This window comes from Oryza glaberrima, chromosome 4, assembly GCF_000147395.1.
Source record: "Oryza glaberrima chromosome 4, OglaRS2, whole genome shotgun sequence".
NCBI classification, from domain to species: Eukaryota; Viridiplantae; Streptophyta; class Magnoliopsida; order Poales; family Poaceae; genus Oryza; species Oryza glaberrima.
This window is the reverse complement of record NC_068329.1, coordinates 23708819-23778406: the sequence shown is the minus strand read 5'-3', so window position 1 is coordinate 23778406 and position 69588 is coordinate 23708819. Positions and strand designations below refer to the sequence as shown.

General features: G+C 44.2%; 6 protein-coding genes, 1 long non-coding RNA gene, 1 other non-coding gene and 1 pseudogene across 20 annotated transcripts in view; 5 read left to right on the top strand and 4 right to left on the bottom strand.

Annotated features, from left to right (window-relative positions):
- Positions 1 to 1350, top strand: part of LOC127770991 (trihelix transcription factor GTL1-like) — a 4410-nt gene extending 3060 nt beyond the window's left edge. The window contains exons 2-3 of one of the 3 annotated variants that reach the window (XM_052296765.1): positions 1 to 531; positions 617 to 1350. The exon at positions 1 to 531 is cut by the window's left edge and continues 1030 nt beyond it. In XM_052296765.1, coding sequence (XP_052152725.1) covers positions 1 to 531; positions 617 to 901 — 816 coding nt within the window. In that variant the 3' untranslated portion in view covers positions 902 to 1350. The remainder of the gene's footprint in view (positions 532 to 616) is intronic. The other 2 variants (XM_052296766.1, XM_052296767.1) reach the window with 2 other exon arrangements.
- A 17109-nt stretch (positions 1351 to 18459) lies between these two features.
- On the top strand, positions 18460 to 20213 carry LOC127769722 (salt tolerance receptor-like cytoplasmic kinase 1). Its single transcript, XM_052295343.1, has 2 exons — positions 18460 to 19155; positions 19263 to 20213. Exons 1-2 carry the CDS (start codon positions 18759 to 18761, stop codon positions 19949 to 19951), a joined length of 1086 nt encoding a protein of 361 aa, XP_052151303.1. The 5' UTR covers positions 18460 to 18758; the 3' UTR covers positions 19952 to 20213.
- Positions 20214 to 30579: 10366 nt separating this feature from the next.
- LOC127771043 (aldehyde dehydrogenase family 3 member F1-like) lies at positions 30580 to 35315 on the top strand. The gene is made up of 9 exons (XM_052296846.1): positions 30580 to 30920; positions 31045 to 31113; positions 31215 to 31311; positions 33381 to 33587; positions 33691 to 33923; positions 34034 to 34194; positions 34279 to 34369; positions 34456 to 34605; positions 34778 to 35315. The coding sequence occupies exons 1-9, from the start codon at positions 30666 to 30668 to the stop codon at positions 35012 to 35014; spliced, it is 1500 nt and encodes a 499-aa protein (XP_052152806.1). The 5' UTR covers positions 30580 to 30665; the 3' UTR covers positions 35015 to 35315.
- Positions 35316 to 35715: 400 nt separating this feature from the next.
- On the top strand, positions 35716 to 43643 carry LOC127771046 (uncharacterized). Of its 9 annotated transcripts, none has more exons than XR_008017058.1 (8): positions 35716 to 35852; positions 36230 to 39553; positions 39899 to 39940; positions 40626 to 40655; positions 41333 to 41374; positions 42074 to 43134; positions 43255 to 43279; positions 43399 to 43643. It is a non-coding gene; the product is annotated as an uncharacterized LOC127771046 (long non-coding RNA). The 9 variants fall into 9 exon arrangements; XR_008017060.1 differs by having other exon boundaries at positions 40616 to 40655; XR_008017061.1 differs by having other exon boundaries at positions 39513 to 39553; positions 39899 to 40655.
- LOC127771045 (uncharacterized) lies at positions 39010 to 44003 on the bottom strand (annotated as a pseudogene).
- A 65-nt stretch (positions 44004 to 44068) lies between these two features.
- On the bottom strand, positions 44069 to 46614 carry LOC127771044 (COBRA-like protein 7). Its single transcript, XM_052296848.1, has 6 exons — positions 46386 to 46614; positions 46168 to 46244; positions 45428 to 45893; positions 45176 to 45332; positions 44809 to 45077; positions 44069 to 44725 (listed from the first exon to the last, which is right to left on the bottom strand). Exons 1-6 carry the CDS (start codon positions 46444 to 46446, stop codon positions 44442 to 44444), a joined length of 1314 nt encoding a protein of 437 aa, XP_052152808.1. The 5' UTR covers positions 46447 to 46614; the 3' UTR covers positions 44069 to 44441.
- A 3204-nt stretch (positions 46615 to 49818) lies between these two features.
- On the bottom strand, positions 49819 to 52323 carry LOC127769817 (B-box zinc finger protein 21-like). 2 transcript variants are annotated; one of them, XM_052295474.1, is made up of 3 exons: positions 51610 to 52314; positions 51145 to 51516; positions 49819 to 50303 (listed from the first exon to the last, which is right to left on the bottom strand). In XM_052295474.1, exons 1-3 carry the CDS (start codon positions 51808 to 51810, stop codon positions 50109 to 50111), a joined length of 768 nt encoding a protein of 255 aa, XP_052151434.1. In that variant the 5' UTR covers positions 51811 to 52314; the 3' UTR covers positions 49819 to 50108. The 2 variants fall into 2 exon arrangements, with proteins under 2 accessions (XP_052151434.1, XP_052151433.1); XM_052295473.1 differs by having other exon boundaries at positions 51145 to 52323.
- A 7332-nt stretch (positions 52324 to 59655) lies between these two features.
- On the top strand, positions 59656 to 63686 carry LOC127772119 (SH3 domain-containing protein 2-like). 2 transcript variants are annotated; one of them, XM_052298106.1, is made up of 10 exons: positions 59656 to 59967; positions 60910 to 61029; positions 61129 to 61187; positions 61301 to 61452; positions 61632 to 61733; positions 62336 to 62536; positions 62639 to 62701; positions 62827 to 62982; positions 63089 to 63163; positions 63306 to 63686. In XM_052298106.1, the coding sequence occupies exons 2-10, from the start codon at positions 60938 to 60940 to the stop codon at positions 63420 to 63422; spliced, it is 1017 nt and encodes a 338-aa protein (XP_052154066.1). In that variant the 5' UTR covers positions 59656 to 59967; positions 60910 to 60937; the 3' UTR covers positions 63423 to 63686. The 2 variants fall into 2 exon arrangements, with proteins under 2 accessions (XP_052154066.1, XP_052154065.1); XM_052298105.1 differs by having other exon boundaries at positions 59657 to 59967; positions 61118 to 61187.
- A 688-nt stretch (positions 63687 to 64374) lies between these two features.
- TRNAP-CGG (transfer RNA proline (anticodon CGG)) lies at positions 64375 to 64446 on the bottom strand. The gene has a single exon. It is a non-coding gene; the product is annotated as a tRNA-Pro (tRNA).
- Between the last annotated feature and the right edge of the window lie 5142 nt (positions 64447 to 69588).

Below are 69588 nucleotides of genomic sequence, written 5' to 3'. Positions count from 1 at the left end.
GGGCTAGGAGGAGGGGAGGGCGGGTCGGCGTCGTCGTCGCGGTGGCCCAAGACGGAGGTGCAGGCACTCATACAGCTGCGCATGGAGCTCGATATGCGCTACCAGGAGACCGGGCCGAAGGGCCCGCTCTGGGAGGAGATCTCGTCGGGGATGCGGCGGCTGGGGTACAACCGGAGCTCGAAGCGGTGCAAGGAGAAGTGGGAGAACATCAACAAGTACTTCAAGAAGGTGAAGGAGAGCAACAAGAAGCGGCCCGAGGACTCCAAGACATGCCCGTACTTCCACCAGCTCGACGTCATCTACCGCAGGAAGCACCTCACCGGCGGTGGCGGCGGCGGCGCTTCCGCGGCCAATGTCGCCGCCACGGCAATCGAGCACCAGAACCCGAACCGGCACGAGATAGAGGGGAAGAACATAAACGACAACGACAAGAGGAAGAACGGCGGAGGCGGCGGCGCGCAGGTGCCCACCAGCAATGGCGACACGGCACCGACCACGGCCACGTTCGACGTCAATAGCGGCATGAAGAAGGTAATCTCAATTCTCGCATAGTACTCTCCATCCAACCAATTTCTGCTAGCGTTTCAAGCTCAATATGCGAATGTTCGTGCGGAAGCTAACCGGAAATCCGCTTGCCGTGAAGCCAGAAGACATTGTGAGGGAGCTGAGCGAGCAGCCGCCCCGGGAGTTCACAACGGACGAGACCGACAGTGACGACATGGGCGATGACTACACCGACGACGGCGAGGAAGGCGAGGACGACGGCAAAATGCAGTACAGGATACAGTTCCAGAGGCCGAACCCGGGCGGCGCCAACACCGCACCTCCGCCGGCGACAACCCCGGCGTCCGCGGTGCCAACCTCGACTCCGACGAGCACCTTCCTCGCCATGGTTCAATAGGTGCGCGAACGATGCATCACCAAGTACGTACTTGTTCAAAGAAAAAAAGAAAATCAAAGCATCGCCATCACCATCGCATCCTCTCACTACACCACCACCAACACAAACACCATGCATGCATCAGCAATCAGCAACCACTCTCCTTCACCTTGTAATTCTCCCGTGCCATTCCATTATTTATTGATTTCTCTGTGTAATAAGAGCCCTCCCTGATCTCACCTTAACCCGAGGAAGCAGAGGGGGTGGTAGAGAAAATGAGTCCGGGTAACTTTATCTCTATAGGTCACCTCGTCGTGGTAAAGGAAGAATTGTACATCGATGTAACAGTCCCTGATGTCTCTGTTTTTTTTTCTCTCTCTCTTTTTCTCCTTCCCCTCCGGCGACGGCGGTATACAAGTTTGTATACGGGTATACAACAATTACATACATTTCCAGCAATTTGGAGCAGAGGTCAGAAGGTGTCTTGTTTTTGTTTCTTTTCTTTCTTTGCCGTGGGGAATTTTGTCTCCTTTTAACCCGTTTTTTTGCAGTGGTATAAAACGTTGTTACTGTGCACATTGTGTGGTTACTCTTCGTATACTTTGCATTTTTGCTCATTGTCTCTGCAATTAATGTAGAGATTTTTGTGTACTCTAGCTTGGTTTTGCCTTCCTACTGAGAAGCTATTTAATTAAGCATCACATGCATGCATCCCAAAATGACTGCAGAAATTTACCAGGGGGATATAGTATTATAGTACTACTACTTGCAGGGTTAATATAAAAAATGGAATGCTTACTATATAATCAATACCATAACCTTTGTTGCTTTTTTGCACTTGTTTTTTTTCCCCAGCGGGATCAGTTGACAATTCAATAGTTTCTTTTGCCAGCTCTACCATCAGTCGTCGCTTCACATGATACAGTCTTTAATAGTCAGTCCAAGAATTGTAGAATTATTCTGTAGTCATACTGTAGTTGTTCTGATGATATAACTAGAGCCTAGATCGAAGGGATATAAGCACATCACTGTTGCTGTGAGCATGCTGCAGGCATCAGGGAAAACTATATCCTGTAAGAAAAAATATACTTCAAAACAGAAATAGGAGCAAATCTAAATCCATCAATATTTTTTCTAGTAGAATTAATCATTCAACTAGTATTTTTCTTGACTGAATAGAACAAAATTCTATGAATGAGCCATGTGAAATTAATGGTACCAAATATGTTACGAAGGATATCTTACCAAAGTTAAATGTGTGCAGCCTTAGCGTGTGCTAGGGAGCTCAATATCAGGTGTGTGAATGTGATATGCACATGTATTGATAAGCATATGCTATATGTGTGTATATCTTCCGACTAAGAAAAAAGATAAATTGACAGTCTTTGTAAAAAAGAGATAGGGGTAGCAGCATTCTTCTTATGAGTAGAGGGTACTGTAGATGGTAAGAATCAATTTATTTTGGATTGAGTAAGTACGCATTTTGGTCCTCATCACTGAACTGGAAATATAGAAATTTGATGTAGAAATGGACAATCATGATTTTTTTTTAACCGCTCAACTTACTGCTAGTAGTGTTAAATAAATAAGTTTATTTCGGGATGGAAGAGTACACCTTTTAGAAACTTAAGAAAATTTATATATCCAAGTAGTACTACTCCGTAATTTTCTCTAGGCCAAAGGACACCGAGACAAGATGTGATGTGCATGTCGGCACGTGTCAGGCTGACCCACGTCCCGTTGAGGCAGTTTACACTTTAGCCCTCATAAACTTGTTTGTTCCAGAGAGGGCCCATCGCAGACAAGGGAAGGGGACCGCTACTGTAAATCACAAGTCTGTTCGGCGTTTGCTCCTCGATGCATTGAACGCCAACATAAACAGACGAAAATTAACAGTAGCATCAGATCATATTTCAGGTATTAATTTTGGCACATCACCAATTGGAACGCGTACATACTTCCTGGACATACGTGGTATTTTCGTTCTTCCAGTACAAGTATACTTTCTTCTCCAAAAAAAACACATTTTAAATGTGGATTTCATACATAAACACAATAGATCTAATCGGGTTTGTCTATATTATTGTACAAGGTTGTGTCACATTTTTTTTTAAAAAAATTGGGACGTAGGAAGTATGCCGTAGGCAGTTTTTGAACCATGGGGAGAGGCAAAAATTATCGAACCATATATATAGAACTCAGAAATTAATGGTGATTTAATAGGATCTAAGCATGATAATGGACCTTTATATCATGCGTTTCTTGGAAGTAGGCATTTGTTTTATAACCAATGTGAAACTGCGTATTTAAATTTTATGTAGAGCTAGATATTAAAATTTTGATTAGACTCGATATTGATCAGTTCATAATATAGCCGTACAATGTACTAAAAGCGTAATCCATTATAAATCTATACTTACACCTTGATTTTTCTTTTTCTTTTTAAATTTTTGGGTCAAAGACTGAATTCTTCAGTGATAGTATAACTTGTTGTGAATATCTACATGTATTTTGAGAAAATAAGGCAGTATTCCCTTGAAAGACAAAAATATTTTTTCATGTTAAATTATTTTTGCATGATTAGTTAGTTATACTCCCTCTAGTTTTAGTGTTTTAACATCGTTAATTTTTTATATACATTTGACCATTCATCTTATTTTAAAAAATTATACAAATATAAATCTTGATAAAACATATCACAAAACATAACAAATGATTACTTTTTTATATAGCGAATTACCAAAAGCATGTCCAAAAGTCAACGATGTTAACAATTAAAAAACTAAGAGATTATGTTCTTATGCTAAATTACATATACCTTCCAAACCACATAAAAACTAGTCATATCATTTTTACACTATAAAGTACCTACACTTACATTATAATTATAACGTTAATTTGAAAACTTACACGGTAAGTATTGTAAAATTTCTAATACACAACATATAAGAAAATTAGGATTAAAAATAAGTTATTATTTACTTAAAGTAGTAGATAGGATAATAATATGTGAGAAATTTTATACTCCTTGAGAAAATATTTCGAGATACCTAAATTTTACACTAAATTTTTTTACATCGAGGTACTAAATTTTAATTAGAAAATATGATACCTCCTGATATCTTTTTACCAAAAACATACTTATATATAGGAGAGGGAGCAATCGTAAAGAAAAAATGACTGAAATTAAGAGAAAAATACGACGCTATAATTTTAGCAATCATGTTGAAAAAATATGTGGTCAAGCGAAGCCCGCGTAGCGACACCATGAGCTCAAATCAAATCAAAAGGATACAAACGGGAAATATTTCCAATTAAGCGTAACCAAGCTGTAAAAGGCTAGTAAATAGTATCTAAACAAATCAATCGTGCAATTCAACCGGATTAGACAGCAAAGTGCAGACTAAGCGAGGCCAAGTCACCACTCGCGCGGGTGGATAGGCTGAGAATTAAGAACGCGCACGCGCAGGGCGCCAGATACAAATCAATCAAGGAACAGGGAAAAGAGGTCCCTGGTTGCGAGCTCCGATTGAACCCGAAGCCGAGAATCATTAGGAGGCGGAAAGTGACCGTAAATTGGCGGTAAGTGGCCGATAATGACCACCATGCTGCCTAACAAGACGACATCATCGGTTCACACTGAAGCTCTTCTATACTTATCTCTCCTCGGTTTTTTATTTTGTCCATCTTTTTCCCGGTATGCAATTGTGTAGGAATATGAAGCACCTTAAACTTCATGAGGAAACCTGCCGAGTCAACATGGAAATTAAGCTCGTCAAAAAGTGTTTTTTTTCTTGCTAAATTATGCTTAGCTTTTAAGTAGTTTGTACTTTATGGAGGATGCCGACATCACTCGAGCTACAGTAAATCCAGCGGAGTTCAAATCAGCAGGGTTGGTGTACAGTGAATCCAGATTCTTTTTACTGGGATTTACATATGTTCCAAAGTACTAACAGGGAATCGTATAGAAAAAAATATTGCTTTTTATTGCGAGGAAGAAAAAATAGTTTGTTGCTTCGAGTAGTTTCTCCAATTTTCGTCATTATATTCTGCACTGGCTCAAAGTTAAATTGGGACCATGCGCCCCACGAATAACTCAGCATCTCGCCCATGGGTCCATGCATGTCGCGAAAAATCAAGGAAATTCATGTCTTAACAGTTTGGACAAATCAATAATTGTTGGATTTATACTCGTTCTCTGAAGAAATTATATTTGTTGAAAATTTGCATCTACTCTCAAGTTTTTGCACATAAATACATACATCGATCTCTGATCAAGTGTACTCCTACGTGCTAGTATGTGATTGCAGCCTACTCGCTAGTACCAATTTGGATCAATTTCGATGTGTTCGATCGATACCAGTACCAGCAATAAATTCGTAACCGAGCTAGATTATTATTACCTAGCACGTCACTCTGCGTGCATCTTTCCTCAAGCTAATAGGAAGTAGCTAATCCATCCGTCCCAGAAAAAGACAAACATTAGTTTTCGTGCCCAACGTTTGACCGTTCGTCTTATTTAAAAAAATTATAAAAAAAATTAAAAAGATAAGTCACACATAAAGTATTAATCATGTTTTATCATCTAACAACAACGAAAATACTAATTATAAAAAAATTTCATATAAGACGGACAGTCAAACGTTGGCACAAGAACCTACGGTTTGTCTTTTTTTGGGACAGAGGGAGTAGGTCTCTACTGCTCCTGCACATATGTATCACTGCTGGGATGGGACAATGTTTACCTAACAAGTAATCTGAGGCATCTGTACGTATTCTGTGGCACCGTGTATACAAACCCACATAACGACGGTCGATCGCTAGGTACCCTTACCCGTTAGTAGTTGTCACATGCGTGCGCTAGCTCATCTATGCTAGGCTACACATGAGGACGTATGCTTGCATGGATGCCACAGTATAATGCCACCCCACCGTAGCTATATATGTTTGTCCAATCCACATCCACCCTCCTTTGCCTAATACCACGGTCGCATGCAGTGTTGGGGGAGTGGCTTCGACTTGAACAAGAGAGATCACCGGTACCCCCTATTAATTTCCTAGAGTAACCTTGCTCCTCGGAAATCAAATCTCTCAGGGGCCTTTCGGAAAGCCTCCGGACGTGCCAAGCCACAATGCGCTTTGGTAGGTTCCGGCGGCTCTGGATAGGAGTCCAAGGCAAGGCATCCGAAGACCCCGGCCCTGGCTACGGAGCCAAAGATCCAAGCACGGAAGCCGCCCGTGGGAGCTTTAACGGCGCATTGATCGATGTGCTCAGCTACCTCCTAACACCCTCCGCACAACAGGTGTGGTCGAGGCCGAGACGTCTCGTTATCACGCCATGGCCTCGAGCAGTGCACCCTGCGGAACATAGGAGTCCTCGAGATGGCAGTCTAATGGCTGCAATTCCATTCGTTGTCCCCTAGGGTTTTACCTCACTACCCCTACCTAGGGGCCACCTGTTGGCTTCTACCAAGGGGTAGGCTTAGGGAGGGCAATTTGACTCGTTTACCCATTTACATGTAGGTAAAAACGTAATAGAGTTGGGTTTGTTCTCTATTTAGTACCCATGGGTTTCTTGTTGGGTCAAAACATGTACCCAACGGGCAAACGGGCACGGGCATGAGTAGTCACTAACTGACATGTGGACCCTCAGTTAATTTCAGTATAAAAGCCACCACCTAGAATTCCAGGGTTTCTTTCCTTTCCTTCCCCTTTCCTCCACAGCCGCCAGCCCTAATTTAATTTCAGTATAAAAGCCACCACCTAAATTGATGAGCTTGTAATGTTTGTATGGTTGAAGTGCTGAACTATCTCACTGCTTGTGGAGAATTGTGGTTGAACATGTGGCGGGTAAACGGGTGTGCCCGCGGGCACATGGCTCCCGCGGGTGACAGGCATGGGCAGTGTTCCTTGCCCGTCATGTGGTAATAGGCATGCCCGCGGGCGAGAATTACCTCGCGGGCACTGGGATGGGTAGTCACAACCCATGCCCGTCGTGCCTGATTGCCATCCCTAGATAGGCTAAGGAGGAATACTGCTGTAATTTTCTATAACTTTGTACTAAGTGCTATATAACTAGATCTCGCCCCCCATGAGGGGGCAGATGAAAGAGAGAAACCATACCACTCTTTCCCGGTGATTGGATCCCCGTTGGATTTGGTTCCAACACGTAGTCTCAGTACTCCAAACAAGTCTAACTAGGAGGAATGTAACCGTAATTTAGGGCTTCTAATGGTTACAGCTTATCCCAAAAAAACCTTTAAACAATAACTTTTTTTATATTCTAAAAAGATTTAATTGTAGAATTCAGAAAATAAACTAAAACAAAGTTGAAAAAAACCAACCTCCTCAAATTCTCAAAAAGTGACTACCAATTAGTTACTTTTCTTAATCTTAAGCTTTTTCAATCAGGCTCTTAGTGAAGAATTAGGTAGTGAGTGAATCGAAGAGAAATTAATTAATCAGGAGAGAGGCTAAATTGGATCGCGGTAACTTACGGATGGGATGAGATGATAGGGTAAGCTATAGCTAGGCAGCTGACGAACGAACGGGGGAGCGCAATTTGCATGACTCCATGTTCCGTTGTCGATCGATCATGTCGGCGGTGGCCCTCACCACCACCCAGCAGCTAGCAATCGAGCTAGTGCGCATGCACGCACAGTCACGCACGGCACAGTGCCTTACAACCCATGCGTAGTATACATGCTTCGATCGGTTGCTGATTAGCCCGGCCAGGCGGTGCGACGCGCCGCACGCGTCACGCCCACAGCTACCTAGCTGGCTACCGCTAGCTAGCTTAACCCCCACAGTACACCACCACCAGGCCAGGACACGCAGCGCAGCGCCGGTCGCATGGCCAAACCAAAAACGCATTATATGCGTTTCGTACGCACGCACACGCACGTTACGCTAGCAATCACGTACTCTCTCAACCATAATTCCGGCCGTCCCGGCGCTGCGTAATTCACCGCCGCCTCTCATGCCACTGCTAGGACGGTTTTTTCCGTGTGGTCAAATTTAATTTTCACGTGTGATGGAAAAATCATAACTTTTGTGAATGGGTGGTGCACCCGCACACCAAAATCGGTTCAAGTACTTATGTTGCCCGCACGAAAAAACAAAAATCCGGGAAAAAAAATTCAAAAAATTGAAAACCTAGAATCCGGCGCCGCCGCCTCATCGTCATCGTCGGCCTCCTCCTCCTCCTCCTCGTCGTTCTCGGCAGCCGAGGAAGCCGCTCCCGCCCTCATCGTCGGTGGCGGCGGCCTCCGCTCTCCCCTCCGGCCGCACCGTTGCCGACGCCCCTCTCCTCCGCCGGATCTAGGGAGGGAAGGAAGGGGAGGGGAGCCGGATCCGGGGGGAGGGGGGAGGCCGCCGGATCCGTGTTCCCCTACGGCCGCACTGCCGCTGCCGGATCCGTGCGAGGGTTGGCCACCACCCACCGGATCTCGCACGCCGTTGCCACACCGCCGTCGCCACCTACGCCACCCGCCGCCGCCGTCGGGACTCGGGAGGAGAGGAGAGGAGAGGACGGGAAAAAGAGATAGAGAGGAGAGAAGAAAAAGAGATAGAGAGATAGAGAGGAGAGAGGAGAGAAGAGAAAAAAGGGAAAAATTTAAAGTGGGTAGGAGTGCAGAGAGAGTGTGTATTTTTTGCGTGCGGCTCTCTTAATAGGCTACACGTGAAAGCTTATTTTTTCAGACGTTCTACAATTTAAATAGGGTCTGTTCAGGAAAATCGTTTTTTAGCGGTGCGCGCGCGGCCGGTAAAATCTCGCGCGCACCACACCACTCGCGCGCGCGTTGTACGTTTGGCAGGAGAGACCGCGAGCACGTCAACGAGCGTACGCGCGCGCCCAACGGCAACGGATACTGCGTGGCGCGTCGTCCTCGTCCTCGGCGGCCGATCACATGCGCGTCGCCGGTTTCACTCGCTCGCTCCCGCCTCCTTTGGATTTATATACACCAGCACTGGTGCGGTCGTCACGTACTTTTTGGTTTGTTTACATGATATTCCCTTCTGCTGCTCCCTCTTTTGGTGGATGAAGTCAAACTGCTCTAGCTGTTGGGGTTTTATTCCAGCATAATTTTGAGCTAGCTAGCTAGCCATATGTACGTACGCATGTATAAATACTTGGGGTACAATGGATCGGAGAAGATAATTCGAGTTGTTTTATCGACCGGAAAGTGCGGATAATCCAGATAGATAGGCAGATTAGTATTAGATGGGGGAACACTTGTATGGATGCCTTTTTTTCGATCTTTCGGAGAGACAGAGGGAATCACCGCGCTAGCAAGTATCTCCCCCTTTTGTATAGGAACACGAGATCGATTGCGATTATGAGAAGATGTAGTAACTTGCAAGTCTAGGTTTAAATACTGGACTGGACCAACTTGACCCCGAATAAGGTACTACTATTCGGTTGCTTCATCACTGCTTGAATTGCCTATGACACTCTGGCATCATGCGTCTGTTTACCCCCAAAACAAAGCAGCGGGCTCCAGGTAGTACTATCTATATATGCCAGGATAACTACGCGTAGTGATGATCAATCTAGGTATATATTGCGCCGATGTGTTCTTTACTTTAAAGTAGAAAGCTTTAGCATTCATAAAACCCGGCCGCAATCCGCACGAACCTTTGTGAGCTGTGACATCATGCACACAACGCTTAAAATTTACAGTTCGGATTTGGGGGACAAGCCCATGCCTCATCAGGTTTTTTTTTAGTAATTCTTACTACATCTCATCAGATGCAGATAGGCTGCCGCTTTGGCATTGGACTAATAAACTAATGCCTCATGATCCGAGCTTAGCTACTACTACCCTCCTCCCCTTTTTACATCTGAGAGAGAGCGATGCTTTGATCCAAAGTCACCATCACATGCGCGGCTGAGGAAAATGGAGTTGCTCCTGCCTCTCCTTCCCCTCCCTCTCTGATGTGAGTTGCTATCACCGTGACAACATAAGCAGCAGGCAACTTCAGATTGGACAGACACTAAAGAAAAGAGGCCAGTGGCATGGTTAATCTTTTTTTTCTTTCTTTCTTTCTCCCTCACTGGCTTTATTCTTCTTTTAGTACAGCATGAGCAGTTTGTGACGCTGATGATGCCTAGTAGGGGCCCCTAGCAACATGCAACTGGGAATTCAACTTGGAAGTGCTGAAGAAGAATATTATTTGTTCTTACTTTCAGTGTCAGTCAGTGCAGCCACAACTGAATTTTATATGTGCAGCTGATTGGGAGCTTGGAGTCACTCGCATACCCAGCTGATGTCAACAGATTGGATCCACGGGTTCTTTTGAAGTGGATAGGTTTCCTTTCCCTTCTACGAAACTTTTCACAGCATGCTCTTCCTTTTATCGTGTTCGAAAATTCGATGCGGTAACTTTTTGTTGTGCTAAATAAGACGATCTAGTGCCAACGCGTCACTGTGACACCGGCCAGAATAGTTAGTTACCTTAACACCATCAAAGTAGAAGCGTGTCCAAGATAGTGTCTGTTCCAGCCCGAAGCCCTGAAATGTAGTTCCAACCGGATGTTTCAGGTCAGGGACAGACAGAGGGACTACATGATTCTGATCAGTCATGATTATTAATGCAGCATAAATACCGTAAACTTTTCTTGGGAATTCACAAACAGTTGGTCTAGGTTTCAAAAAAAAACAAAAAAACAAACAGTTGGTCTGATGAGAAAAATATTTCCGTTTGTTCAGAAGAGTAAATCAGAATAGAAATAACCTGTAGAATAATAGAATTACACGATTCAGACTTCAGAGTGTTAGTACATAGAAAAAGGCCCATTCAATTCGTATGGTCATTGCCGAGAGGTTATGGGTTCTGATGTGGTCTGAGCCTGCCTCAGGTTAGAACGTGTAGAAGGGGAAAAATTCGGAATAGTCTAATTCATCTACCTCATCTCATGCTCCTGATTAAATCGCTTCCCTCAATCATAAAGCTAGGTATAACGTCTCCCCCGACTTTGAAAACCGTGCAAATCAACTCATTCTATGGTTTAGAAAGTGGTTTCCGCTTATGTGGCAGGTTAACCGCGGTCGACTCGCTGAGTTAATAGGTCCAACATGTCAACGACTTCTGCCTCATCTCATCTTCTTCCTTGCCCCTCCTATCTCTCTTTCCTCTCTTCCCTCTTCATCCTCTCTTGAGTTATGTCCAGGTGAGGCCAAAGTGGAGCTCGGTATTGTGGAGCCAGCTGAGGTGGTGGCGTGACTAGCCGATGCACCGATGAGGAGGTACGGACGCCGAAGATGAAGACCATACATGGCGGGGGTGGGGGCGGGGGCGTGTGGGGGGGAGGAGGGGATAAGCACAAGGTTCATGGGGTTTCGGCCGTTGTTTTCTTGCCTTCACTGATGGCCTCTTGTCCACGTTTCCACCGCCACTCCTCGTCTAGGAAGAAGGCTTTCCACCACGCCAACGGCATTCTCCATGGCCTACCTTTATCCTCGCTTGTCCACCGGCGGGCTCAAACTCCTAGGCTATGCATTAACATCTTGCTTACACATCCTAGGCAACCTCGCCATTCGCGAGGCTAGGAGGACAGCCTCCCACCACCGACAACCAAAACCTATATATCCTTCTTGAGGCAAGCACAACCATCCCCAACCCCAAACCCTCGAGACCCAAATTACGCAAACCCTAGGATGCATTTTCTTCTCCCCAGTACCCACACTTATTGCGAGGCCAACCAACCATGATGGTGCAGATGCTGGGTGTTATGTGGCTCAACGTCCAACGAGAAGGAATGGGCTACCACGACAGGGGTGGGGTGTAGTCGGCCCTCAGTTCGTTGTGGACACGTTGTCGTCAGTGTCCTTCCTCGCCATTCGGCGAGGGTTGTGGGAGTGGGGTAGAGGTGGGCAGCCACAATGGCTGGTGTACTACAACGAGCGGGAGAGGTTTAGGATGGACTTGGAGGCGCTGGCCATGTTGCAGCTCATCAATGGAAGAGGGACAAGGAAGAAGATGGGATGTGGTGGAGATCGCTTATATGTGGGTCTCACCTACTGACTCAACGAGTATCACAGTTAACATGTCATGTCAACATAAACTGCTTTCTAAACTATCAAAGGAGTTTTCTAGACTCTCGAAGGAGTTGATTTGCATCAGTTTTTAAAATTGGGGGAGATGATTCTATCATGAGCAAGACACAGAGGGAAGCAAAATAAACTTATTGCAAGAAATTCAGAAGGGCTACCTGGGCTTTGTTCGGACTGTTTACAGGCTTCGTGAGAGTTTACGGGCTTCGCCAGATTACAGTATAGCCCATATAAATATCATCCAAGAGAATACAAGTTTTTACCAGGTCCACGTTTCCGACGAAGAAGGGGAAATTTCGTAGTGTCGACACTCGACACGGGACAAAAAGCAGATTTCGAGGCAGGTTTTGAACGGTTTCGATAGATTCAAATTCAAAACAATAAATTCAAGCAAATTTTAGTCAAAATTTCCCAAAAACTGCCTTACCGCCGGAGATCGGGATCCCGTGGTCCATCCGAATGGTAAATCCTGGCTTGTCCAAAATCTTACACCACGATCTGTAGTTGCTCTGACATATTAATCTCTCAAACAATTACAGTAAATATATTGTCTAGCTCGAGCACAGAGCACTGTTTTGTTTGCTTTCTTCAACTTGCCTACAGTATTCTCTGTTTGTAATGGCCCCTTTGAGCTACAGAATTCAGACAAGACAAAGACATATCAATAATCTTCATCCAGCAGTGCAAAACTTTTGCCTTGTTAGTCAGAACGTCTTATCAAATTGAATACACTAATTATCCGATGGGATACTGTATCTAGATAATCTGGCCGGAGACGTATTTCTGTGTGCTTCTGTACCTGCCTATAAATATCTGTAGCGCGTTGACGCGTGAGTATTATTAGCATGTTTCATTCAAGTAACACATCGATTTATCATTCGTTTCCAAGCCATGCTTTCTCAGGGATGTTCCTACACAGACAGTGATACGGACGTGCGAACAAATAAGACTATGGTTTTTTTTTTTATCAAACCCTGGAATTAAACAAGCGATTGCCGCATCTTTGTACCGGTTAGCTGACGAACAGCAAGCAGCTTTGCTATCCGAGCACCGAGCACGGAGCATCCCAGTGGAAGTTTCCGATCGCACCAAACCGATCGTGTCACACCCGGACCAAAGACAGCGATTATCTTTTGCATTTTGCACGGAGGACACGAACTTGCCGTGCGAAAAGAGTGCTCCTCGTCGTACTGGCCCCGGATCGGCAACCGTGTGACAGTCCCTGATACTGTGGTTGACACATACGACAGGATGGCTCGAGACAAGAGTTTGTTATTCGTCAGACGTCGATCGATCAGTGCGACGCCGACAGGGCGACAGGCGTATTGCCTTGTTGGACGGTGTATGCACAGGCGATCTAAGAGAATGCACAGCAGTTTGTTCAAAACGGATCATAATTTTAATTTTTCTGAATTTTGTAAAAAAAAAGTTGGATACAATAGTTCCTCTATAAGGATAATATCTCCGTTTTTAATATATGACGATGTTGACTTTTGACAAACGATTGACCATTTGTTTTATTCAAAACTTTTGTATAAATTAAAAAAATTAAGTCATACTTAAAGAACATTTGACAATAAATCAAGTCACAATAAAATAAATAATATTACATAAATTTTTAGATAGGACCAATGGTTAAACGTATATCAAAAAGTCAACAACATTATATATTAAAAAACGGGTGGAGTAAAAAAAAGATGAAATCCACAAAACCAAAGTCCTCGGTCTCCACACCTACAGGAACATGTTCGCTCGCAATAGGCCTCTCGCCTGTGATCTCATGGAGGGGAGGGTGGGCGATTGCGCGGGAGAGTTTTGTTATTTTAGGAGTTAAGTTTAAGCTATCTCTTATAAAGAATTATATCTTTTATGTTCTCATTGGAAATTGAAAAAGGGATTTAGGGGATAGAATATTGAACATTTGTTGGTGAGGGGAGGGCGCGCGATTGCGGGAGAGACTTTTGTTATTTTGTTAAGTTCTCATTGCAAATTCTAATAAAGGGATTTATAGGGGACAAATGCTCTAAAAACAAATCACTCAACCGGCTATGAGAGCATAGACGATTGTAATATATAATTGAGATATAGCACTTGAAATGAAAATATACAATTGTTTTCAGTTCTTGGTCGGCTGAAAGATAGATAGTGATAAGCCTAGGAAAGAGTCATATTGAAGTCTAATTTAGATTAATTCAATTCTTAAACAAGATCACCTTTCCGCTTTGCGGAAAATTACTGATTTACATACCTCCTTGGGAAGCCATTGAAGCTGATACTTTTGGTTCTTCTACTTTTTTTAAAAAAAAGAGGGCAAAAGCTTTGCCTCGTATATTGATAGAGATGGAGAAAAATATAGAGCGACAGAAATATGTACATGGCTAGTCTAAAGAACTAAACCCGTAAAAAGTGAGGGTTAAGTGATATCACCCAAAATTCCAAACTCTTTAAGCTTCGAGGCTCCTGCTTTTACCCATGCCCGACCTTCCTCCTTGATCTTAGCGAGGATGGAAGCCGGCAGTGAGGCAGTGTTTCGAAAGATTCTTGCTTTCGCTCGCACCAAATTTCCCAAGAAACCAAGATGATCAACGTTCGCGTGGGAATGCGGGGGTTGTTGGGAGAGTCTACCACAAGGCTCCACCATTGTTCCACCGAGTCACAATTACTCCATTTGTTCATTTGGAGGTCGGTTTGAGTCCACCTTTGTATTTCTGTCTAGACCTTCTTTGTAACTCTGCAGTGTGCCAGCAGGTGAAGTGTTGACTCGTCGATTATGCAGCACAATGGGCATATCTTCTGGTTTTGTCATCCTCTTTTGTCAAGTCTGTCAGCTGTCCAGAGCCTGTTTTGGGTAGCGAGCCAGGAGAAGAATTTGCATTTTGGCAGGGCCCACGCTTTCCAGATCATTTGATTGAAGGCAGATCTCGTGGCCCCCATAAATTGGAGCCTATAGGCAGATTTTGCTGAGTATTGTCCATTAGCTATCAAATTCCAGCAAATATTATCTTGGTCTTCAGTCGGGGGTTCATTCTTCTGATCATAGTCCATAAACGGACGAATTGCTGCACGTGATCCCCCTGAGTGATATGGAGGATGTCGATGTCTCTGACCCAGTTGCTTTCTTGTAGTGCATCATGGACTGATCTATTCTTTCGTTTTGAGGCTACATAGATGTCTGGAGCAATTTTCCGAGGAGTTTGGTTCTCTAGCCATTTGGAGTCCCAGAAACAAGCGGTTCTACTGTTGCTGATTGTTATGGTTGTTACAGCTGAAAAAAGCTCCCTGTCTTCCTGATTGCACAGACTGCTGTTCCCACCCAAGATTTCTCCGGGGCCGTCCATTCATACCATAGCCACCTAAGCTGCAATGCGGATGTGAAGCGCTAAAGGTCTATTACTCCCAGCCCTCCCAGGTCTTTGGGCCTGCAGATTCTTTTCCAGTTGACCTTGCATTTTTCCAGAAATGTTTTTCCTTCCAGCCCAGAGAAATTTCCTTCTTATTTTGTTGATGTCTACTTGCCATGCATGATGCATCCTTTTGTTCTTCTTCATTTCTTTTTGAATCCTCCGCTTTGAGTAACGCCATAGTCGAGGCAGATATGTTGGCTTCATCAAGTTATGGTCGCCGATATCGACGGTTTTCGGCCACCTGTACTTGCAGTGAGATAGCCACACGAACCCCTTTTAGCATATCAATCGGGCGATTAGGTTTTGAATTTCAGCGCATCCCCTCTTCCCTACGACCTCCCCGTTACATTACATAGTGTATACTAGTGAGGCTCAGCGGTTTATCTCCTATTAAAATTTAATTAATTTTCGCACTGATCACCAAAAGAACAATTTTATCTTTTTTTTCTTGTTAGGAAAGGAAATTGATTAGATTTTATCTCTTACCAAACTGTATTGGTAGTATCCGATAAAATCAACTAACAAGTAACAGATGATTATGGTACAAGAAGCTAGTTCTACTTCTACTTCTACTTCTACATCCGTCCCTTGCTCATAGCCTCATATGCTTAGCTGGCTGACTTTGACAGCAGCACAAAGAGAAGAAAGTAGCCTCTTTTTTCACGCGTACACGTCTCAAATGGTTAAATGGTGTATTTTTTTGAAAAAAATAAACAAATTACTTTTAAAAGCATATTAATTTATTTTTAAATTTAAAATAATTAATACTTAATTAATACGAATGATGTATTTTGTTATGTGTATCTTCCTAATCTTATCTTTTACTCCCTCCATCCTATATTATAATGGATTTTGGGTGGATACATCACATCCTGGTACTACGAATCTGAATATGCTCCTGTCCAGATTCGTAGTAATAGAATATGTCATATCCACCCAAAATCACCTATTCTATGGGACTGAGGGAGTACTTTCCTAAGAAACACACATTTAGGCATGTTTAGTTCCAGGGGTGAAAAGTTTTGGCGTGTCACATCGGATATACGGACATACATTTAAAGTATTAAACATAGACTAATAAGAAAACAAATTACAGATTCCTCTTGTAAACTGCGAGACGAAATTATTAAGCCTAATTAATCTGTCATTAGCAAATGTTTAATGTAGCACCACATTGTTAAATCATTGAGCAATTAGGCTTAAAAGATTCGTCTCGCAGTTTACACGCAATTTGTTTAATTAGTTTTTGTCTATATTTAATACTCCATGTATATGTCTAAATTAACATTCGATGTGACATGATGAAACGAGGAACTAAATAGAGCGTTATTACTGTTCTTGCTCTTACACTATACGACAGGACCTTGATCGACGTACGAAAGACTGTTGCGTGGGCCGATGGCATTCAGCTCCTGCCATGAAGCTTCCGTCTCCGGGGCCGGGGCGCCGGGCTCGCGTTTTTCTATCGCGCCAACCGGGCCCCGTGTCCGTCGGAACCGCGATACACTGGCGGTGCGTGCCCGCCGCGAGGTCTACAGGCGCCGGGCGCGTCGGTGATCCGCGCGCTGCTCCGCTGTTCGGTCCCCCTGGCGCGCGCGCGCATGGTTGATTAGCCGAAATCATCGCACCGCCTGGATTTGTTTCCGGATAAACGGAGCCCAACAGCCAGAGCAGATCAGCAGAGGTCGAATTAGAGATTGGATTCGGAGCACACGGCCGGGTGGGTGGCGGTGGCGCATGCATGCATCAGCATGCGCGCGCGGAGGAGAGTCGTTAGGTGAGTCAACGTCGGTCGAACGAGCCGGAAGCGCGTGCGCGCGGGCAGGTGCTCGCCGTGTTCGCCTTAAATTTGTAGTATCGCGTATCTGGTTGGCCCCCTGTAGATTTCATGGGCGTTTTTCTTGTTTTTCTGTGTCCCGTGGCACGTTGCAAATGCGAAGGTAGGTTGGGCGCACACCGAAGACGCGCGCGCGCCCGCCGACGCGCCTCGCGCGTGTAACAACAAATCTGAGTGCGCTGCAGTGCACGGTGAGACTGCACACAGGAGGGAATCTTACTATGCCTTGTGAGCAGCGCGCTGATGGCTTCTGTAGCACGCGTGGTGCAAAGGTGTTCGTGCCTGCGCGAGTGGACGACACGTGGTAGGTGGTGTTTGTCCTCGCAACCTGCTGGTTTAACCATCTTGGATAGGGTTTGTTATTACTCCTACTGCTGCAATCCAACCACTGAAATAAGTATGGCTTGTGTTAATTGTCTCCTAGTATCTTCAAGCATCCAAGTTGATGTAGTTTCATGTCTTAGAGAGGTGCACTGCGAGGATATTACTGTCCTCCGTGAGCAAGTAGGATGTAAAATGATAAATTTATGGCTCGTCTGTATTATTATTATAATTATTATTTTGTTTCATTGTTTAGAAGACAAATGCATTTTTTTAGCTCAGTAATTTTCAGAAGAAAGACCAATAATATGAAAGTAGTAGTACTACCTATGTCCAAAACAAACTACGGGGTGTTTGGTTCATGATCACACTTTATCACACTACACTTTGTACTACTACAATTTATAGGTATGTGTTTGGTTTACTTCCATAATTGTAGCTTGTCACATTTTATTAATAACATGCCTCATACATCATAGACTCAATTTCCTTATCAACTTTATCACACTCTATGGCTAACAATTTATCTACCATAACTTTTGTGGCTGCTACAGCTTATCTAATTTTAGTTGTGGTAAAGTGTATCTGATAACCACGCTATGTTTTTTCGTTTCTGTACAAATTCGTAGTCAACACGTAGAATAAAGTTTTCGTTAGATGGAGGTAGTAGAACCACTTTACTAGAATGCTACTAGTAGTCATTTATTAATCAGTGTCATCTTGAGTTCTCAAGTATGGTCAAGAGAGCACGTTTCGTAGCAAATTCAGGAAATAAAAAGATCAGAATTAAGAAATAGAAAAGCAAATGCAGGTGACGTCCTTACTCATCATCCCTCGCTGAAAGAATCGCCTTTCTTTTTGCACAATGATTAGTGGTGGTCCACTCTTACAATAACACGAGATGCAAAGAAAGGCAGCCACAAGGCACCACCCTGGCATATATAAACCTGCAAGTATGCATTTGACTCGTAGCAAGTTAGCAACACAAGAGCCAGGGAAGCCAGCCACTAGCAATTCTTTGATCTGGATCCTCTGCACAACCTGTCCCCTTCTTATCCAGTAAGGCAAAGCCAAGAACGTAGCTACAACTAACAGCAACAAAGCTGAAAGCTACACAGATCAACGAGGGAGAACTTATTCTCCCTCCACTCACACTCCTCGCCTCGCCTCGCCTCACTTGTACCCTTCGATTCTCTCCCGTTTCGTCGCCCTCCAGAGCTCGTGGATCTCTCGCTTCGGGGCGGGCGCGCGCTAGCACAATGTTCACCGGATGTGGTCTCTTCGCCTGCGTGCGCCGGTGCGATGGCGGCGACGTCAGGAAGCGCGGGGAGGCAGGTGCAATGAGCTCGCGGGTGGCGGCCGATCCGGCCGGCGTGGAGGAGGAAGGGGGCTGCAAGAACGGCGCCGCCGCGTCGGCGAGGCAGCTCGCGTGGGCGGAGGTGGAGTCCGTCACGGGGGGGTTCTCGTCCCGGGTGATCGGGCACGGCGGGTTCAGCACGGTGTACCTCGCGTCGCTCTCGTCCTCCCGCCTCGGCGCCGTCAAGGTCCACTGCAGCAGCGAGCGCCTGCACCGCGCCTTCCGCCAGGAGCTCGAGGTGCTCCTCTCCCTCCGCCACCCGCACATCGTCCGCCTGCTCGGCTACTGCGACGAACGAGGTAATTATCATCGCGCATCAACACCAGATTTTGCAAAGCTCGCTGCTGAATTAAACTACTGCCCGTATCAAGTGTGCTAACGTTCTTGCGTCTCGATCTTCTCACAGATGAAGGTGTGCTGGTGTTCGAGTACGCGCCGAATGGTGACCTCCACGAACGGCTCCACGGCAGCGAGGTCGCGGGCGGCGTGGCGTCGGTGCTGCCCTGGGCGCGGCGCGTGGCGATTGCGTTCCAGGTGGCCATGGCGCTGGAGTATCTCCACGAGAGCCGCCACCCGGCGGTCATCCACGGGGACATCAAGGCGTCCAACGTCCTCCTCGACGCCAACATGAACGCCAAGCTCTGCGACTTCGGCTTCGCCCACGTCGGCTTCTCGGCCACGGTGGGGTGCAGGCCGTCGGCGCGCGCCGTCATGGGCTCCCCGGGATACGTAGACCCACACCTCATCCGCTCCGGCGTGGCCACGAAGAAGAGCGACGTGTACAGCTTCGGGGTGCTGCTGCTCGAGCTCGTGACGGGGAAGGAGGCCGTCTGCCGCGACACCGGGCGGCGTCTCACTGCCGCCGTAGGTCCCATGCTCAGCGAAGGGAAGGTGGCCGACGTTGTCGACCGGAGGCTCGGAGGCGAGCACGACGGCGCAGAGGCGGCTGTCATGGCGAAACTCGCCATGCAGTGCATCGGCGACAGCCCCGGGCTGAGGCCGTCCATGGCCGACGTGGTGCGCGAGCTCCAGGAGAAGACCTCCGCGTTGGCTTCGGCCGTTGGATCAAGATTGGACCGCAAGATGATGTTTTAACTTTTCTGGGTGTAGACTGTGAATAGTACCAGTATTTTAGGGTAGGTAGGAGAAGAATGTGTGTACTGTGTAGTTTGAGAAGGTAGATTAGTTTAAGCCTTTGGATCAGATAGAAAATTTTGTGATGTCATGGCATCTTGTAGCACCAGTGAACGTATATTAGTAGTTCAGTAATTAAATTCTTTCCTTGTAGATCGCGTGTATTAGGTAGTAGTACTTTAGATGGTTGGTGGTGGACAAGCAATTTGGTTTCATTTTGGTTGATGACATAGTCAAATTAATCTGCTCCAATAATCACCAACTAAATAGGTGTCGGTAGTCGGTACACATGCATTTGACATTGCAGGATAGGATTAAACAAGATCAATTATTTGCCTGAAGAAATGCTCGAACGATGTTTCACCAATACGCATTCCACATAATGCTCACCAGAAAGCTTTATCGCCAAAGCTAGATTCTACATGTGTTTGTCGTGTTTGAGTGTGTGTAACTCTCTTTTTCTCCTTTATGTGTTTAGCTAGCAACAGTGAAGTGTCTGATTTGTTGGATACCTCAATTCATCTTAGCAGTATTCAAAGGTGTGCTCAGCATTTTTTTTCCTGCATAGAAAGAGTCATTGCACAATGCACTCATATAATCTAAATATAACTTTGTCATGTATTTTACCGAGATATGCTACATTTTTCACTTGCTGACTGATTTTTTTTCTATGGTTTCACACTTCACAGCACTGAACCCACGAGAAAACAGAGCAGATGGCAGGACAACAATCACTATCCGTGTGCATGAGTGCATTTGTGAAAGCGTGGATTGTGTGGTGTTTTTTCTTCTTAAAAACAGAACTGTGGTCAGCGAGTAACGAAAATTGACAGCCATAAGAAGGAAACCAATGAAAATGATGCAGATTACCACCAAAGATTAGATTAGGTGTTGCGTGTGACATCCTAACGAACCAGTACCCTGTAGGCGACCAGAAATTAGAAAAAACAAAGACATACGACAAAGAGAACCAAAATTATTTGGCTGGCTGCGTACTTGGTTTGCTAGCTGTGACTCATAAATTGAAGGCCTTGCTGTTGCAGACTTGAATTCGTACAAGTGTGCAGTAGGTGCCCAAAGCAACATAAAGAAGTCACGGTTACTTGTTAGGACGAAGGCTTGTCTGACCGTAGATGATGTTTTTTTTTTCCTGATGCAAATGGCTTTGAGGCCATAGCATTCTTTGTGATTAGTAATATGACCACTTGTTCAGTTGTAGCTTGATGTCGCTGTGACTGTGAACATCTAGAGACGAGAGATACGGAGGGTGCCCCGTTGAACACTTGAACTAGAACTTGTATCTGTGCTCTGCTGCCTCTGGATGAAAATCTGTTGATTTGATATGCCTGGAGCTGCAGGTCCAAGACTGCATGAACTCTAATGCATTATACTTAGTGTCCTAGTGCAATGGTATGTTAAATACAGTGCGGCTAATTAAGAGCGGCGAATCGGTTGAGTTCGGATGTTTCCTCCTTCATAGTCACATGCAAGTCATGGCTGCATGGCTGCATTGGACCAAACTGAAACCCACTGAAAATCTGACAACGGGGCAAGGGGTGCGGGACTGTTCTGCTGACTGCTGGCCTCGAAAATGGTTAGCTGAGGGATGTTTTTTTGTCCACAATTAAAATCTCCTACTAACCTATTGTTTATGAGCTGTTTATACGTGGTCTCTGTTCCAACCACGTGCAGAATGGATCTTGCTTTGCACAGCTTGCGTCAAAGAACAACGGATAGTAAAGTAGCATAACAGTATGTGCATGCTTATTCATTCTTTTCTGTAAAGAAAAGGATATGTGCCTGCGGCGAAGATGAGCGTGCCTAAACAATGGACCATCTGTCTCATGTGCGAAAATTCATCGTAAAGCGAACTATTAGTTTTTGGCAGTAGAGTAAAGGTCATAAAGGTCCAAGGTTCAACACGGGCAACATCAGATTTTCACTTTTTTCTAAGGGTTATTATAATTCGTATATCTGTAAAAGGTGACTATAATTTTACAGTAATTTAAGATATGCCACCACTAAATTTTTTGATCGATTCATCCTTGTCTTCTTCATTCTTCCTTTTCTTCCTTCCTCTCTCTTCCTCACGTCTAGATACCCTCTCGCGGAGAATGCCGCCACGTCAAAGCTCCTTTTACATGGACCACGAGGGAGAGAGGGGAAAGAAGAAAGGAATGAGGAAGAAGACGAGGGTAAAATAGTCTAATTTTTTTAGATTGCATTGAAGGGATAAAAGTGACAAATCTTAAAATATTATAAAATTATAATGGACTCAATATAAATAGGCGAATTATAGGATATATTCCCTCCATTCTAAAAAGAGCTAACCTTTTGTTCAGATTCATTGTACTAGGAGGGGTCACATTTTCTCCTAGATTGTTTTTTTTTTGGGACAGAGGGAGTATTTTTAAACTAGAGAATTTATAATGTTGGTATGGATCCTTAAAGTTTTTCTAAAGCAAACGCACATACTACAAACTGCCACCGCTTTTGTATCCGATATCTGTCTGTATTCACGTACAAGCCAACTCTGAAATCTGGACTATCGCAATTCTCAATGCTTACATAATAAGGACTATAATTCCTTTTCTTCTGAATACAAACGCCATGTTTGTTAGCTGCGGCTATATTGCCATCCATCATCAACAAGCTAGTCCAAAACATACGCACCATTGTTTTGTTTTCTTATTGACGGGACTGATTCCTCTTCTCGTCAATCGTGTACTGACGCCAAGACTTTCATACGTTGGCACGGTGAAGTTCCTTTGCTACGGCGGCGCGCGACGCCGGAAGGAAAACGGAATCGCCCTAATCTAAACGGCTGTCCCGCCACCTGATCCAACGAGGCGACGACGTGCACGGTACATGGAACCAATTGCCTGCTAGCCCCTGTCCTCCGCGAGGGTGGAGAGTGGGACAACTTCGCGGCTGCAGTTTCCTCGCCGTTGCCGTAAAAAGAACTTCCATGGAGGAATAGCTCCCTAGCTCGCCGCAGGGACGAGAGGTGAACGAACGAGGGAAGAACACGGGTTGTTGCACGCCACGATTCCCCGGATTTCCAGACTACAAAGTCGGATACTCGCCGGGGTCAGGCCCGGAGCCCCGGACTGATGGTGTTGGGCTTCTGACGTATTGCTGAGGCCCATCTTATGTCGCTGCGTCGAAGACTGCTTCACATGAGGAATAAGTTCACTTTACCTCCCTTAATTCGCTGCGTCGAAGACAAATGGGCCCACATGGTTTTTTAATTGTAATGCCACCTAAGCGCCATGTCCATGCCATGTGGCATAAAGAACAGGTCAACACGGACGCGGCTTGCCTGCTCCCCTACAGTGCTCCCATCCGTGCTCCCGATGCATCGGACGGCTTTGTTTCTCCAGCGGTGGGTCCTGCAGCTTCTTCTGTAGCCTTCCGAATCAACGATGATGTTTTTCCAAAAGAAAAAAAAAATCTTCAACGAAAAGAGAAGGCTATGAGGTATTGGGGTATGGCAGACGATAAGATTAGTGTATGCTATAACTATTCCTTAATAATCCATTCCATTCTTTTCCTACCAAAGAAACCAAAGGTAATGACCTCAGATATGAGGAGAAGGCATCTCTACGACCTGTTCTATCTAATACTATTGGAATCTGGAGTCATATTGAACATGCATGACGTACAAAATATCCTAATAATCTGTTGCACAATGTTAATTACAACAATAATCAAGGTCAAATCAACAATCAACACTTGATCCTCAGCGTTGATGATATGATCTATCACTTTGCCGAAGAAAATAAGAAATCTTGCCGCCGCTGATCTCCATTCTGACTCCTCATGACACACGTCACACACCTCCGTACTCTATTCCAAGTTTCCAACCAATTTCTTCGTTCCTCGCTGAATTGTCTGTGATTCCTTTGATTCAGTTATTTTGATGAAAGAGGACGAAGGTGATAAAAAGGTAAAGATGCAATGCAGTGACCGTTAGTAGGTCAGAGGAGTATGACTCCCGTGCGCGGCTTGCCTGCTCCTCTGCTGTGCTCCCATCCGTGCTCCCGATGCATCGGACGGCCCTGATTCTTCGGCGATGGGGCCTTTTTTTCGTTTTCCTAAGTCATACTCCTCTGACCTGCTAACGGTCGCTGCATTGCATCTTTACCTTTTTATCACCTTCGTCCTCTTTCATCAAAATAATTGAATCAAAGGAATCACAGACAATTCAGCGAGGAATGAAGAAATTGGTTGGAAACTTGGAATAGACTACGGAGGTGTGTGACGTGTGTCATGAGGAGTCAAAATGGAGATCAGCGGCGGCAAGATTTCTTATTTTCTTCGGCAAAGCGATAGATCATATCATCAACGCTGAGGATCAAGTGTTGATTGTTGATTTGACCTTGATTATTGTTGTAATTAACATTGTGCAACAGATTATTAGGATATTTTGTACGTCATGCATGTTCAATATGACTCCAGATTCCAATAGTATTAGATAGAACAGGTCGTAGAGATGCCTTCCCCTCATATCTGAGGTCATTACCTTTGGTTTCTTTGGTAGGAAAAGAATGGAATGGATCATTAAGGAATAGTTATAGCATACACTAATCTTATCGTCCGCCATACCCTAATACCTCATAGCCTTCTCTTTTCGTTGAAGATTTTTTTTTCTTTTGGAAAAACATCATCGCTGATTCGGAAGGCTACAAAAGAAGCTGCAGGACCCACCTCTGGAGAAACAAAGCCGTCCGATGCATCGGGAGCACGGATGGGAGCACTGTAGGGAAGCAGGCAAGCCGCGTCCGGTCAACACCACCACATAGACACCACGTCAGCAAAACCACTATTTAAAACCATTGAGGAAGTCACATTACACCGGTTTTAATAGTTAAGTGGTGAAGATATCTAGTATTGTTCAGATTAACCTTATTCCTTCGCATGATCGCATCAGCCCACCACGGCAAAACAAGCCACATGTCCACACACCAAATGAGTTCACTTTAGGTCCCTCAAATTTGTTGTTCTATCGGATTTTCGTCCTCAAACAAAAAAAAATACAACCCGTCCTCCAGCTTACAAAATCCGGGCAACTCGATAGTATTGTCCCCGAGTTTGGTTGACGTGACGTCTACGTGGCTTATTTGATTAGAACTTCATCCCACATGGTATTAACATGACGGTTACGTGGTAGTTTGATAAAAAAAATAGAAAAATTGAAAACCAAGGGGCTGTTCAGATTGATGCCATTTTCAACCATACCATTTTTGGACAAAGTTGCCAAAAAATGTATGCGTTTAGTTTGTTGCCAAATTTGGTAAATACATTAAAATTTGGCATATTGGTATCTTGCCAAAATTTTGGCATTACCAAAGTTTGGTAAGGTTTATTTTGGCTACAATCTAAACAGGCCAAAAAAATTAAACAAAACAAACAGGACCCGTATGTCAGTAAAAAAAAAAGTAGGACCCACATGTCAGTGGAACCCACTTCCTCCAACTCACACTCTCTACCTTATCTCATCATGTCTTCATCTAATGGCAGAGAGGGAGAGGCGGGGAGGTCGGTGAGGCAATAGCTAGGGACAGGAGGAGACGGGGAGGTTGAGGGGAGCGGAGAGGCCGTTGAGCCTCCTTCCTCTCTGCCCCTTTGTCGGGCGGCTTCTGGTGGAGCTTGGTGGAGCTAGAGCTAAGGGGACGGGGATCTGGTAGGGAAAGGAGAGCAACCACTCCTCTCTCCCACTGGCCGTGGTGCGGCGTTCCTCTCCCCCGTTGTTGCCCCGCGTGGTGCTCCTCTCCCTTGTGCGGGGTGGGCAGCGAGCGGAGGAGGGGGTAGCAATGATGGAGGAGCTCGAGCGGCCACCGACGAGTGTGCAGCTATGGCAGGTGCGACAGCAGTTAACGACGACGGGGACATCCTCTGCGCTCAACCTCCTTAGAGGCCTGCCCGCTTCGCCCGGCACCGCCCCGCCTGCTCCGCTTCGCTCCTAGCATGGGAGAGAGAGAGAGGGGATAGAGAGAAGAGAGGAGGAGTAAGGATGACATGAGGGAGAGGGACCATATGGCCCCACCATTTTTAATTATTTTATGTGTAATTGATAGGGTCGATGGTTTTATTTATTTTCTGGATCGAATTACCACGTAAACCGCATATCAATGCCACATGGGATGAAAACCTAGTAAAAGGACCAACGCATGTGCCACGTCAGTTAAAACTGAGGACAATGCTGTCGAGGGATCTCGTTGGCTTGCTTTTGTAAGTTGGGGGATACTTTATGTTGTTTTGCTGTCCAGGGATAATTTTCAGACTCGGGGACAACAAACGGAGGAACATAAAATAAACTTATTCCCACATACCGGCCTGGGGCCCATGAAGGCATGCAGCCTTTTTGGAGTTTGGACCCACTGTTGTTTGACTAGTCGCTGCGTGAGAGGGGCTGAAAGGAAAGGACGCGCGCCACATGCTCCGCCTGCCGCGCCAACCAGAATAGCAGGCTCTGATTAGGGTCTGAATGGCTGAATGAACAAATGAATGCACGGTATCAAGAGTCCAAGATGCAGATTTAAACCTCGGATCAACGGATTATGCGTATATATAATTTGTGCTGATTAATTTAATTTCTAGATAGAGTCATGTTTTTATCTTTACAACGGATTTACTTCAAATGGCATACCAAAGTTATCTTCGTTTTGTTTTAAGTTACTTCTATAATATATGTAAATTACTTTTAGGTTTTACTAAATTTACTTTTATATATATATGAAGTAACTTAGTGATATTAAAAGTAATTTAGACATATCATAAAAGTAATTTGTGATTTTTATCAAAATATAATCATGTGAGATCTTGTTGTAAAGATTTAATTGTTACGAACATAACGGTGCAATCGGATCATAGATCGGATGAGTAGTTTAAGAAAAAATTATATTTGAAATATAGGTGGATGGTGTGCTCTTATATATGAGGTGGTAGCGCTGTGTAGTTACGTCCTACTGGAAGGCCTGAGGGGGGCGAAGGTTTATACGTTGAGAATTCATCTGTCCACAAGAAAATGAATCGTATCAGAACGCGCGCGGCATATTCCCTGGCGGTGAACGGCTGAAGCATGCGCATTCGACCCATCACCTTGAAGACGACGAACGCAGATCGGACACGTATGTTGATCTCCCTGCAGTAATGCAGATGATGACACATGGTCAATCCCGTATTCCCATCGAATTGTTCACACTAGTAACTTACCCGTGCGCTGACGCTACGGTAACATTCGGTAAATGTCAACCTTCAGAGACAAATAAGGATTTTATCCCATAACATTTAAATAAATAATAAGTTATTAAACTTACATTTTCATTCATAAATAAAATGAGTTAGGTAAAAGTTAACTAAAAAACCACAATATCCATCCATCGAGGTGACAGAAAGACAAATCCAAAAATAGAAATACATTCTCAAGCTCAAAGTCTCAAACCCGCAGGACCATCGGAAACATAGATGTAATCCAATGATCCATAGTCTGCCAGGCTACACGCTATCTATTCCCCTCTTCACATCACTTTCAGCAATGCATACATATATGATGGGAAATGAGAAAGTGGAGTTACAAATAGATTTCAACCGATTCTAGCAGCATATCCAAATTACAAATTCATCAGGGAAAAAAAAAGGATTCGAGGGCCTGTCTTGCTCACAATTTCTATCATAGGAGCAACTTCTTCTGGCCACAGCATACATCATACCCTCTTCACTCCATGTTTGCCATCCTCACCGGACTTTCTGTTCATCCACCGTGGCAAAACATACCTCCGATCTTTCACTTTTCAAACAAATATTGTTCATGAGAACAAGAAATGCATAATTCACACTGCCTGATTAAAGTTGTCATCAGAGGAGTTGAGTTCCAAATTAGAACGATCCTCGTACTCACAGATATTACAACCATTTTGTAACTCTCACTGATATCATGTTAGGACTCCGTTTTAGGTCAGAACAATTCTTCTACTCAAATATTTTATACAAAATTTAGCCCTAATTAGAAAGAGTTATTACTACAATTTTTTCAAATCAATCTCTAAATAAAATGACCCTCACCTGAAATGAAAGAAAGTATATGCATAAAGATGAGACATAATTCAAAGTTCAAACCTAACTGGTCAAAGTTTTCAATCAGAGGAGTGCGCTTCAAATTATAACATGTTCGGTACTCACATATTCTACCATTTTTTTAACTCACTGATCAAGCTCTAAACCAGAGGGCTCTGTTTCAAATTAGAACAATTCTGTTAATCATAGATTTTGTACAAAAAAATTAGCCCTAATCAGGAAGAGTTATTATTCCTTGCATGGTTATAAATAAATATGGCCAAAAAAAACTATGTGGTACTTCAATGGTGCTGTAGAAATGCTTCAAAAGGGAAGGTTCATACCTTATCACAGATTTCCCAATTACTCCCATATCAAGTTATCAACCATATACATCCAATGATATGCAAATTGCAAACCTGCGCCACATTCAGATAACCAACCTGGAATAGCAATATGCCTATCTTCATTGAGATTTGAGTCATTGATCATGCATGAAACAATGTATCTGAATAGAATAGAAAGAACCAAACTCAGTTTCACTAACTGCAAACAAAAGTAGCACGAACTGATCAAGGCCAACTGCATAGTACTAAATTCACCAAAACAAAAAGGAAAAGTGCAGCATGATAGTATTCATTAAGCAGGATATCCTGCAGCATGATAGTATTCATTAAGCAGGATATCCATTCCACGTGCAGTAGGCAAAAATGAGCAAAAAAAAAAAATCAAATTCAAAATTCTAGAGCTTATAACTGGATATCTTATATAGAGCAATTTATTTGGGCAAGGAGTAAAGAACATAGAGTTGCACACGTCTGAAATGATAAAACTCACTGGACCTTACTATGCAGTGTCCATGTAAAAGGCTGTTTCAGGGAGAGCCTTGACCTAGCTGCAATCTAGTAGTACTCTTTTCATGCAAAAATCCTAATCCTAAGAACCAAAATACCAATAAAATCTTGGATTTAATTCCTAGGATAATTTATCTTACTTCAGATGTGAAGTAACTGTAAGCATGGATTTAGATTTTAATCTGACATTGTCCTAACTGTATATGTACTTCAAGATGTCATTAATTAAGGACTGCACAAAATCATTAAATTGCATGGTATTGGTGATAGACAAATTTGCTGTACCATATATCTATAATCATCATTCCTGTACATCTTACCAATGCTTCCCATATTATCAGTAATCAACAGTATAAAATAGGTTGTGAATATCTGAAAATATAATACATAAAGCACAATAGAAAACCTTCAGGAAAAGTTTATTTGAGTAGTATTACATATATTTTGATCTATTAAGATGTGAGATTTGTGTCAAGTTTCATAAGTTTCATATATTTTCAGCAAATATACCACTGCAGAATTGATAACAGGAATTATTGTAACTATAAATGAATGAAAGTCCAGCTACTCTAATGACATGTGAACCCAAATGGCATGTAATTCTGAACATACATACATTAGCACAACTTGAAAAGAAAAAAAATGAATCGATCGTTGCTATCTCAGGCTAGATCAAGTCCTAATAATTTTTAGTCATGGATACCAAATGAACGGGATGAAAATTTTAGTCATGGATACCAAATGAACGGGATAAAAACATTGATTTTATTTGCACAGTTTGTACTACACTTTAATCATTAGAAAAACAAACACCTCGGAGAAACTTGACAACACTTCAATCAGGGGAGAAGGAGGCGGCGACAACAAATTGGGGATCGGCATCGACTGAACCCCGCGGCGCTCTCGACGAGGAGAGGGAATCGGCGACGTGACGGCGCGACGGAGGCGGGGGATCGGCAAGAACGGGGCAGAGGAGATGCGGGATCAGCGACGGCGACCTGGGAACAGGGGTTTGACGATGCCGCGACTTGGATCGGCGCGACGAAGGCGGGGGATCGGCGAGGACTTCACGCGACGACGACGGAGGGGCGGCGCGGGAGAGGAGAGAAATCGTGGATGGGGAATCGGTGACGCGCGGGTGGGGCGACGTCGGGTGAGTGCGAGAGAGAGAGGAGAGAAGAGCTAGAGAGAAAGAGAGGAGGGTGGATGCGCCGTGATTTCAGGAGTGATGGGGTGTGAGAAGGGGAGGCGGGGGAGACGTGGGGCAACAGGAGCGGTTGGATTCGATGATTTTCATCCGTTAGATTTGATGAATGAAGTATGAAGGATGTAAGAGGTAGTTGGTGAATTATAGGTTAGATTATTAGAATATAATTCACAACCATGCTACGAGCACACGCCCTCGTACTCACCCGGACGGCGATGGATCGCCCTGGCCCTGGCAAAATCCTCAAGTTTTCTCCGTGGCATGGGCGCATGGCATGTGCTCACTTTTTCGGTCCTAGCAACCGGCAGTAGTACCAATGATGCACCTTTGCACCAGTTTACAACAATAATGGACGTCAATTCTACTGAACCGCCCTGGTGCCAGCATTTAATTCGTATCATGCATTCATGCGTAGCGTAGGCCATAGGCTCAGGCGCACGTCAGTTGCCATAAATTGGCCTCGCCGGCCCGAGGCTTTCTTCAACTTTCTGCTTGCAAAGTTTCAATACACTGGAGTGAGTCAGTGAGGTTGGTGAAGCAGAGTGAGGAAAGGAGGATGGGAAGGGTGGCGCCTAGCGTCGAGGAGGTCGGGGGCGAGCCGCCGCCGCCCGCGCTTGGGCCCGGCGAGACCGTGAGCGGGACGGTGGCCGAGCTGAGGGCGGCGTACGAGAGCGGCAGGACGCGGAGCCTGGAGTGGAGGCAGTCGCAGCTCCGGGGGCTCCTCCGGCTCTTGGCGGAGGAGGAGGCCGCCGCGTTCCGGGCGCTCCGCGAGGACCTCGGCAAGCACCAAGCCGAGGCCTACAGAGACGAGGTTAATTGATTAGTTGGCGATGAATATGCATTTGGCGTTTCCCGTGTGCCAAACTGCCAACTGATCGATCTGCTGATATGATTCCGTTTAACTTGTATATATGCGACTGGTTGTGTGATTTTAGATCGGCGTGCTTGTCAAGTCGGCGAACGCCGCGCTGCGTGAGGTCGGGAAATGGATGGCGCCGGAGAAGGCAAGCCTGATCTGACCACGCTTTAGTGTGCACTGTTCGATTATTTTACATGAATGGTTTGCTTCTCCTGGTTCTGAGTTCTGACGCCTCGCTGGTTGCAGGTCTGGGTGCCGCTAATCGCGTTCCCGGCAAGGGCGCAGCTGGAGCCGCAGCCGCTCGGGGTCATCCTCGTCTTCTCTTGCTGGAATGTCCCGTTGGGTAAGCAAACCATCATCAATCTCTCACAGGTCACAGCGATTTTTTTTCCTTCGTTTACCCTTCTTCAAGCAAGAGCATTAGCAGAGAGTGCGGCTGCCCATGTGAAGCATTGTCAGGAAAACGGTGCTACTCTCGCTTTATATTGATGAATCGGTCCATTAAATTTTCACCTATACTTTGTCGGGACAAATCTAGCTATGGCTGCCTGCCATGCGGCGATGCATGCTGCTAGCAGTACAAGAGTATAGAAGAATAGCAATATATATATAGCAAACGTATATACGGAGTATTAGAAGGCTCTATTCGATTTATTGTGTTTGTGGGAGGGTATTTAACGTCGAAAATCGCTATACATATGACTGGTATGTCCGACCAGCACTTTGCTACTCCGTAATTGCTCTGGCCCACACAGAGAGAAGTTGGTCTGTGTGGAGCGAAACGATTGGTAGATAAGGTTGGATTGGATGGGGGTCGGACGAGGAAGTCGGACGTATAGCAACACTCATTTACGTCCTACCGATTGTCTGGCTGGCCAACACTCCTTCAGCTCAAAGGGTGTACTAGTACCATAGCTCAGTGCACATGATTAGCTTACGATAGTCCTTGAATTGTCGGATTCAATACAGCTTTTGAGTTTAACAGCGAATAGCTGTGCTATGGTATCCTGTTGCTAGTAGGGCCAGTTGCTAACATGCAAACTTTGATTATTCGTAGTAGTACTTCAGACGAATATATCCCTCCGTCCCAGAAAAACTCAACATACACAGAGCTACCACTGTTTTTTTTGGTAGCTAGTTTGACGCTTGATAGTTGGAACTAAAGTACTTTTCTTTTGGGTGGCAATCAGTTTATACTTGGGGCGTTGTCTCAGAATATTGCTTCAGTCGTCAAACCCAATGTTCAGCATGTTTCTTTCTGAAAAAATCCGAATACCCCTCCCTCCCCCCAAAAAAAAAAAAATGTAGTACTACGAATTACCTCCCTCAATTAAAAAACTAACATTCTTCATCGTCCTCAATTTTTAATACCAGACGAATCATCCCTCGAATAGACTCCAAAGTGGTTTAGGTCCTACATGACACACGTGGTAGTTCAGTCATCATAAAAAGACATAAAAAAGATAGGGACCACATGTACTGACTGAGAGAAGCATAACTGACAAGTGGGCCCCATATTTGTTTATATTTTTTATGCTGATTGGACTTCCATGTGTGTGCCATGTAGGACCGAAACTGCTTTGGAGTTGGCCTTCGTTCAATGTAATAAGTTGAGGGTGAAAAAATATGTTTGTTTTTTTAATTGAGAGAGGTAATTCGTACGGATTGAGATCCCTGACTTTAGGTGTTAAAGTCAGAGGTTAACAGTACCGTGACTTTCTACAGTAAAAACTGCAAATCACTGTTTTTTTACTATAGCAACATACTTATTTCACTGTGTGCTCAGAAGGGTAATTTGGACTTTCTACTTTTTTTTTCTTTTTTGCAAAAACAGCGTATTAGCATGTGTACCCCTGCTATGCTCGCCTCAGCATAAACCAAGCGACGTACTCCCTCCGTCTCAAAATAAGTGTAGTTTTACACTATTCACGTTTAACGTTTGACCGTTCGTCTTATTTAATTTTTTTTATGATTAGTATTTTTATTGCTATTAGATGATAAAACATGAATAATACTTTATGTGTGACTAAATATTTTCAAATTTTTCACAAATTTTTTAAATAAGACAGATGGTTAAACGTTGGGCACGGATATCTATAGCTGCACTTATTTTGGGACGGAGATAGTACTAGCTAGCATGTGTTACAGCAGTCAGAATTTTCACAGGCAGTGAAATTGTGAAAAGCGTAAATGACTGACCGTTCATCTGCGCGCGGTCTGCGCCTGTGGATGTCACTCTGGCTACCACAATCCACAGCCTTTGCACATGCATGCATGTACTAATCCAGAGAGTAGAGACGCAAGCGTGGGTGCCCACGAGGCCATGAGGGACAAGGGTAGTACACTGACTGTCTACTTTTGGGTACTGTATCAACTAATCAGGCAACGACTTTGTGTGCTCTATGCATGCAGGCCTCTCTCTGGAGCCTCTCGTTGGAGCATTGGCGGCCGGCAATGCGGTCGCGCTGAAGCCATCGGAGCTGGCGCCGGCCACCGCTAAGTTCCTCGGCGACAACGTCGGCAAATACATGGACGCCACGGCCGTGAAGGTCATCCAGGGCGGGCCGGAGGTTGGCGAGCAGCTCATGGAACACAGATGGGACAAGGTCCTTTTCACCGGTAATATAACCATGGTCCATGGAGGACACACTGGTAGCTTTTGGGTCCCCCGGCTGAAACGCCGTTGATATGTGTTGGGTTTCTGTCGCGCGCGGCATTGCAGGGAGCCCGCGCATCGCGCGCGTCGTGATGGCCGCGGCCGCGAAGCACCTGACGCCCGTGGCGCTTGAGCTCGGCGGGAAGTGCCCCTGCATCTTCGACACGATCGGCGGCAGCGCGCGGGACCTGCAGACCGCGGTGAACCGCGTCGTCGGGGGCAAGTGGTCGTCCTGCGCCGGCCAGGCCTGCCTGGCCATCGACTACGTCCTCGTCGAGGAGCGCTTCGTGCCCGTCCTGGTGCGTTTTCACCTCACGTCACGCCTCCTCTGCTTTGCTACCCGAGTCGCATTTGTGCCTGACGTTTGTGTGTCTGTCTCGCGGCGTGCACGTGTCGGTCTCGTCCGAAGATCAAGGCGCTCAAGTCGACGCTGAAGAAGTTCTTCGCCGACTCGGACCACATGGCGCGGATCGTCAACGCGAGGCACTTCCAGCGGCTGAGTGACCTTCTCAAGGACAAATCGGTCGCGGCGTCCGTCCTCCACGGGGGCACATTGGACGCCAAGAACCTGTAAATTCTGAACAAAACTGCGTGTCGTTGATCAATCTGTCGGTAAGACAACCCAAAGTTGACCAACTCACGAAAAAATTTCAGGTGCATCGAGCCCACGATTCTGCTGAATCCCCCACTCGACTCCGCGATCATGACAGAGGAGATCTTCGGCCCTCTCCTGCCCATCATCACGGTAAATTAAAAAGTTCTTAACATCCTCCTCTATGCAGAGCGGAGTACCACTAGACAGATCAAATGAAACGGCTACCTTTCTCACAGGTGAAGAAGATAGAGGACAGCATCGCCTTCGTGAGAGCGCGGCCGAGGCCGCTCGCCGTCTACGCGTTCACCAAAAACGCCGCACTGAGGCGCCGAATCGTCGAGGAGACGTCGTCGGGGAGCGTTACGTTCAACGACGCAGTTGTACAAGTATGCACACACGCCTTACCCCACCCAGGCCTTGCTTGATGGGCTTCAATCTCGGCCCATCAGTTTATATGGGCCAAACTGAGCCCATCCAAACAAGAACATAGGAATTGCAGATCCAGTACGTACTACAGAGTTATTTGATGTCATCTTTTCTTGTGGCAATCCTCTGCAGTACGGGATCGATTCGCTGCCGTTCGGCGGCGTCGGCGAGAGCGGATTCGGGCAGTACCACGGCAAGTACTCCTTCGAGATGTTCAGCCACAAGAAGGCGGTTCTGACGAGAGGATACCTTATCGAGCTGACGGCCAGGTACCCGCCGTGGGATGACAGCAAGATCTCCATGATGCGACAGCTCTACCGTTACAATTACGTCGGATTCGTCTTAACCTTCCTCGGTCTAAAGAAGTGAAAATTTGGTGGGAAGGAATTGGTGATGGCTTTTGTGGAGTTCAAAGTGAGTGCATTTAGCCCAAGAGACTACTGATGAGAATAAATATAGACTTATATCGCTTAGTGAATAAGAACAAGATTTGCAGTTGCTAGTATAAAGCAGCAAAAATGTACTGCCTGCATTATCTAAGAAAAATGCGCTACCTGTAATTTACGTTTCGTCAAGAAACCACCTTTTAAGTAAGGTAAATGTAAGGTACTAAGGTGCAATTTCAGTAGTTTTGGGTTGAATTTCAGCCAACAACAAGCTTCTCTTGCCACCCACAGTCCCACACCGTCCGTCCCCTTTTATCTCATGGCCAAGGTGGCGCCATCTCCACCCCATCATGGCCACCACCAGCCCACCGTAGCGCCGGCCAACCCTCTATCTGGTGGTGCTAACACTTTTTTTCGTCGTCGGAGAAGACGCTAGTATTAGACAGTGCTGGAATATATTGATGGAATAGGGAAAGAAAAAAAACGATTTTGCTAGATATTTGTCATTAAATTTCTACCCCCGATATTTGTCGTTTTTTTTCGTCCGATATACTTTAAGATGCGTGCACGGTTTGGTTTGGATCAGGACGCGTGGGAGTCAAAGCCTGGTCTCCTCGGTCTCGTGGCGCTGTTAAATTTCGATTTCCACGCCGTGTCCGTAGCCGTTTTTTTTTTCTTACTTATCGCTTTCTCCTCGTTGTCTCCGCGCGCGCTCTCTCTCTTTCGTTCACTCTCGCTTTCTTGTTCTCTCTCTCATTCTCTCCAGCGAGAGGGAGAGAGATCCATCGTTTGGATCGATTTTCTCCCCCTGGATTCAACCGGTGAGTCCAATCTTCGTTTGTAGTTCCCAGTGGTGAAATTTTTTCAACGGTTTTTTGGTTAGTTTTCTCGATTTGAATCGGTCAAGGTTTCGAAGCTTGGTCCTGAGTCGATTTCGTTTTCGTTTTAGTTTCAGTGGATCCGTGATTTCTATGTATTGTTGATCAGATTTATATGTTCTAGGTGATTAGTGCCCTGATCTGTTGATTTCTATGTCATGCCGATGAGATTTATATGTTCAAATAATTATTAGGGAACTGCCTAGCTGTTGCTTTTTTATTTTGTTAAGTTCTAGGTGAGCAGTGCTCTGATCTGTTTATTTATAGGTAAAGCGACACACTATTTGAAATTTTCTAGGTTATTTCTGTTTTTTTTGCAGGTGAACTTTCACAGTACCTTTTCCTTCTGTGTTCATGAGATGAAAGATTGAGAGGGATTGCCCAGATAGAGTACATGGATGAGATTATCAGCATATCAATTTTCTGCTTTGTGTGATTTGGGATTAGACTAAATCGTAACCAACGAACTAGGCATCGGTGGAAACGATGGCTGGATTTTTTTTTTTTTGCCTTGTCACTGAGCTCGGATTTGTGGCTGGTAGATAGGGATTTTTTTTGTGTTTGATTTGCATTTTTCGGAGTAAATTGGACATCCTTTTAGCAGATTTACAGGTTTGCTAGGAATTTTCCCCTCTGTTCTGTTCTGTCCTGTACAGGGGATTTTGTTATTTCCTTCTGTTCTTAACATGCACAGCTCCTTCTGTATATGTGATATGCAAGCAGCAGATTTAGTGATGAACTGTGTACTTGTCAAATGAGAGAGAGAGAGAGAGAGATTGAGAGAGAGAGAGAGAGATGTTTTGAAAGGTTTCAGCGATCTTATTTGGCTTAGAGATCACGAAATGAACTCTCTGACTGAAGACAGTGACACTGCTATATTTCTATAGATTATTTGCTTGTTCAAAATTTTGCATGGGAGGCGAAGAGAGACAACTCTGCTTTCTGAAATGTTTCTCTGTGTTTCTTGGTTCACTTTCACCCAGCACATGCCTGAGTACCGACGGATAGCAAATGATGCTTCGTACTAGCACACCATATTTTTCAGGACTGGACTGGGCTTGCATTTGTTTTGTGTAAACTGCATATACATTCGGCGACGTATTGCACTCCCTGGTTGTTGTAGTTGCATTTTCAAATCTGTGCAACTTCAGTTATAAATTTGTGTAATCATTGATTTGCTTCTCTGTACAGCTTTTTTATGTGTCTATGCTTGGAAAAGTAGGAAGAAGATGCCACATTCAACGCATAAGCTTAGCTATGTTTTTTTGGCAGACATCTATGGTTCTGATTAGGAGAAGAGGTTATTTTCCAAGGGGTGCTTTTTTCACACATAAGCTTAGCTCTGTTTCCATAGTTTTGAATGATGCACCTACATGGTTAATGGTATATACCATGTGTGTTTCATATTTCTTAATGATGCCAAGTAAATCTGGCATGGCATCTTGCCAATTTCCCTGTGTGTTCCTGATCTTATTATGAGCATATAATAACTGTATCAATACTTTTTCAGGTTTGCTCAGTGCCTTATTTTTCTTTTCAATTATGAATGCATCCCAATATTGTTCAGTGGTGCTGATCCAAATTAGTTAGCAACAAGCCACTATAAAATCCAGTATTTTCTGGCCTCTCATTGTGTTCTTTTTGTATGTTAGTATCATGTAGTTGTCTGTGTTTTGTTTCTGCTGGAGTAGAACTCCTACTATGCAGAAATCTGCAAATCACTTGCAGCAGATCAGTGTATATTTTGTGCTTTGTGTGATGTGGGGTTAGCGCACAGCGAATCGGTGATTTTTTTTTTGGCTTGTCACTGAGCTTGGATTTGTGGCTGGTAGATGGGGACTTCCTAGCTCCACCCCAGTAGGATTGGTAGGGGGAATTAATTATGACAACATTATATTGCTGATATGTGTCATTTGAATACAGTAGGGGAAGCATCGCTGCAACTTTATCTGAATGTTGCATTCATTTTCAGATATTTAGTTGACTGATCTGTTAAACGCCTTGCATGTGTTTGAATTTTTCTGCATGTGAAGCATTTTCATTTCAGAGATGATTGATCTGTCAACTCCCTGCGTATATCTGAATTTTTATGCATATGAAGAATTTCGTTTCACATATGCATGTTAACTCATCCCCAAGTATGTTTTGTGTTGCCTTCTTCATCTTATGAATAGCTTCGTTTCAGATATGTGCGGCTTGATTTCCCAGTATGCTGAGTTGTTTGGTTAAATGAAATCCAATCCCCTGCATGCGTTTTGCCTTGATTCTTGGTTTGTTGCTCTTTCTGTGTATATGTTGTTCTTTGGTTCAGAATTTGTTTTGCTTGAACAAGGAAAGTAGAACTTGTATGATGCTTTCAGGAATTTAAGGCTGGTGCTTTGAATTTTGTCTCTGGGCTAGAGTGGGGAGTCTTGGCTTCATTTTTTTTTTTTTTTGCTGAATTTGATGTTCTTTCAAGTTAAAAATCTGGATGGTTTTTCAGTGCGTACCCCCTTTTCTTGGGTACATGTTGTGTACTTTCTTCTCTGCCAATGAAATGAGGCAGAGCTAGCTTCTGACTTTGGATGGACTGTATGGTTCTTAATTGACATTTCTGATTTAGTGCATGTTTTATTAGAGTTGTTTTGTGTTTCTTCTTTGGGGAGAGCATGAAATGAGACAAATCTTTTAACTGTACTGAATGCTGAACAGTGCATAGTCTATATATAGCAATATAATCTGCATAGTACAAGTAAATGTGAAAACATTTTTCTGTCTGGTTTGTGAACCAGCAGTATATTAGATTTGCAGCTGCATATACCTTGTATGTCTTTCCATGTTGTATAGCTGACATTTCAAGATTTAATGTCTCCATTAATTCATCTTGAAACTTTTTGAAAATTCCCAAGTTGTACACCTCCGATGCTTGCAGAAATTGTTATTTACTCCATAAATATGCTTACTTCATTTGCTTGCAAGCTGACACGTGGACTTTGAATTATGTGTTGCATGAGGTTAGTATAGCTCATTTGTCCCCCCTGCACCTGTTTACATTTATTCGACAAAGAAATAAATATATTCTTCATTTTTGGAAAACATGATTGTACTTACCAGTCTTTCATTTTCGTTAAGAAATGTGTATTGATCATAAAGTATTTGTGCTTTATTTTTGCCAATCTCTGATCCAATTGTTGCTGATTTTTTGCCTTTTTCCAAAATCCTGGAGGTAATGAGATCCTAGAACTGAAAATGAAAGCATCATTAGTCAAAATTTGAGTTTTGCAAAAAACAATCATATGATGTTGACAAAATGAAAGGCTTTTTTTATTGTTTTGACACCATTTTTGAGGCTAAATACTGCTTGATTTATATTTTTGAATCTGAATAAGTCCCACTCTATTAGTTTTGCTTTCACATACTACTGCATTATCCTTAGCCTCTAATTCTTCATATGATGTTGATTTTGCTTAATGTATTCCCCTTATAGTCCAGTTACAGTCCATATACACTGTAGTTACAGTTGTAACTTTTATTATTTCTCACTGTAACTGAATGCAGGTAGTTAGATTATTTTTATTTATCATGCTTCACCTCTAATTTTTAATGTATATAAATTTGTGCTAGATGAAAATTTCTACAAATATCATATATGGTGCCAATGACAGGTAAGCATGATTTTCTGACCTTGAATTGTCTTCTTGCTTCTTAATTCTTTGGAGTCGATTATGTCACTTACACATGTCTTTGATTGTGTATTCCCTGTAACTTGAGCCTGCAATCTATGACATCCTGCATGTTTTGGGTCATTTTATAACATGTTACAACATGGAATAATGCTGATGCTATTGAATTTTAGGAGAAAGTTAAGCATGATTCCAGTTACAGTCCATATGCACTGTAGTTACAGTTGTAACTTTTGTTATTTCTAACTGTAACTGAATTAAGGTAGTTAGATTATTTTTATTTATCATGCTTCACCTCTAATTTTTGCCTTATATAATTTGTACTAGATGAAATTTTCAACAAAGATCAGATATGGTGCATAATAATAGGTAAGCATGTTTTTTCTAACCTTCAACTGTATTGTTTCTTCTTAATTCTTCAGAGTCAATTCTGTCACTTCCACATCTCTCTGATTGTGAATTCCTTGTTACTTCAGCCTTTGTTCTATCAGCCCCTGCATGTGTTAGGTTATATTAATATTTTTAGAACATGTTACAATACGAAGTAATGCTGATATTATTGCATGAGTACTGAATTTCTGATAGAAGCTACAATAGGAACTAATACTGATGTTGTTGCATTAGTACTGAAATAGAAATTCAATACAAGTATGTGTTTGTGCATGTTTTGTGTTTATATAAGTACTTAATTTTGATTTCGTTTGAATTGGAAAATCTGCATATAGTTTAGTGACATAATTTTGTAATTATGTCATTAGATTCTTTGCAGTTTTTATCACTCAGATGTAGTCAAAATTAGGTCTGTTATAGTTCAACTTTAGTTGTATACAAAGTTTAGAATGCTAGTCCACTATAATTACAATGTTTCAATAGTATCTTGAAAGATTTGCATGAATATAGTAATAACAATGCCATTCTGACCTGGAACAACTTCGTTGGTCTGACTTTTGGTTTCTTTAATATGTTTTGCCATAATATTGCTCTTATCTGATTCTTGGCTTCTTCTTTTTTCATCTTGTACTTCTTCATGACCTGCAACTGGAGAAAATTGAAGTTTTCATGAGAAACTACAGTGTTATGTTTGGTAAGTATGAAAGGTTCATTAATATAATTTGTTCAATAGGTCAAAATAGTTTGATTTCTATTTTGAGTTAATTGGGAACAATATAGTATCTATTTATAGTTGTTTATGTACTTTTCATCTGTAGTGGTTCTTTTTTCTTGGTGTCCAACTTGATGTCCTTAGTTGATTCTACAGCTGAGATTGTTCCTGCAAAATGTTAATAAAAGCATTACAAAATGTAATTACAATAATTCTAACTTAAAACATAATTACAGTACAACTCAGTGAAGTTACAGTGGAACTATACCTCAGTTACATTTGCAATTATAACTGACTGTTCTAATCTTATGTAATTTTGTTAAGTTTTGAAATAGTATTTCAGTTCTCAATTTCATTGATAGTAGACATGATTTTCTGGTTGAAGATAGGCCATCATTTAGGTAATTTATAATATGATTTAGATCATGTTATAGTAGGGAATAATGTTGATGTTGTTGCATGAGTATTGGATTTTTGGACAAAGTTATGCATGATTCCAGTCATAGTCCAGTTACAGTCCATATGCACTGCAGTTGCAGTTGTAATTTTTGTTATTTCTCACTGTAACTGAATATACAGTTCTAATTTTTTGGTTAATTATCACTGTAATTTTTGTCATGCTTCATGACTAATTTTTTACATACATAAATTTGTGCTAGATGAAATTTTCTATGAAGATCAGATATGATGCACAATAATAGGTAAGCATGATTTTCTAACCTTCAACTGTCTTCTTCTTAATTCTTCAGTTGTATTTCCTGTTACTTGAGACTTTGTTCTATCAGCCCCTGCATGTAATTTAAATCAAGTATGGTTGGTGCATGTAATAGAAATATTTAAAAAGCATGTCAGTTTTATATGTTCTAGGTAATCTGACTACCTAACTTAAATATTTTTGGATTTCATGCAGTCTGAAATTACAGTAATTCTAACTTAAAACATACTTACAGTACAACTCGTCACCATTTACAGTCCAGTTACAGTGGAAATATACCTAAGTTACAGTTGTAATTTCTGTTATCTCTCACTGTAACTGACTGTTGGTAGTTAGATTTTGTAATTGATTGACCTTGGGTATATTACTGATTTGTGTGAAAACTAGGACACTTGTAGTTTGGGAACCCTAGGGACTCTTTTTTGTCAGTTGTGCATGCATAAGTTAGAATATGTGTACTTTTAGTTTCATAAAAACAATAGTGAGTTTGTATTGCTTCCCCTTATGTTGTAGATTTTTTTTCCAGTCAATGCAGTGTAGGGTTATCATCCATTTTTGAATTAATTAGATGTTTTTACTGAAATTAGCTTGCCTTCTTGTGCCATTGCAAGTGTGAGGCCGCTTCATTTATGTTGTCTGTTAATGTATGCAACCAACATTAACTTTCTTTCTTTGTCTTGCATAGATTCTGCTTTGTTTTTGCTTAACAAGTGCTGCCCGGGACATAACTCTTATGTGTCTACTTATTCCTTTCATTAAAACAGAAAAGGAGAACTAGCCAGGTAAATTCTATGATCGTCAAACTTTTTCTTGCAGAAAAATTTATGGATGTATAGCTCCATGTTTTTTTATTGGTTGCATTTATGTGGATGTCAGCTTCAATATATGTTTTCTATTAGGAAATTACCCACAAAAAATATATCTCTTGAGGCATTTGAATGGCTGATCTTAAACCTTGTATCTTTTTTGATTTAGTTATGGTATTTGATGCCCACTTCTTTCATCTGGGGATTTAGTTTAGTTTTCAAATTGTATTTTCAGTTTTGAATCTTTGATTTAACAGATGAAGTCAATATTTTAGGTTTCATGCAGTCCTAAAACACACTTACAGTGCAACTCACACCACTTACAGTGGAAATATACCTTAGTTACAGTTGTAATTTTTATTATTTCGCACTGTAACTGATTATTGGTAGTTAGATTGTTAATTATTGATATTGGTTTTATCAGAGACTTGTAGTTTGGGGAACCCTAGGCATCTTTATTTTCTTAGATATGTGCCTGATATATTTGTTTTTTGCTAGTTAGTAATGTAGGCCTAGTTTTGTACTGTTTTTTTTTTCTGTTATCTCTATTTCTCTTGGTAGAATATAGATTGACCTGAGGCTTCTTCCTTGATAGAAGCTTGACATACTGTCTCTAGTTTACTTCCATTGCTTAGCATGGAATTTTTAGGTTTAGTGTGGTGCCCGTTATCTCACAAGTTATCTGAGATAGCAACTGTTGAGAAATTTTTGTCTCTAATTTCAGATGTGCAAGATATTCATATCTATAATATTTATATGTGTCCACATGACATTTTCATTTTTTTGGTCTATTGTTCTCTGTCAATTGTTCTCTGTGTGATATTGACTGGGTTATATGTGTACTTTTTAGCAACTTTGTTTTGGCTTTTGTTGCTCTTGCATGTGTTGATTCTGGGAGCAAGGGCCTTGGAGCTGCTTGGATTGTGGGATGACAGCAATGGTCAGTAAATGAAATATTTGTTCCTTATATTTTGTTTTGTGTTCCTTTTTTGAATTGTCTTCTGCTGTGCTTGCTATCTAGGAAATCAATCATTTGTTTTTTTTTTGAACTGTTGTACAGGAAATTGATGTCAACGTGGGTGAAGGTAAGTTTTGTTAGCAGAGAAATTATTCTTATCCTCTGAGCATTCATAAATCTTGGGTTCTTTTGTTGCTGGAAGTGTAGTAAAATTTGTTCTTTTTGCTCCTCATTTTGGCGGTACAGGGATCATGTTCATTGAAGGACATACTAGTTGTGATCAACAGAATATGTTTAGGGATGCAAAAGTTAGAGATATGTGCACTGTATGATGTATGTTCTTCTGGTGCCCTATGTTTCCCCTTATTTCAATATGAAACTTATAGCTTATTAGAAGGATCTTTTTGAATCAAAAGTCATGTTTCCCTACTCAGTACTGCTTGATGTAAAGGAATCCAAAATTTCATGCAATTTCCCTAAGAATTTTCAAATCTGAGTTGTTTTTGTTTGATTTTGATACTGTATGGCATATCCGGTGCAATCAACAACAAAAAGGTAAAGTGGAACTTACCTGGGAGATTATTTGTTGTTGATTTGATCTTCTTGACCTCCATGTTCTTGGTTAGAATCTGCTTCTTTTTCTCTCTCTTTCTCGTAGCTGTCCATGGCGTGCTCGATTTCTCCTGATTGATCTGTGGATTTCCTTTTGTGTGAAGTAGCGTGATCTGTGTGATCTCTGCCTTTTTTTTGTCTTTTTGTGACCTTTTTGGTTTGCAAGTCCCCTTGTAATGGTTTTTTTTTGTTATTTTTGGGCTGTTATAAAGTTGTCCTGTGTTTTTGGGCTGCTCACTTTGAATCATGGGATTTAAATTTTTTTTTTTGTATTTTCTATGTGGGCTTGATTTACAGCCCATGTTGTCTTTTGATTTTGTCCGGACAGAAAAAAATATGTTTATGACCTTTTTTCCCTGTCCTTTGGATGCTAATCCAAAGGCAAAAAAAAAATCTGGGTGATTTTGGCCCAAGAATTTGTCGACAAATAGATAGGGAGTTCAAAAAAAATACAGATTGTTATTTACCGGGCTTCATCTAAACGAGGCCTGGGAAGGGAAAAGTCTTTACGGAATTCCTCCCAAAACGGTATATACACACATACATAGAATTCAGCCCAGTCCTTTAGACCCCAGCCCTTAGTAATTTTACACTAAAAGTTTAGGCTCTGCAAGTTTGCACGATTGCACCTGTATTTCTCTTTCCTACTCGAACAATTACGATGGCGAAATAATATTTTACATGATAAGGAAAATGAATGGCAACAACAAGCACGAGCTGGCGATCAGTTGCGCCGCCGAGACGCGCGAGTCCGGGCCTCCGTTGGGCAGCAAGGGGTACTGATCCGGCGGTGGCATGACGCACTCGTGGCCGTCGAAGTACACCCTCCTCGGGAACGCCCATCCACCGGAGAAGGTGAAGTCGCTCTTGTCCTTCTTCAGTATCATCTCCGTCTGCACATTACCGTCCTGCAGCATCATCTCGTTGTAGTACTGGATCCCCCAGAACATCCCCGTGTCGTCTGCAAAATCAAACAACAACTTCTGTGGTTCACTCTGTTCATCCAATTCGAACGGAGATCATGCTAAAGTGAGTGATACCTACTCAGGGTGCCGTACTCGATGAGAGGCTGGTAGTTGAAGCTGAACAGCTGCGTCAGGCTCCGGAGGTTCGGGTGCTGCACCACCAGGTTCCAGTCGCTGTAGTTCTTGACCTGGTTGTAGTTGGTTATCGTCACCTTCACCCTCCAGTACTCACGGTAGCTGATCTTCACGTGCCAGTGCACCCGGACTGGGCACATGTGGTCGGTGCACCGGAAGACCGGCGCGACCGCCTCACCGTCGCCGGCCGGCAGCTCCGGCTTCTCGCCCTCGCTGGAAAATTAAACCAACCAAAAATGCAGATGAGTGAGTGGGATATATAGCACAGGATTTAAGCGGTGTGGGAAACGAGGGTGCGCGGGGGGTTTTGCCTGATGCATTGCGGCGCCGTGGGGGATCGTGGGCAGCCGCAGCTGCAACGCGGACACGGCACGATCGTGCTGTTGTAGAACGACGAGAGGGAGACGCAGCACGTCGGCGACGCGGCCTCCATGAACTGCGAGTACGTGCAGGTGACCTGCCATGTCACTGCACACGGCGCCCGCGCGCGCGGCAGCAAGAATCGCTCAGAACTCCCGCTCAACGCACGCGCCGCGATAAGAAAGAAAGGGGAGAAGCCTTACGCAGAGACTGGACGTGCCGGTGCCTGCCGATCGGTGACCTGGTCGCGTTCACCTTGGTGGCGTTGCTGCAGGAGTACCCGGGCACTCCGACGCCGAAGCGTGACGGCAGTGCGGGGCCCCTGTCGCCGTCGTGGTACGTGGCGCGCCTGAAGCCGCCGACCACCATCTGGAACGCCGCGGTGGACGTCCGGTTGTTCTGCGTGAGCGACGACAGCACGCCGCCCCGGCAGCAGCTGGAGACCTGGTTGTTGTACGGCGTGCCGGGGGGCAGGTCCACGATGACCGGTTGCTTCTCGCAGCAATGCGGCCGGGTGGCGCCACGGATCCGGTGGCAGTTGCCCTGCTCCGTCGCCTCCGCGCCCGTCATGCCCCAGATGATCTCGTTGCCGGCCCACCTCCAGCTCAGCCGCCACCCGGGCTGCTCGATGTGGCGGTACAGCTGGTGATTGTGGACGCTCACCATGACCTGCATAAGCACAGGATATACCGATTGATTCGTGGTGTAGGCGGTTGCGAACGTCAAATTTTTTTTGTCAGAATATCGTATTTCGGCTGTACTAATGATAAGTTTCACCGGAGGAAATAATGGGGAAAAGTTAGAATCGAGATAAAAAGGATAGTTGCAACGATGGTACGTCTGAAATTCTGAATCTTTTATTCGACTGCATATCTACTACTGGGATGATCCCAAACAGTCAAAAATTAACGGCAGTACTAAACTCACTAGCAGGCATGCGCACCGTGTAGACGTTCTCGATGCTCTGAAAATCCCAGTTGATTATGATGTTCCCATTCGGATCTACCGGATCATACGCATCTGTCAAAACATAGAGAAAACAAATCACCGACCGTAGTTCAATCAATCAAACCTAAGAACAACACTCGGAGGGCAAACACGACGGCGATGTCCAAGAAACAGCACGGGAAACAAACATGACTTGAATATCACAGAGCTCACCTGCAAACCTCGAGGACAAACAGCACACAAAGACGAACAGGATCAGCTGGTCCACGTTCATCGCTCCGAGCCCCGAAGGATTGATTCTTTAGCCCCCACAAAATCACAAGCGAACCAGAGAAAAATTCGAACCCAATTTTTTCTCAACGGGGCACCTCGCACCAGGTTCGCGTAGGCGACAAAGGGAAGAGGAAGGAGCAGCAGAGAGGGTACGAGGAAGACGACAGGATCAGCAGATGAATCCGGTCGCTGATGTGACACGAACGGCAGCATTAGCCTCGAATTAAACGCCAAAGATAGCGGGTACTACTACTCGTATTAACATACTACTCCATTCATCCATTGGCAATGAGTTGCTCGTTTTCTGGTGGCACTGTGCCAGTGCGATCACGATTTGGAAAGCCATCCCGGATTGGTCACGAAGGGTTCCTCCCCTCTGCAACATCGCCAACACCGGATGACGCGCATGGTTGCCAGATATGGAGGGAAGTTTTGAATCGAGTGGACTGGAGCACGCTGACGCGTGGGGTCCACTGGGGTGATGAGGAAACTTGGCCGAGACATTTCTGTAGGCGGGACAGTGTCCAAAAGGAAACATTTCTGTAGGCGGGACTGTTTATGACTTCGTTGCAATGAGATGAACGATGAACAATGGGGGAAATGTAATTGATGCTCTTGCTTGGACCACGGAGTGAGCTCCGTGATGTTAAAAAGATCTGTAGGATGCACAGTAAAAAAAGAGTTACCTCGTTTGCTGCTTGCATATCCACCATGTTCTTCACTCCTCGCAAAAAAAAAAAAAAATCTGTTCTTTACCATGTTGTTGTACACGCAAAAGAGAAATAAATGGAGACATCATCTTTGAGCCCACCATATTTCAGCGAACGGCCCATCACCACTGAGCCCATAACAGAGCGTTCTATGGGATAACGAGCAGTCTTTGGGCAATTGGGTTCCGTTCATTTTGCAACCTTGGCCCCTCTTCCCCTCAAATGGATCAAACAGAGTGGGAAAAAGTACATCAATGTCCCTCATCTTGTCGTCAAATTATAAAATCGTCCCTCAACCCAAAAAACAGATATATGACATCCTTCAACTTATAAAACTAGGTCACTCTGAGTCCTTAGGCGGTATTGACCATAGTTTTGTCCGACGTGGAGGCTGAGTCAGCATTGGACCCACGTGTGCCCTACATGTCAGCGGCCAACCCTGATCCCTCATCTCCCTCTTTCCTCCGTTCGTGCATGGGGTAGAAGCAGGCGGCGGCGCTTCGACGAGTTCAAGCAGGGGCACGGCGGCCTAGGAGTTCGAGGGGACTATGGCGGAGCTCGAGGTGGCGGCGGATGGGCACGGGAAATTGTGAGGCAACAACGCACCGTGTGGTCCGGTGGCACCTGAACAGAGGTGGCAGCGGGAGGGAGCACCGGTGGCATTCTGATAGCAGAATCATTGGGGCCGGAGAGGGGAAATGAAGTACCTTGCATGGAGAATTCATTTTTACCTTCAATTTGGTAGGATTGGCGATGTGTGCGATGAATTTAGGAGCCAAGTGAGTGGCAACTGGATTAGGGTTCCGGGAATTTTTCCTCCGGCGATGGTGATTGAGTCGGCGAAGGTAGGTGCAGACTGTGGAGAGTGGAAGAGGTTGATACTGCGGTTCTTTTGCCTCTAGTCTTGAGTCTCCTGGTTGAAAGATGGAGGAGATATGGTGGCAAAAAGCAGGCAAACTCGAAGAAAGACAGTAAGTAACGTTAAAGGCAAAAAAAAATGCAACACCACTAATCGATCTCTATATGTAAAAAAAAACTCCATAAATTCATCAACATGGCTCACATCCATCCACTGAAAATTAGCAGTTAGCTGCACTCACTAACAAATCGTAGACAAAACCGAACCGGGCACCGAACCGCTTGAGCTCCTAGTTCACTAGGTCACTGGTTGGACCGCTGGGTCGACCGATTCGATTGTTGAACCGGAAAGTATATTTATCATACATAATCCGACGTAAACAAGGTTACCAACTTAGCTTGGTGGTGTGGCTGATGCACTTCTATTCCATCAACCAGGGATTGATCCCTATGTGATGCACTTTTTCCTCATTTTAGGCAAATAAAAGATAATTGGGCCGCAACAATCCAAGTGGGCCTTAGAAGCTAGCCATCTGCTTCACGAACCGGCGGTTCAAAATAGCCAGGGCCGCCGGTTTTCCTCAAAAACCATCCGGTTCATCCGGTTTGCACCGGTTCCATTGCATGTGCGGTCCTTAAAACAAACTGACCCGGTGAGAGTGATGGTTCCGTTTTTCTCGGTTCAACCGCTGGGCCGGTCCTTTTTTTTTACTACGGTGAGGATGTAGTACGTCCGCTTCCCGTCGATGCCCATTGACTACAACAGCGTCTCAGGATGATGACCTTGGCAAATTAGACGATGTCGGAGACGTAGAACAACGTTGTTAGCGCCGATGGGATGACGAGCTCTGACTGCATGAAAACAATGGCAGAAATTAGTCAGGCAATCGAGTCGAGCGGCGGGAGCACGACGGAGAAGATGGTTTCGAGGTAGGTGGAGTAGCTGCCGAAGTAGCTCATCCCTACCGCCAACGACGATGACAAGGGGGGCGGCAATGGTGCCCGACGATGGAGGGGAAGAGAAAGAGAGAGAAAGAGGCGGACCGGAGGGGGAAGAGGAGGGAGCCGAAGAGGAGGAAAGAGTGACGCGATAGTGGGATAGGACGAGGCGGCGACAGTCGCACGCGCCGGCCGCTGCTCGCGCCGTGATGATGGGGGAGAGGTGGTAAGGGGAAGAAGAAGGTGAGGTGTCACTGATATGTGGGGTCTGCGTGGGTCCTACGCTGACTAGGACAGAACCAAAGTCAATGCCGCCTAAAGACCCAGAGTGACCATGTTTTGTCAGTCGAGGGATGATAGTTTTTTTGGTTGAGGGATCATTTTGAAATTCAATGACAAGATGAGGGACCTCACATGCACTTTTTCCAACAGGGTGTGATTAGCGTAGCCCAAAGTCGATCCTCTCGTGATGCCGAGTGCTTAAGCTTTCAGTCTTGAGCTTGCTGCTAACTGGAAGTGATTATTACCATCTACTCAAAATTTAGGGGATGTTTAGATTGATCATTTCAAACCATACTAATTTTTTAAAGTTGTTAAAAATGTGCATATATTTTTAAAAAAAACTTTGTAAATTCATAAGAAATCCGATCAAAATTTTAGTAATATTGTCAACTTACCAAAATTTGGTTAGATTTATTTTGGCTACAATATGAAAAATATGAAAAGCTCCTTAGTGAAGCACTTCTGTTGACGGGTCGCTTAAACAGATACGAATGCTTGCTCAGTAACGGTGATCGCCGCACGTTCAGCTTGCGCTGCAACATCCTGAAAACTTCATAACCTAATGGAAGAGTCACAAAATCTGATTTGCAGTACAGAAGATGCAGAGGGGTGAACGTGCAGATTAAATGGCAGACCGTACAGTTCGACATGTTCGCAAGGGGCGTATAGTTCTTTGCCGCCCAAAGAGGACACTACCACTCACATTAATTCCCCAAACCTTCAGGAGTCAGGGATTCATCCAATACACGCGTTAAGCTCAAAATCAACATCCACTACTAAATTCCTAATCTTCTAACGCTACTACCTCAGTACACTGGTACACAAGCATCGTACATTTCGTACTGGCTGTGGCTGATAAGCGCACGTTTTTTTTTCACCAGTACAAGCAGGGAGGCGACGCCCTGGGTCGCTTGCTGCCGGCGCCCCACTCCGCGTTCATCTGCGGCACCCACCGCTCGCGGCTGGCCCGCTCGTCGGCGGCGACAGCGACGCCACTGTGCAGCTGCTCCCGGCCGGCCCACGCCGCGTAACCGTCCGGCATCCCACCGATCTGAGCCAGCAGCCCACCCTGCACGAAGGAAAGCAGCGAAATGCCAATTGCCACATGAGTCCAAGCACAAGCTTCTAGCGACCTTACTGTTTTGAACATGCAGACAGAGTACGGGAAATTTTCAAATGGGGAAAGCAGGGAACAATCTGCTCGTGAGGGGAGGATGAATATGATATGCAGGTTTACGGGAAATTATTCTAAACTCTTGAGAAAATATCTTTTTGTTGCTTGTGGCATATCACTCCATAAACATGTGAATTCAAATTCAATTTATATATCTCATAACGAAAAAATATATTAAACTACAGCTAGCTAGTTAACGTATAAATACAATTAAATTTATTTTTTTCGTTACAATATATATAAATTGAATTTTAACTTGTATGTTTATGAAGTGATATATCACATATTAGTATATCTTCTTAAATTTTTTTTATAACTATTTGAGCGACATGCACACAATGAGTGAACGTCCCCTTAAAAGTTTAAAATCCACTCTCATGGATTTATCGCTTAGTATTTTATTTTTGTGGTCTCCACAGGATATTATCCTGACACCCTGGTCCAGCAATTACATATATTTTTTTATTGCTAGCTGTGTGAGCATGACTACAAACTACCTGCATGGTAAAATTTGTCCGCTCACGATATTGTGAACAGATTGGCTTATGTGCCCACGACGGCCGGCAGGGCCTGAACAGAGTTTGGCGCGCCGTGCTTTGCCTGTGCTTCGTTCATGGTGCTCACAAGAACGTGTGTGGATTGGTTTTTCAGGGTTTCATGCATGAACCGGACTGAATACGTATTCAGGTTTTCGTTGCCATAGAAAGTTTGGATCGTTAACAGTGGATGAACTGACCTGAAATAGCCCGTCTGAGGAGGAGGAGGCGGCGGCAGCGGCGGCGGTGGCCTCGTCGACGAGGAAGTCCTCGACGTGCCAACCGGGCAGCGTCTTGGTGAGGTACTCGGAGATGCTGCTCCCGTCGCTCGCGCTCCCCGCGGCGGTGCCGGCGACGCTGCTGGGGCTGCAGCTGTAGTCCTCCCCTGCTTCTTCCTCCTCCTCCTCCTCCGACGGCGCGGGGGAGTCCATCGGCGCCGACGAGAGGCGCACGCCGGTGAGGAGGAACCGGCCGTGCCGCCTCGTCAGCTCGCTCGTGGTGTGCACCGCGATGTCGCACTCCCGGCACAGGATCGCCCTGTCCTCCTTGCAGAACAAGAACCCCCTCTTCTCCTGAAGTGACGAGAGTCCACACGCTTCAGAGTTGCAGCAAGCAACAGAAGCAACCCGAGGAAAAAGAGCAGCAGCCTCTCGCCGCGTGCATACCTGACAGATGTCGCAGAGCGGTGGCTTCTGGGCGGACGACGACGACGCCAACGGTTGGAGGAGGGAGAATCGGCGGTGCTTCCCGGCGAGCTTGTTCGCGCTGTGGACGCGGCGGTCGCACGCGTCGCACAGCGCGGCCTCGTCGGCGCAGCAGAAGACCGAGGCGGCCTCGGCCGCGCACACGTCGCACTGCACCTTCATGTCTCCCCGTCCAGTCCGATCGATCGGCAGAGATCCTCGCGTCGCCGGGAGGACAGACGAGACAGCTAACGAAGCGGGAAAGAAAGATGGTCGCGTCTCGGCCGGGAGGGGATGCAGATAAGGCAGAAGCGCACAACAAGCTCAGGTCAATGCCTTGGGTTAGAGGACTAACGACGATGTTGCAAGGAGAAGTAGAGTGGTAGGTTATTAGGAGTGGTAGTTGTAGTGCACGAGAGAGTAGATGTGTTTATATATTGGGCGGCGGCAGTGGCACGGCCGGTTTTAGGCCGAGGTGAAAGGAAAATAAAGCTGAAAAGGCGGTGTCCCCTGCAAATCAACCTAACCCTGATTTGTGAAAGCTCTTATGAATCGTGTTCGTGCTGATTGGGAGATGACTATACTACATGGTAGTGATCAGGGCTTGTGAGAGAAGTAACCTTAATTATTGCCAGGACTAATCAACTCCATGTTGTATGTGCATCTGGTGCTCTAAGCAATACTTTTTCTCTGTACTAAGAAAAGAACAACTAGCACATTTTGTAGGACAAGTTACTGTCTAGTAAATCGTTTCTTCGGCACAATATGGCGAATAAATATTGCAGGAGAAGCGGGCAAAAAGGTCGTTCTGTCGAGATCAATTATATATCCAATAAATAAGAAAAAATCAGGCTCCATCATGCTTTCATATCGAGAAAAAAATGTTGAAAAGGAAAAGCGCACTCGTTTTCGGGACCACACGCGCTGATTCTATCAAGGTCTGATCATCTTCACCCGAGCTAAATCTGTCCAATTAAGCTCGTTTCCACGTGCAGTAACAGTGTGTTTACAGTAGTATTGACAGCTGACAGTAAAAATGTTACCTTTCACACCTGGTGCCGTACTCACGTCACGACGAGCTCGTGCTGAGATTTTTTTTTTCTCAACGCATGCTTTTGTCAATAATTTGCAAGGATCATGCCACATAGCCAGGTAATGCAAAATGTTTTATTATAGTTAGTGTACACAATATCTTAAGAAATAAATTACATCCCAGGAGTTAGTGCACACAATATTAATTGATAACTCTGTCTTGTGCAACAAGTGCAACTGAGAGAGGATGATGAATTTGTAAAGCTGAGTTGCTGTGATCGCCAGTTTCCTCTGAACTTCTGTAGAGAAGAAGTCACGCATTACCATTCCCACGTCGCATTATCTCACCTTTCGGTTGAATGGACTGAAGAAAGTTCAAGCCTTGTGCGGCTTAATGATCAATTTGATTAGACGTTCCAGGATTGTGGTCGTGGATCATGCCATGATGGGCATGAAATGGGCTGTTGATGGTGATCAGAGGTCAGACATGGCCGCATGGGCGCTCCAAGGTCATGATCACCAACAAGGACATCGTCTTCCAAGGCTCCAACTTGATCCCTCTTCTGCAATTTGCATTCTTCAGTTAACACTTTCAAAAATATGATTTCTTCACAAACTTTCCACATCGACATGGTTTAGATGTTGTTCTTTTCTTTTAAAGATAAAGATGAAGATGAAGATTAAGTTTTTTTACGCAAAACGAGGTGGTATTAACGTATGATTGATTGAGTTTTAATTATTACAAACTTGAAAAATATATTAATACGATATTTTAGAGCAACTTTCATATAGAAAGGTTTCGCACGAAACGTACCGTTTAGTAGTTTGAAAAGCGTGCCACGAAAATCTTAATCTTCATCCAACTCTGGTTGGAAAAAGAATGGGACCTAACCACTTAGTAATATGTAAGTTCTATCCTTCAACCTTCAGACTTCATTCATAATTTATATGAAAATAACGTGTCCTATAGCGAAGGGAAGAAGAAGAAATACGAGCCGATCAACGCTGAACTTTTCTTTTATCGCATCATATATGCATGAACAAGGCCCATGTTGCTGATTTTGTACCACCGAACCGAATAGTATTAATCATATGTTCGTGAGTTTGTTTGTTGGAGTGGATCTAAATTCAAGAGACATTATTTAATAGGGGACATTTGCACATGTTGTGTCCTATGGCTTAATAGAATGACATTTTTTTAACAACACTCCAATTAAATCTTATATGCACGTACTATACAAGGTAGCACACTAAGTTCGGTATGGGCCCAGTTGCAAAAGAGCGAGGAGTACCACTTCACAAAATCGCATTGAGATGATCTTGAGAAACATCTCGATCTCCTACAACCTCTCATAATCGATGCTTTGATCTCGATTCCTCTGTCGCCTTGCCCCTACTAACTACCGGATTCATTCATTGGACTCAACAGCTCTAGAACGCTAGTGCATTTGCTCGCTCACACCATCTAAGGGGGACAAAGAAGAAGAGTTCCATCCAATGCCACTTCACGTTGCACGAATAGATCCGGGCACAAACATCTCCAATCCAATGGTACTTTGGCCCTAGATAAAACATTGCTCCCTAACCATTTCTGGCACCTCCAGCGAGCCCTTCGTCTGCTCCTCGCCTTCCTCCCTCCCTGGTTGCCGCTAGCATCACCACTGAGCTCATCGCTGTCCTGCCAAAGCCCCTCCTTGTTGCAATCACCTCCAATCCACACAACTAGATCTGGACAAGGAAACCAACGATCTAACAACCACCGCGCCTAGGGCAATTGCCCGTCCACAATAGAACACTAGAAAGCACTATCACAAACAGCAACCGCTCTTGGTGTCACCACTAGGGCCATCGCCACTGGAGAGCACCGGCAACGCCACCATCAATGCAGAGATTTAGTGATAGGATTAATTCCCGAACAATGTCATTTCATCAAAACTGTTGTTGAATGACAAACATTTTTGTTGAAAGGTAGGCTTCACTCGGAGCGGTAGGAAAAGGAAAACAGTAAAAATATATTAATTGAAAAATCAGATCCTCTATTAAAAAACCATTGGGATCTATTAATGCGTTTACAACCTAGGGTTTTTGTATGCTAGTGAATTTACATGGTTGTCCCTCTGGCGGGGATGTTTATAAGGGTAACATTTATCTTTTGGCCCAACCAGCCGGCCCATGGACCTTATCAAGGTCCTCCTAGGCTGTTTATTAGGCTTCTCCTAGTATTAGCATATCCTAGCCGAACTTGCTTCACCACCTAATGAACCCGCTTTGCCACTAGGGGTTTCGCCACCCGGTGCTTCGCTTCGTGGCGTGGCCTTGCTCCATGGCCTAGGCTTCGTCGTATGCCCCTTCCCCAAGCTCCTTCACTTGTTACTGTTGTTGTTTTAGCAAGTTGGCCGAAGGTCCTCATGGCCTACCTCCAACGGAAAGTTTGTTGGTGTCTTACCTTTAGGATTCATTCATGCAGGTATTTGTGATGTAAACTTTATAACAATTGGCTTTTCAAGCTAAGGCCAAGACTTCCCATACCTTAAAGTTATATGCATGAACATAAATGCCATATCTTTATCTACGGAATTCTGCTGATAAAAACATTTGCATATTCTAAAATTCTCAATCTCTAACCGAATTAAGTACAATTAAATGGATACATGATACATATGTATGGTCGCAGGCTTAGCAACCTTGCAGGGGGAGTGGATTCTAATCTCTCAAGGGGATGTCCCCTCGTATACCTTTTTCTTTCAAACTTGATGTAAATAGTTGTGAAAAATTCTAAAAGAAAATTGACAATGTAGAGTACAGTGATATCCATCGGTCCACTAAAAATTAAGTTTAAATTCAGCCTATTATTCATACGCTGAATTTATCTTTTTTTTATATATATGTCGGAGTATGAGATGAGTTTGAACCTAAGATTTTGTGGAGTTGTATAGATATGTTGTGTGAGTGTTGTCAAAATTTTTCATAACCGTTTGGATGAACGTTTTTAAACAAATGAGAGGATATTTCTGCGAGATCAAAATATTTTTCCCCTTGCTGTACATGTGCTCTACAAAATTGTCCAATTCTTCTGTACCTTTACTGTTATTTATTTATTTATTTATTTAAGAAAAACAGTACGCACCCTGCCATTCCTATGAATAAATACTCAGCTACGCAAGAACATGGCGACAGCGCATTCCTAGATCGTGCAGTTTAGAATACTTTGCGCTGCACATCGGAACACTGCAAGTGCCAAGTGCTCCAATGGCAGCTGCAACAGTTGGGAAATTGAAAAGTAAGGCCGTTTTTGCTGATAATAACAAATCCAAATTCAAAAGGCGTACGATTCTTGAACAATGCTATGGTCCCCTATTATTGCTTGCTTGCATCCTAATAATCTAACCCCCAACTGATCCCCCGAAATTCCTTTCCATTTGATGTCACGGGTGACCTCAATTACCGAAATTTCATTAGGATATGTACCCTCCTCTCTGGCATAGATCCGCTAGATTTGGGGGGCTAAATCTACATATGCGACCATTCAACAAGAAGAAGGTCGCTAGGAAGGAAGAACAGGGTTGACAAATTTAACGTAGTAGTTTGATTATCATGGTTATTATATCAAACTTATCAAGCCGGTACAAATAGAAAAACAGTTCGATCAAATTTTGCAAAAGTCTGTCTAAATTTCACTAGTTTTCTTCTTTAACTAATTGGTAATCGATGTAGCAACAACGTGAGATTTGCAACAGTGTGCATGAAGAAAGTGAAAAACGAAATGGCGTGTACACCCGCCACAGGTCGATTGCAGGTATAGCTGGGTACATGTCACTGTCGCTGCGCATCACACTTCAAGTTCTATAATTCCCCATTCGATGGAGACACGGATTAATATTTGCGGAGAGGTCAGATCAGCCCCGGCAACCTGCACAGCGGAAACAATAAGAAAACGCGCAGGGGTTTCTCATCATCCGAGTTGTTCATTCGAGATGAGCGCGAAAAGGGCGGCCTTGGCCGTATGCACTTTTCTCGGCTGGCGTCATGGGCGTGGAGATCGCATCCTCCTGGCATCATCAGATAAGTAGATAATCTGCGTGCATCTTACCAGCCGTCCAGCAGTGCCGAGCCGCAAGCATGGAGATACGGCACGATCCGTTCACATTGCTGTTGATCCAACTTACTCCGATCCATATCTTAATTGAAGATCAGAAAGTACAGATTTTTTTTTTGGGTTAAAAAGGCACCTTGAGCGCCTTGACAAATCACTCGGTTCGTCCACCCGGCTAAAGAATAATCCAATCGATCCGTATTTGCCTCTGCACTGAAAACTTCTTGGCAACAGTAGCGCTAGTACTGCATGTAGTACCACGATTACCTCTTGGTCAGGACTCAGGAGGGTGATTAACAATAATCACACGCCATTGGATAAAGTCAGAAAGTCAAGCCGTCGTTTTACTTGCACGTCGCCACCAGTCCATTATACGCACACGATGGCCACATCCCCCGGCACCGTTTTATTTATCGGTTTTTCAGAAGCGATGCATGAAAAGGGCTCCAATTTCCGAATACCCCGAGCGACAGCCACAAGGGCTGCAACCTGCGCCACGGAAAACGTTTTCGCTCCAGGAAAACGAAGTAATTAACGAACGCCGCCGCTGACTGTAGTGCGACGAGAGATTGGCACGGATCGTATGTGGTAGCCGGAGGGAGTGGGTAGTTGCCGCGCGTGCCATGCGGATGCAGGCATCGCTGTATCACCGGGCCCTTTCGGAGAGGGCATGGGCAAGCGCCGGCCCCGCGCTTTATTGCCAGCGACAGCGATACGGCGGCGGCGTACGTGAGCGGGATGACGGCGACGCGACCGCGATTTCGGAGGGGATCGATCTGGTAGGCCGTCGGTGGTAGCTGGCTGGCCAGCTGCAACGGTGCCGAGGCGATCTCACGTCCGAGTCCGACCCGAGGCGGCGCTGCTGATGCCTGGCTGGCTGGCGCCACAGCTTGCAGGAGGCTGCGGCGACGCTTTCACGGCGCGGGACGATAGGAATATTCGCGCGCTAATTATTGGTGCGATCTGATCTGCATCTTGGGAGAAAAGCCTGCTTTTACTCCCAGATTATTGGGGGAAAAGTCTGCTTTTGTCCTCTTCCTCGTTGAAACGATCAGAACTTTCCAATTGATTTTGGGCTGTTCAGATTGGTGCTATTTTCAATCATATCATTTTTTTTATAAAGTTGTTAAAAAAAACTATGTTTAGTTTGTTATTAAATTTGATAAATATATAAGAAATCCTGCCAAAATTTTGACAATAAATTTTAGCAATATTGCTACCTTATCAAAATTTTAATATTTCCAAAATTTGGTAAGGTTTATTTTGTCTACAATCTACATACCCTTTGTCTTTCAATAGAATCCTGATCTGTTTTAGCCAATGCAAGTGTTCTACTGCCTGCTGGCAAAGCGCGCGAGATGACAAAGATTTTCGTGCCTATCCGGATTGATTGCTCAGAGAGAGGCCTGGGCCAGGAAACAAAGACTTTCGGAAAGCAAAAAGCCCCTCATCTTATCACTGAATTGCAAAATCATCCTTAAACAGCAAATTCAGGTACAACACATCCCCAAACTTATAAAACCAATATAAACTACGTCCCTCAGCGGTATTATCCTCCGGTTTTGGCTGACGTAGCGTCTACGTGGCTCCTTTGACTAGTTTTCATCCTATGTAACATTGACGTGGCGCTTACGTAATAATTCAATACGAGAAAAAGAATGAAAACCATGGGACCCACATATCATTTACACTAGAAAACTAATAAATAAATGATGGGGCACTTGTGAGACCCACATGTCATCCTCATTCCCATTTTCTCCTCTCCTTTCTTTCTTCTTATTTTCTCTTCTCCTCGCCATTCGGCGCCGGGCAGAGCAGGCGAGTTCACCGGCCCCGCCTCCTCCCTCTCCATCGCTCACCACCAGCCTCCCCGCTTCTTTCTCTTCGTCGCCTACCGCCTCCTCCTACATGTTCCTCGCCAAGCAGTACACCACGACACTCCTGTATCGGTGGTCGCGACAAAGAGAGCTCGCGCCACAGGAGTAAGTGGTGTGGAGCAGGGTGTCGGTAGCGGGCACACCACGTCGCCGGTCAAGGCTTCCTCCGCCCGTGACCTTTTCCACCACATGCACCACCATCACCCCCACCTCGTCGGCGATGATGATGACGAACTTCCTTTATCCTCCCCTTTCCCTCCTCCGCTTCCCCTTGGGCTCCTCCTGCTACTATACCTAGGCTCTAGCTCCACGGGCTCACCGTGCGTCGCCTCCCACGAACATGCCGCGTCGACGACGGCATGCACCTGCCGCCACAACCCTTTCCTCTCCCACAGCGTGAGCTCTCTCCGCCGCAACCACCGGCACCGCTCACACACTGGAAAGAGATGAGGGAAGAGAGGGGAAAGGGGAAGAAAAAGTTGTGTTTCACTAACATGTGGGTCCCACACTGACTCAGCTGCCACATCGGATAAAATTGCAGTCAACCAGAGTCAATACTACCTAAGGATCTAAAGTGATCCGGTTTTATAAGTTGAGAGATGCCATATGTCTGATTTTCCGGTTCAGGGCGATTTTATAACTCAGCAACAAGATAAGGGACCTTATGTGTACTTTTTCCTTTCGAAAGTGTGCTCCGTGGAGGTGGTAGGCCCGTTTTATACCTAACCCTACCTTTCTCGCTTTTCCTTTCCTTCTAGCTGTGGTGAGGTCCAGTTCGCAAATATCTGGCCCATTATTGGTCAATGGTATCTTTCGCCACATAGAGTATCGGTCAATGGGCCACACGAGTACTTCTTTTCCTCTTTGGAACGGGCCACAGTGCCACACCGGGGGACGTCGTCCTCAACGCAGCCATGACGCCCAGCCGCGTCAGCGTAGGGCTCGTCCCGCCACCACCACCGACCGGTGGGCCCGCGACGACAGCGCCGTTTATAGGCCAGGGAGGCGGAAGACGACGCGGTTCGTGCGTGCGCCACCGTCGGCCGTGCGCGAGCCAAGCCAACCACCACGAGAAAGAAACTAACATCGGAGGAGCGACTAGCGAGCCGTCCTTCCCCAACCCCTCGTCGTCGTCGTCCAGCCTGAGAACCAAACGAAGAAAAAGGAGGGGGAAAAAAGGGGAAAACGGGGAGAGGCGACCGACGCGGCAGGCCCGGCCGTCCTCCCCTCTCCCGGTCAGCGCGCCGCGGCTTTTTGCGTCCGGAGAGGCGGAGACGGGGCGCCATGGAGGCGCTGTGGAAGCAGGCCTCCAGGCTCAAGGAGCAGGTCTCCCGCCAGGTGACGCTCTCCCATCCCCCTCGATCTCTTTGAACTCCTGTGTTAGTACGGTTCTCGATCGATCCGAGTTTGTGATTGCGCAACCGGGGTGGGTCGATGTCGATCCCTCTCAGGTGTCTGTCTTGTTCGATCCGGTCTCTATATAAGTTTGATTTGATGTCTATGCTGATGGGTTTTGAGAGGCTACCGTACTCGTCTATGGTTAGGCGTCTCAGGTTGATTTTCATTCATGCTGGCGAGTGGTGAAATGAATTGTGAGGGGGAGGTCCAAGCTTTTGCTCTCGAAAAAAACAATTGTGAGGGTTGGGACCGCGATGCGCGTGTTTGCAATCCCTGAGATGAGAAACATCAGGTTATGATTTTACGACAGGGTTGATCAATCTGGTTAAGCTATTAGCAACCTGTGGCTTTTCTATTTAAAAGCGTTGCTCGTGATTCCTGTTCGAAATATAGAACCATGTAAACATGACCTACCCGAATTTGCTGTTTTGAGTAATACCGCCTTGATTATTTTCATCCATCTTGCACAAACATAGGAGGGTTGGCCGAAAGGAGTTACACTGCCTTAGGAAGACAGCTAAGATTAGCAGTCTACACAACAAAGTAGGGAACAATATCTGGTATCTATTCAGGTGTTCTGGTTTCGTACTGTAGGCCTATACTACTATTTCCTTGCTATGAGTTTTGCCTGGAATATATAGTCTTTGAAAACGGATGTTCCAATGTTAGGAGTTGTTATTACTAATGTCTGCGATTTGCAAAGCAACTGGAGACTCTAGGGCTGTTAAATGCCAGCTACATATCTGCCTTCACATGGAATATATACTGCATTATCTTTATATGTTGTGGGATATTTGCTTGGTATTTAACTGCATCGAAAAGTCAGCTCTTTTTAATCTTGGTATGAACCATGTAACATTGTACCTGTCTACACCATTGCAGGGCGTGTTTAAGCCATTTGGAGCTGCCTATGGAAATTCAGAAAATGCGTTTACAGATGAATCAGAAGTTAATCTACACCAGAGGCTGGAAAAACTTTACTTATCAACTCGTGCTGCTAAAGTATGAGCAAGACAAATTTATTAGAGAAACAGTATCTCTTTCCTTTCTACCTAGATTATTTTGATAAACATTGGCATCTTTTGGCCAGCATTTTCAAAGGGACATTGTCCGGGGTGTGGAGGGATACATAGTCACTGAATCTAAACAAGTTGACATAGGTATGTTTCTCCAACTATATATTAGCTTATCAGAATAATTTTAGCTTGACACAATATTAATTACTCAGTGTTTACATTACTGTATGTTGATTAGTTGCAACCTAAATTTATAGGAAATAAATTGTCCGACGATAGCCAGAAATATGGCACTGGAAACACATGTACAAGTGGTAACACTTTATCCAAGGCTGCTATGTACTATGGGAAGGCTCGTTCTCTGATGGAAAAGGAACGTGGGAACATGTTGAGAGCATTTGGTACACAGGTCTGTTCATGACTTCATGTTGATCGACATTTTTTACCTTATGACATGTATGATTAGCATACTAGTAGTTTACCTGTGCAACTAGTTGTTACTATGTGCAGAACAATGAGGTCCATTCTTATGGTATTGATAAATGTGAATAGAACGCATAACTTCAGTAAGAGATTGTTGGATTGTAGGTGGCAGAGCCACTGCGAGCAATGGTCATGGGTGCGCCTTTAGAAGATGCGAGACATCTAGCCCAAAGATATGACCGAATGAGGCAAGAAGCTGAAGCCCAGGTGAAGTAGTGTATAACTTTTACTTAAGTCTCTTCAAGGTTATATAACATCCCAGGATATTGCTCTCAGATGTACTTACAGCATATTTGAAACAATATCCATTGACGAGCAACCTAAGCTATACAATTAAAAAAATAGTTTGTGTATTTTATGATTCTACTTCCACACATTCCTAATTCCTTTTACCGCAAGGCTTACAGATGCATAGTGGAGAAACTGTTATTGGGAAAGGAAAAATGCTATGAATTCTCTGAGAACCAGGACTATCCCAAAATTTCTCAACATCACAATATTTTGGAAAGCATCACACTATATTATGTGTACGGCCAGATCTTGTCGACCTTATTTATCTATAGAATCTCCATAAGTTGAAACTCTAAAAATATGGTCACTTGCAAGTTGCAAAGCAATAATACCAGTGACATTGCCAAGTTGCCTTCAGTTGCACGCAGACTTTGCTATCTAAGATCCTACTATCTTCTCAGATCATGTGATTAGTTGAGTCATTCCAAAACATAAGTAATTTGTGTTCCTTTTCTGTGCATTGACCTTTTGGTTTAAACTGAACTGTTTAGCTTTTTTTTTTCTGTTCGCTTTCCTAGGCTGTTGAAGTTTCAAGACGGCAAAACAGAGTAAGAGAGTCAGCTCCGAATGGAGATGTGATAACAAAGCTGGAAGCTGCTGAATACAAACTTGAAGAACTTAAGTCAAGCATGGTAGGATTAGGGAAGGAAGCTGTTGCAGCAATGGCTGCCGTTGAGGCTCAGCAACAAAGATTGACATTACAGCGCCTTATTGCGATGGTAACCATGAGCTATACCCGTTAACGTTACATTTTCTGGTGCATCATGCTATTGCATTTATCTGAAAATTATATATAGCTGCTAATCAGTCTTGCTCTGAAGGTTGAAGCCGAAAGAGCCTACCATCAGAGAGTTCTGGAGATCCTTGACCACCTGGAACAAGAAGTATGTATACTCCAGCACTATTTACATTTTTTTTAAAACATGGCCTGTTGACACAGCCCACACACTGTCAAGTGTGCAGAAGTCCTATCTTCATCAAGTTAATGATTATTTTTTGATTGGTTTAGATGGTATCAGAGCGTCAAAAGATTGAAGCACCTCCGACCCCATCAGCAGAAAATTACATGGCACAGCCACCACCATCTTATGACGAAGTCAATGGCATGTTTGCATCCTCCTCTGTCGATGATTCAGTGACATCTGTAGATTTCTTCCTAGGAGAGGTCTGGCATTCTTTTCATGCAAAATCTATTGCACCATCTGCCAAATGAACATGAATTTACCGATGTTATGCTTCTTACATATACATGTTTGGTCGTTATGATGCAGGCCCTTGATTCCTTCAAGGCTGAAAGTGAGTCTGAGCTTAACTTGTCAGCTGGAGACATTGTTATTGTCCGGAAGGTAATATACCTCTGCTGTCCATGTTTTGTAATCTTCAACTGAGTTGCCGATATTGTTCCGATGTTTCTAAATACAAGTTCCTGGCAGCTAACATATCATAATTGAGCTGTCAGTAATCTAATGTGGTCTTGTCCGAACACAGATATCAACCAATGGTTGGGCAGAAGGCGAATGCAAGGGAAAAGCAGGATGGTTCCCACATGGTTATATCGAAAGACGAGAGCGAGTTCTAGCTAGCAAGGTTCCACATATTTTCTAGGAGTTCGAGGATAAATGTGTGTAGTTTTGATTTCAAATGTTGAAACAGTATATTCGTCTTCTTTGCCCCCACTTATAGCTTCCACGTGATGCTTTCTGATTCATGTGTATAGACTACACTTCGTGTTATTTACAAGTTTTGAATGGTATAGTTTGTAAGACATTTCGGTAGACTGAATTGGCACTAGAGGGCCTTACATAGTTGAACCCTGGTTTCCAAAGGGAGTAAAGTATTTACTGAGGCAGTTCGTAACCTTCTTTTTTATCCCTGTGTATACACAATGGCCAATCCAAAAGAGAATGCTACTGGAGGTGAAACGGTCAACCTGAAGCTACCAAACCATCGGATTCTGGAAGAAAATTAAACAGACTAACCTAACCTTTCATGCTCGTAACTTGTGGGCTGTGGCTGTTCCGTGTTCCAGATGCTGATGGGAACAAGATGGCGTGGAAATCAAAGCTTTGTCAAGGCAGATCAACGATGCCCTGAACAGACCGATTCTGTATGGCTTCACGCATGCCTCCACCAGAATCCGGCCCGTTTCCTGTAAGCAAGCAGACGAAACTGCTGGCGAGAAGGTGTTCCAACTTCTAACTAAGGGCGGTAATCCTTTCCTGAATGCTCGAACGGAATGCTTAGATTTACCAATTACCATTGACTGGACCACCCCGTTCAAGAAGGGCAGACGGAATCGGTGTAAAAGTGAAAGTGAAAACGCCAAAGGTGCAAAACGAAGTACTAGTATCGACATGTTGCAGAGTTAGCAGTGCATTAGATTATCAGTTTAGCACCCACCACTTCTTGCAGGTTTAATCAGTGTCGGATGGTCCACTTGGGACAGTGGCCAGGCGGCAGAGCCTTATCGAAATGGTTGTGTGTTTGGGCCTCACAAACTGACCGAATTAATGAAAGCAATGCGACAACAGCAAAAACACCATGATCACTGATCGAGGGGGTGTTGCGAGAATCGAACTCGCGACCTCTCGCACCCGAAGCGAGAATCATACCACTAGACCAAACACCCAGTTTGATTACTTCTTTATCTTGTATTTTCAAATCCTAATACAATGTAGCATGAGTCTGCAGTGCTCGCAGGCCGCAGCTTGGTGTATTCAGAGCCCGGGAATATTTTGAGCTCCAATATATACAGAGTACAGACGAAGCAGAAGACGGTACAAACTACTACAAAACAGTGAACAGCGACGTCTTCATGCATATCATGCGTCTTCTCCGGAACACGCATGCATACCTCCCCGAACGGAAAATGAAATTGATGACACGAGTAAAACCTAAAAAGAGTTGCATCACCCACAGCAACCACTCCGTGCCGATGTGTCATGCAGCACATACGCCTCGCCTCATGGAGTGACTTCATCGCTGATTTGCTGGTGACCTACCGATCCAATCGATCGCTTATCTCCTCCAGTGGGTAAACGGAAATCAGTTATATACTGCACGGTGTGATCTGCGATTGACCCCTTCTCTTCGTCAAGTGGCCGAGGCAGCGAGAGCGCGCTAGGTGGAGGGACGACGAGTCGACGAGGGAGATAGCCGCCTTCGCCGTCGGTGTCACTCCTGTCACCTCTCCGACCCGACCCACTTACAGATACTCCCTCCGTTTCACAATGTAAGTCATTTTAGCATTTTTCACGTTCATATTGATGCGAATGAATCTAGACCCACTTACAGATACTCCCTCCGTTTCACAATGTAAGCCATTTTAGTATTTTCCACATTCATATTGATGTAATATGAATGTGGAAAATACTAAAATGGCTTACATTGTGAAACGGAGGGAGTATCTGTAAGTGGGTCTAGATTCATTCGCATCAATATGAACGTGAAAAATGCTAAAATGACTTACATTGTGAAACGGAGGTAGTATCTGTGAGTGGGTCGGGTCGGAGAGGTGACAGGAGTAGCAACGTTGGTAAACTGCCACTTGATATTCTGAAATTCTGAAACATCCTCAAGCTGGATAACTGTCCTCTGGAATTCGCCCATATCAGTAATCAGCCAGACACCTGACGGAGAGAAAGTTGAGAAACACACATGCCAGGATAGAATTAGCAAGTTCTTCGTCAGATTTTGATCAAAATGATTGTATTCCAAGGGAAAGATTGCTCACACTGTAAAGCCGGTCTCCCCCGGCCCTCCCTATATACCTCCCTAGATACTCCTGGCCACTGTGTGGTGTCTGTGCGTGCGTAAATTAAAGTGGTCAAAAGTAACAGGCACAGCAGATAGTACAGGCAGCAAGACACCACAGGCAAAAAAAGAGAGAGCGAGAGGAAGCAATCCGTACCCATCTTTCCGCCATGATCCATCATGCAAACCCAGCAAAAAAAAATTGGAAAGAAAGAAACGGGAGGCTACGGCTAGCACGCCGCTCCAAAAATACCTGGCCGCGAGCGAGTGAGGAACTGCGTGTTTCGCCGTTCGAGTGCATGCTAACCCGCTAATCATTACGGCCCTCGTAAGCAAGTGCCTCGCTTTCGCGTAGCACCTATCATTCCATCGCGCCCACATGGACAGAAGGAACTCATTTGGGAATAGAGGGAGAGGGATGCGTCCTGCAATAACCAATTCCCTGTTAGTTTCTGTTGCTCTGTCCCTTGGCCAGAATTTGCCATGCTACTGCTGGGTTTAGCACCCAAACGGCCAGACGGAATGAATTGCAAACGAGGAATAAATGGAAAGGAAGGGCTGGAGGCCATACAGCAGCCAGCCAGCCATATACTGTATTTCATGGCTGTGTTTAGATCCAAAGTTTGGATCCAAACTTCAGTCATTTTTCATCACGTCAACATGTCATACACATGTAACTTTTCAGTCACATCATCTCTAATTTCAACCAAAATCCAAACTTTGCGCTGAACTAAACACAGCCATCGTTGAGTTTTGATGGATGGATGGAAGCTGAAACGAGCATAGGAATCATCACACATGATGTTGTTCTCCAATAGCTCAAACCTTTCCACTTATGAATTATCAACTGTATAGAACTGGAGAATGAGCTGCTACATGTATCTGGTAGTTGTTGTTTGGCTGATTGATCAGTACTACTAGTAGGTAGGAACATGAACATCTGGGTATACTGTATACATATATAATGCTGCTGCTTACTCATTTTTGAAGTTGATATTATTATCTGAGCCTCCATGTGACCACCACGTAGTAGGCATGACGGAGCAGACAATTATAGAGGTTTGCAAGCTAAGCTCAATTCAATTCAACCGCAACTCTCAGTACACTGCAGGCTAGAGCTTCCATTGACTTTCGGTGCTCCTTTTCCTTTCCATTTCCCTGATTACCAAATAAAAACTTGGTTTTGGACGGTTGAGATGGAAAGCAGGTTGAACGGCTGCTTGGTGAATCCTCTGCAACAAGGCGATTAATTGCTTCCAGCAATCCAGCGTTGTCATGTATACTAACAACGTTTGGACGACCAAATAATATAGCCAGTCCGAAAGTCACTGCTAGATAAAGAGATTATCGTCCCTCTCTTTTCTTCGGCAAGCTGTTAAGATAATGATCTTACCATGTATCCTACTTTTCATACTATTTTAAATTAGTGCGAGTTCCACACGATTTTACGGGATCGTTAGAATCTTATATAGGATCCTGGTTTTACGATATGTATATATTATTTAAGTTTCATTTAATTGAAAATAATGTTAATAAGTCTATTCAAGTTTTCAAAAAATTAAATTTATCAAAAATCAATGTTATGGGCTTCGGTTTTTAATATAATGTCTAACAAATTATATGTGAAAATATGTACTTTAACCTGATATGATCATGATCCTAAAATCCGATTCTACAATTCGATACAGTTATGATAAAAACGATCCTACTCCTACCTACTATCCCTATTCTGACAGCCTTGTTCTTCAGAAGTTGATTGGCACAAGAGACAAAATCCAGGAGCTCTGCAATTCGAATCTCCTTGTTTCAGCAATTCAGCGTCGCATGGATATATATAAAAAAAAAGAGATGTACATTTTCATGCTTTCATGTAGCAACTCGTCATTTTAGGACCCCTCGTAACAAAAAAAAGAAGTGCTAGTATTTGAAGGCGACAAGTTTTAAAGTGGAAAATATTCTATTTTCTCACTAAAATGTGGTCCTTGGTGTTCCATTTGATATATATAATGGATTGTGGTTGAAACTGAGTTTATGATAATTATTTAAGGCCAGTATTAGAAAATTAAGAAGTTGGTTTTAAAACATTTTCAAATAAATAATAAGAAGAATGCTTGCAAATAAATCGTATTGTTTAACAACTTATGAAGCGTGTCCAAGATAATGCATACTAATCGATAAGCCGAAAAGAACAGTACCCGAGGCTTAGCACTTAGAGAATTACAATTAGAAAAAAAAATCATGTGTTGCTCGCGCTTACTCCTATCAAGCTATAAAACTTCATTCACAAAAGTGTGGTGTAAAGCCTCAACAAACCAACCATAGTCTTCATCTCCAACACTGCCATATTGTGGTTATGAGACGTCAAATGCCAAGCATCTACTCGTAGAAACTTCATCCATCGTGGAACATAGAATTTTTTTAAAACGAATAGCACAAGACAAATATGCATGCATATTGTTTTTTTGAATAGAGCAATAAAAATTACAAGACTAAAACCTTGAAAGGCTAAGGGCCCCTTTAAATCAAAGAATTTATATAGGAATTTCATAGGATATAACTCCTATAGGAAATTTTCCTATTTGGCCCTTTGATTTAAAGGATCGAAGCTTTCCAAATCCTATGAAATTCCTATGGAATGGCACATTGCATGTGGATTTTGGAGGAAATGTAGCAAGAGCTCTAATGTAGACCCCCGATTTTTGGAAATCGGAAATCTTCTGTGTTTATCCGTACCAATCCCTGGATCAGTAGTTGGTACACACATACATAGTTGGATCACAACATATCACGAATGAATTCAGGCTAAAAGAATTAAATACTTACATTAGGGCCAGGTAGGCCAACAACTATCAGAAAACAACAGCGGAAGACAAAAAAATAATATAAGGGCCCGGTTAACATGCCACAGGCAGTCGACTTGGGAACAAGACCTAGAACAAGACCGCACTCCGATCATCTTGTTGGTTACGCAAGCGTACCGACAAGGGCTTCTCTTCAACACTCTCCTAACAGATATATAAATAGCAAGGGTGAGTACCAACCGTACTCAGCAAGCCACCACAACAACAATGCATATGATAGAGGGTATTTCAAGGAATGGCCTCAGGTTCTTTTGCATAAAGTTAGTTTTGCAATTCTTTTCACAAGCCTAAGACCTAGCATAGACTGATCAAGTTTTAATACCAGTGTTCATATTAAACAACGACGGTTCTGTCCACCATCCATTGTGATCCCAAGGATAGCTTCCCGCCATTGAGTTGTCATAGTTTTCTGAGGACGTCCACCTTCCCTCCTCTTAGGAAGTGGCTCCATCAGCATAAAATCATCATGCAATAACCCATCCCACACAAGTTAAGAATTTAGAGTCTAGCCAAGTGTAATACACGTCCCGGTGCTCAATAACCGCGAGCACGGCTATTCGAATAGATTTGGTTTACTCACACTGCAGTGGATGTACACTTTACCCGCACTCCGCGACTGCCCAACACATGAGCCTCGTCCCAACACATGAGACGCGTCACGGCAAAGCTTTTCGACAACCTCACATTGGCAGTATCCGCTCCATGAACTTTACATCCTCATGCACTCTAGGCGTACACGGTTTCTAGCAGTGAGAGGAGTTCTGGCGCACCCGGGAAGGAAAGACTCACACATGCATTAAGTTATAATTATGTTTAAATTCTCACATGGCAGTCCTACTGATGGCGACACCACTGTAGACACCCGCCTCGCGGTTCTACCAATGGCTGCCCCACCGTAAAGCCCCTGCCTCACACATCAAGAAACCACTATGTATGGATACTGCCTCCGCTCAGCTATCTATTCTGCTAGGTCTATACCCATACGAGAAGTGCGATTGTACGGGGGTCGTTTCATGCTTAACTTCATGGCTCGGTCCTTAATTGACCGGGGACGGTGCTAGCCTTTTCCGGATACCACCCAAATCCTCCGTCCGCCTTAGTCGAAAACAGTTGTTTAATTTGATTTCTCCTTCCACAAATCATGTCATTAACATCAG

Bases quoted from the DNA above. Each gene is read 5' to 3' on its own strand.
- LOC127769722 (XM_052295343.1), top strand. From the start codon at position 18,759: ATGTTCACCGGATGTGGTCTCTTCGCCTGCGTGCGCCGGTGCGATGGC. The intron at 19,156-19,262 runs GTAATTATCATC...ATCTTCTCACAG, and splicing joins CGGCTACTGCGACGAACGAG to ATGAAGGTGTGCTGGTGTTC.
- LOC127771043 (XM_052296846.1), top strand. From the start codon at position 30,666: ATGGGAAGGGTGGCGCCTAGCGTCGAGGAGGTCGGGGGCGAGCCGCCG. The intron at 30,921-31,044 runs GTTAATTGATTA...GTGTGATTTTAG, and splicing joins CCGAGGCCTACAGAGACGAG to ATCGGCGTGCTTGTCAAGTC. The intron at 34,195-34,278 runs GTAAATTCTGAA...AAAAAATTTCAG, and splicing joins ACATTGGACGCCAAGAACCT to GTGCATCGAGCCCACGATTC.
- LOC127771044 (XM_052296848.1), bottom strand. From the start codon at position 46,446: ATGAACGTGGACCAGCTGATCCTGTTCGTCTTTGTGTGCTGTTTGTCC. The intron at 45,333-45,427 runs GTAAGGCTTCTC...CGCCGTGTGCAG, and splicing joins CCGGCACGTCCAGTCTCTGC to TGACATGGCAGGTCACCTGC. The intron at 45,078-45,175 runs GCAAAACCCCCC...TTAATTTTCCAG, and splicing joins ACGGCGCCGCAATGCATCAG to CGAGGGCGAGAAGCCGGAGC.
- LOC127769817 (XM_052295473.1), bottom strand. From the start codon at position 51,810: ATGAAGGTGCAGTGCGACGTGTGCGCGGCCGAGGCCGCCTCGGTCTTC. The intron at 50,304-51,144 runs GTCAGTTCATCC...TCCTTCGTGCAG, and splicing joins CCTCAGACGGGCTATTTCAG to GGTGGGCTGCTGGCTCAGAT.
- LOC127772119 (XM_052298105.1), top strand. From the start codon at position 59,914: ATGGAGGCGCTGTGGAAGCAGGCCTCCAGGCTCAAGGAGCAGGTCTCC. The intron at 61,030-61,117 runs GTATGAGCAAGA...TCTTTTGGCCAG, and splicing joins TATCAACTCGTGCTGCTAAA to CATTTTCAAAGGGACATTGT. The intron at 62,537-62,638 runs GTAACCATGAGC...CTTGCTCTGAAG, and splicing joins TACAGCGCCTTATTGCGATG to GTTGAAGCCGAAAGAGCCTA.